This window comes from Zea mays, chromosome 10 (assembly GCF_902167145.1).
Source record: "Zea mays cultivar B73 chromosome 10, Zm-B73-REFERENCE-NAM-5.0, whole genome shotgun sequence".
Lineage (NCBI taxonomy): Eukaryota > Viridiplantae > Streptophyta > Magnoliopsida > Poales > Poaceae > Zea > Zea mays.
Genome location: NC_050105.1, coordinates 137041289 through 137110729, shown reverse-complemented (window position 1 = coordinate 137110729; position 69441 = coordinate 137041289). Strand labels below are relative to the sequence as shown.

Here is a 69441-nt window from a genome sequence, read left to right as displayed (position 1 = left end):
GATGCACCGTTGTTGAGGAAGAAGGTTGATCTCGTTCATCTTGTTCCTGTGGCCGCACTTCTCCAATCGCCATGGTTCGTATAGCGGCCGTCGAAACATCTTCTTCATCTACATCATCACAATCAACAACTTGCTCTCTTGGAGAGCCATTAGTTTCATCAAATACAACATCGCTAGAGACTTCAACCAAACCCGATGATTTGTTGAAGACTCTATACGCCTTTGTATTTGAGTCATAACCTAACAAAAACCCTTCTACAGCTTTGGGAGCAAACTTAGAATTTCTACCCTTCTTCACTAGAATGTAGCACTTGCTCCCAAATACACGAAAGTAAGATACATTGGGTTTGTTACCGGTTAGAAGCTCATACGACGTCTTCTTGAGAAGGCGGTGAAGGTAGACCCTGTTGATGGCGTGACAAGCCGTGTTCACGGCTTCCGACCAAAAGCACTCGGGGGTCTTGAACTCTCCAAGCATCGTCCTCGCCATATCAATGAGTGTCCTGTTCTTCCTCTCTACCACTCCATTTTGTTGTGGTGTGTAGGGAGCGGAGAACTCGTGCTTGATCCCTTCCTCCTCAAGGAACTCCTCCACTTGAAGGTTCTTGAACTCGGACCCGTTGTCGCTCCTTATCTTCTTCACCTTGAGCTCAAACTCATTTTGAGCTCTCCTTAGGAAGCGCTTGAGGGTCCCTTGGGTTTCAGATTTATCCTGCAAAAAGAATACCCAAGTGAAGCGGGAAAAGTCATCAACAATAACTAAACCATACTTACTTCCTCCTATGCTTAGATAGGCGACGGGTCCGAAGAGGTCCATATGCAGCAGCTCCAGTGGTCTTGACGTGGTCATCACATTCTTGCTGTGGTGTGTTCCTCCCACTTGTTTACCTGCTTGACAAGCTGCACAAGGTCTATCTTTTTCGAAATGAACATTGGTTAGACCTATCACGTGTTCTCCCTTTAGAAGCTTGTGGAGGTTCTTCATCCCCACATGTGCTAAGCGGCGATGCCATAACCAGCCCATGCAAGTCTTAGCTATTAAGCATGCATCTAGACCGGCCTCTTCTTTTGCAAAATCAACTAAATAAAGTTTGTCGTCTAATACACCCTTAAAAGCTAGTGAACCATCACTTCTTCTAAAGACAGACACATCTACATTTGTAAAAAGACAATTATATCCCATATTGCATAATTGACTAACCGATAGCAAATTATATCCAAGAGACTCTACTAAAAACACATTAGAGATAGAGTGCTCATTAGAAATTGCAATTTTACCTAACCCTTTTACCTTGCCTTGATTCCCATCACCGAATATAATTGAATCTTGGGAATCCTTGTTCTTGACGTAGGAGGTGAACATCTTCTTCTCCCCCGTCATATGGTTTGTGCATCCGCTGTCGATAATCCAGCTTGAACCCCCGGATGCATAAACCTGCAAGGCAAATTTAGGCTTGGGACTTAGGTACCCAACTCTTGTTGGGTCCTACAAGGTTAGTGCAAATATCCTTAGGGACCCAAATGCAAGTTTTGTCTCCCTTGCATCTTGCCCCTAATTTTCTAGCAACTATCTTCCTATCCTTTCTACAAATAGCAAAAGAAGCATTTAAAGCATGATATATTGTAGAAGGTCCATTTACTTTCCTAGGAACATTAACAACATTTTTCCTAGGCATATTATGAATAACATTTCTCCTACCAACATTTCTATCATGCATATAAGAAGAACTAGAAGCAACCATGGCATGAGAATCAAAGACATTATATGCATTACAACTCCTATAAGCATTTCTAGGTTGTCTTCTATCATGGTACATAAAGGCATGGTTCTTTTGCACACTACTAGCCATAGGGGCCTTCCCTTTTTCCTTGGCGGAGATGGGAGCCTTATGGCTTGTCAAGTTCTTGGCTTCCCTCTTGTAGCCAAGTCCATCCTTAATTAAGGGGTGTCTACCAATAGTGTAGGCATCCCTTGCAAATTTTAGCTTGTCAAATTCATTCTTGCTAGTCTTAAGTTGAGCATTAAGACTAGCCAATTCATCATTAAGCTTGGAAATTGAAACTAGGTGTTCACTACAAGCATTAATGTCAAAATCTTTACACCTAGTACAAATTGCAACATGTTCTTCACAAGAATTGGATTTATTAGCAATCTCTAACTTAGCATTCATATCATCATTAATGCTCCTAAATTTAGAAATTGTCTCATGGCAAGAAGATAATTCACAAGAAAGCATTTCATTTCTTTTAACTTCTAGAGCATGAGATCTTTGAGCTTCTACAAATTTATCATGCTCTTCATACAATAAATCTTCTTGTTTCTCTAGGAGTTTATCCTTCTCATTCAATGCATCAATCAATTCATTGATTTTATCAATTTTATTTCTATCCAATCCCTTGAACAAGCTAGAGTAGTCTATTTCCTCATCACTAGATTCATCATCACTAGAGGAATCATAAGTAGTACCGTCTCGAGTACATACCTTCTTCTCCTTTGCCATGAGGCATGTGTGACGCTCGTTTGGGAAGAGGGATGACTTGTTGAAGGCGGTGGCGGCGAGTCCTTCATTGTCAGAGTCGGAGGAGGAGCAATCCGAGTCCCACTCCTTTCCTAGATGTGCCTCGCCCTTGGCCTTCTTGTAATTTTTCTTCTTTTCCCTCTTGCTCCCGTGTTCCTGGTCACTTTCATTTTCGGGACAGTTAGCAATAAAATGACCAATCTTACCGCATTTGAAGCATGAGCGCTTCCCCTTTGTCTTGGTCTTGCTTGGCTGCCCCTTGTGACCCTTTAGCACCGACTTGAAGCGTTTGATGATGAGAGCCATCTCTTCATCATTAAGTCCAGCTGCCTCAATTTGTGCCACCTTGCTAGGTAGCGCCTCCTTGCTTCTTGTTGCTTTGAGAGAAAGAGGTTGCGGCTCGTTGGTCGGTCCATTCAAGGCGTCGTCCACGTACCTTGCTTCCTTAATCATCATTCGCCCGCTGACGAATTTTCCTAGGACTTCTTCGGGCGACATTTTGGTGTACCTGGGATTCTCACGAATATTATTCACCAAATGAGGATCAAGAATGGTAAAGGACCTTAGTAATAGTCGGACAACATCATGGTCCGTCCATCGCGTGCTTCCATAGCTCCTTATTTTGTTGATAAGGGTCTTGAGCCGGTTGTATGTTTGGGTTGGCTCCTCGCCCCTTATCATTGCAAACCTTCCAAGTTCGCCCTCCACCAACTCCATTTTAGTGAGCATGGTGATGTTGTTCCCCTCGTGAGAAATCTTGAGGGTGTCCCATATCTGCTTGGCATTATCCAAGCCGCTCACCTTGTTGTACTCGTCCCTGCACAAAGAGGCTAGCAACACAGTAGTGGCTTGTGCATTTTTATGAATCTGTTCATTAATAAACATAGGGCTATCCGAGCTATCAAATTTCATTCCATTCTCTACAATCTCCCATATGCTTGGATGGAGAGAGAATAAATGACTACGCATTTTGTGACTCCAAAATCCGTAGTCCTCCCCATCAAAGTGTGAAGGTTTACCAAGAGGAATGGAAAGCAAATGCGAATTCGAACTATGTGGAATACGAGAATAATCAAATGAAAAGTTTGAATTGACCGTCTTCCTGTAGTCGTTGTCATCATCCTTTTGGGAAGAAGAGGATTCGTCGCTGTCATAGTAGACAATCTCCTTGATGCGCCTTGTCTTCTTCTTCTTCCCATCTTTGCGCTTGTGGCTTGAGCCCAAGTCGGTAGACTTGTCATTCTTCGGCTCGTTGAAGATAGACTCCTCATTGTTGTCGACCACCATCCCCTTTCCCTTAGGATCCATCTCTTCGGGCGATTAGTCCCTTCTTGAAGAGAACGGCTCTGATACCAATTGAGAGCACCTAGAGGGGGGGTGAATAGGTGATCCTGTAGAACTTCAAAAACTTAAGCCACAAAACTTGGTTAATTGTTAGCACAGTAATTTGCCAAGTGGCTAGAGAAGGATCTCAACACAACACAATAACCAAGAGATATCAATCACAGAGATGGCACAGTGGTTATCCCATGGTTCGGCCAAGACCAACGCTTGCCTACTCCACGTTGTGGCGTCCCAACGGACGAGGGTTGCAATCAACCCCTCTCAAGCGGTCCAAAGACCAACTTGAATACCACGGTGTTGCTTTGCTTTTCTTAATCCCGCTTGCGAGGAATCTCCACAGCTTGGAGCCTCTCGCCCTTACAAAAGATGTGCACAAAGAATCACGGAGCAAGGGAGGGATTAGCAACTCACACACGACACAAAGATCACAGCGAATACGCACACACAAAACCTAGACTTGAGCTCAAGAGACTAGCACACTAGAACGGAGCTCAAATCACTAGAATGTCGAACAAGTGCGCAAGAATGAAGTGTGAGTGATCAATAATGCTCAAAGGATGCTAGGTGTTCTCCTCCATGCGCCTAGGGGCCCCTTTTATAGCCCCAAGGCAGCTAGGAGCCGTTGAGAGCAAATCTGGAAGGCCACTCTTGCCTTCTGTCGTCAGGCGCACCGGACAGTCCGGTGCACACCGGACAGTGTCCGGTGCCCGATTCCCTTCCTTAAATAGCGAAGCCGACCGTTGGCAGACTTGGAGCCGTTGGCGCACCGGACATGTCCGGTGCACACCGGACATGTCCGGTGCACACCGGACAGTCCGGTGCCCCCTTCTAGCCGTTGGCTCGGCCACGTGTCCCGCGCAGATCGCGCGGCCGACCGTTGGCACGGCTGACCGTTGGCTCACCGGACAGTCCGGTGCACACCGGACAGTCCGGTGCACACCGGACAGTCCGGTGAATTATAGTCGTACGCCGTCGGCGAATTCCCGAGAGCAGCCACTTCACTCGAGGCAGCCTGGCGCACCGGACACTGTCCGGTGCACCACTGGACAGTCCGGTGCTCCAGACCGAAACAGCCATTTGGCTGTACACAGCCAACTCTTCTCTTTTCTTCTTCTTTCTGTTTCTAATACTTAGACAAGTATATTAGTACACAAAACCAATGTACTAAGACTTAGAAACATACCTTTGCTCTTGTTTTGCACTTTGTCCATCCATAAGCATGAATTCACATTTAAGAACTTGCGTTGGCACTCAATCACCATGAAAGGGAATTAGGCTTACACCTAGTTCCCAAATAATTTTGGTGGTTGAATTGCCCAACACAAACAATCGGACTAACTAGTTTGCCCCAGTGTATAGAGTATACAGGTGTAAAGGTTCACATTCAGTCAATAAAAAGACCAAGTGTTGGATTCAACAAAGGAGCAATGAGGCAACCGAGGGCACCTCTGGCTGGAGGCACCGGACTGTCCGGTGTGCACCGGACAGTGTCCGGTGCGCCCAGAGGACACCAACTCAAACCCTTCGCCCTCGGGAATTCTCGGAAGCCGGCGCGCTATAATTCACCGGACTGTCCGGTGTGCACCGGACATGTCCGGTGCTCCAAGGAAGCGCGGTCTCCGGAACTCGTCAGCCTCGGGTTCGCGCGGCAGCCGCTCCGCTAAAATTCACCGGACTGTCCGGTGTGCACCGGACTGTCCGGTGTGCCAGCGGAGCAACGGCTCCCTGCGGCGCCAACGGCTCCCTGCGGTGCATTTAATGCGCGCGCAGCGCGCGCAGACGTCAGGCACGCCCATACCGGTGCACCGGACATCAAACAGTACCTGTCCGGTGTGCACCGGACACCCAGGCGGGCCCACAAGTCAGAAGCTCCAACGGCTAGAATCCAACGGCAGTGATGACGTGGCAGGGGGCACCGGACTGTCCGGTGTGCACCGGACTGTCCGGTGCGCCATCGAACAGACAGGTTTCCAACGGCCACATTTGGTGGTTGGGGCTATAAATACCCCAACCACCCCTCCATTCATTGCATCCAAGTTTTCCACTTCTCAACTACTACAAGAGCTCTAGCATTCAATTCTAGACACACTAAAGAGATCAAATCCTCTCCAATTCCACACAAAGCCCTAGTGACTAGTGAGAGTGATTTGCCGTGTTCATTTGAGCTCTTGCGCTTGGATTGCTTCTTTTCTTTCTCACTTGTTCTTGTGATCAAAACTCCATTGTAATCAAGGCAAGAGGCACCAATTGTGTGGTGGCCCTTGCGGGGAAGTTTTGTTCCCGGCTTTGATTTGAGAAGAGAAGCTCACTCGGTCCGAGGGACCGTTTGAGAGAGGGAAGGGTTGAAAGAGACCCGGCCTTTGTGGCCTCCTCAACGGGGAGTAGGTTTGCAAGAACCGAACCTCGGTAAAACAAATCTCCGTGTCTCACTTGCTTATTCGCTTGGGATTTGTTTTGCGCCCTCTCTCGCGGACTCGTTTATATTTCTAACGCTAACCCGGCTTGTAGTTGCGTTTATATTTGTAAATTTCAGTTTCGCCCTATTCACCCCCCCTCTAGGCGACTATCAATTGGTATCGGAGCCCGGTGCTTCATTAGAGCCTAACCGCTCGAAGTGATGTCGGGAGATCACGCCAAGAAGGAGATGGAGACCGGCGAAAAGCCCACTACAAGCCACGGGAGCACTTCGTCGGAAGAGTCCCGCACCAAAAGGAGGGAGAAAAAGAAGAGCTCCTCCAACAAAGGGAAGGAGAAGAAATCTTCTTCTCACCACAAAGAGAAGAAGGAAAAATCTTCTTCCCACAAGCCGCATCGGAAAGGCGACAAGCACAAGAGGATGAGGAAGGTGGTCTACTACGAGACCGACACTTCATCAACTTCTACCTCCGACTCCGATGCGCCCTCCGTCACTTCTAAGCGCCAAGAGCGCAAGAAGTATAGTAAGATCCCCCTACGCTACCCTCGCATTTCCAAACATACACCTTTACTTTCCGTCCCATTAGGCAAACCACCAACTTTTGATGGTGAAGATTACGCTAGGTGGAGCGATTTAATGCGATTTCATCTAACCTCGCTCCACAAAAGCATATGGGATGTTGTTGAGTTTGGTGCGCAGGTACCATCCGTAGGGGATGAGGATTATGATGAGGATGAGGTGGCCCAAATCGAGCACTTCAACTCTCAAGCTACAACAATACTCCTCGCCTCTCTAAGTAGAGAGGAGTATAACAAAGTACAAGGGTTGAAGAGCGCCAAGGAGATTTGGGATTTACTCAAGACCGCGCATGAAGGTGATGAGCTCACCAAGATCACCAAGCGGGAAACGATTGAGGGGGAGCTCGGTCGGTTCCGGCTTCGCAAAGGGGAGGAGCCACAACACATGTACAATCGGCTCAAGACCTTGGTGAACCAAGCGCGCAACCTCGGGAGCGTAAAGTGGGATGACCACGAGGTGGTTAAGGTTATTCTAAGATCACTTATTTTCCTTAACCCTACTCAAGTTCAATTAATCCGTGGCAATCCTAGATATACCAAAATGACCCCCGAGGAAGTTATCGGGAATTTTGTAAGTTTTGAGTGCATGATTGAAGGCTCGAGGAAGATCAACGAGCTTGACGATGCCACCACATCCGAAGCCCAACCCGTTGCATTCAAAGCAACGGAGGAAAGAAGGAGGAGTCTACACCAAGTCGACAACCAATCGACGCCTCCAAGCTTGACAATGAGGAGATGGCGCTCGTCATCAAGAGCTTCCGCCAAATCCTCAAACAAAGGAGGGGGAAAGACTACAAGTCCCGCTCCAAGAAGGTGTGCTACAAATGTGGTAAGCCTGGTCATTTTATTGCTAAATGTCCTATATCTAGTGACAGTGACCGAGGCGACGACAAGAAGGGGAGAAGAAAGGAGAAGAAGAGGTACTACAAGAAGAAGGGCGGCGATGCCCATGTTTGTCGGGAATGGGATTCCGACGAGAGCTCAAGCGACTCCTCCGACGACGAGGACGCCGCCAACATCGCCGTCACCAAGGGACTCCTCTTCCCCAACGTCGGCCACAAGTGCCTCATGGCAAAGGACGGCAAAAAGAAGGTTAAATCTAAATCCTCCACTAAATATGAATCCTCTAGTGATGACAATGCTAGTGATGAGGAAGATAATTTGCGTTCCCTTTTTGCCAACCTTAACATAGCACAAAAGGAAAAATTGAATGAATTGGTCAGTGCTATTCATGAAAAGGATGACCTTTTGGATTCCCAAGAGGATTGTCTAATTAAAGAAAACAAAAAACATGTTAAGGTTAAAAAGGCTTATGCTCTAGAAGTTGAGAAATGTGAAAAATTATCTAGTGAGCTAAGCACTTGTCGTGAGATGATTGACAACCTTAGAAATGAAAATGCTATCTTAAATGCTAAGGTTGATTCACATGTTTGTAATGTTTCAATTCCCAATCTTAGAGATGATAATGTTGACTTGCTTGCTAAGATTGATGAATTGAATGTATCTCTTGCTAGCCTTAGATTAGAGAATGAAAATTTAATTGCTAAGGCTAAAGATCTTGATGTTTGCAATGCTACTATTTCCGACCTTAGAACTAAAAATGACATATTACAAGCTAAGGTTGTAGAATTAAAATCTTGCAAACCCTCTACATCTATTGTTGAGCATGTATCTATTTGTACTAGATGTAGAAATGTTGATATTGATGCTATTCATGATCATATGGCTTTAATTAAACAACAAAATGATCATATAGCAAAACTAGATGCTAAAATTGCCGAGCACAACCTAGAGAATGAGAAATTTAAATTTGCTCGTAGCATGCTTTATAATGGAAGACGCCCTGGCATTAAGGATGGCATTGGCTTCCAAAGGGGAGACAATGTCAAACTTAATACCCCTCCTAAAAATTTGTCTAACTTTGTTAAGGGCAAGGCTCCCATGCCTCAGGATAACGAGGGTTACATTTTGTACCCTGCCGGTTATCCCGAGAGCAAAATTAGGAGAATTCACTCTAGGAAGTCTCACTCTGGCCCTAATCATGCTTTTATGTATAGGGGTGAGACATCTAGCTCTAGGCAACCAACCCGTGCCAAGTTGCCTAGAAAGAAAACTCCTATTGCATCAAATGATCATGTTATTTCATTTAAAACTTTTGATGCTTCTTATGTGCTTACAAGCAAATCCGACAAGGTAGTTGCCAAATTTGTTGGGGGCAAACACAAGGGTTCCAAGACTTGTGTTTGGGTACCCAAAGTTCTTGTGTCTAATGCCAAAGGACCCAAAACCGTTTGGGTACCTAAAGTCAAGAACTAAAATTGTTTTGTAGGTTTATGCATCCGGGGGCTCAAGTTGGATACTCGACAGCGGGTGCACAAACCATATGACTGGGGAGAAAAGAATGTTCTCCTCATATGAGAAAAACCAAGATCTCCAACGAGCTATCACATTCGGGGATGGAAATCAAGGTTTGGTCAAAGGACTTGGTAAAATTGCTATATCTCCTGACCATTCTATTTCCAATGTTTTTCTTGTTGATTCCTTAGATTACAACTTGCTTTCTGTTTCCCAATTATGTCAAATGGGCTACAACTGTCTATTCACTGATGTAGGTGTCACTGTCTTTAGAAGAAGTGATGATTCAATAGCATTTAAGGGAGTGTTAGAGGATCAGCTATACTTGGTAGATTTTGATAGAGCTGAACTCGACACTTGCTTAATTGCTAAGACTAACATGGGTTGGCTCTGGCATCGCCGACTAGCCCATGTTGGGATGAAGAATCTTCATAAGCTTCTAAAGGGAGAGCACATTTTAGGATTAACAAATGTTCATTTTGAGAAAGACAGGATTTGTAGCGCATGCCAGGCGGGAAAGCAAGTTGGAGTCCATCATCCACACAAGAACATCATGACGACCGACAGGCCGCTTGAGTTACTCCACATGGATCTATTCGGCCCGATTGCTTACATAAGCATCGGCGGGAGTAAGTATTGTCTTGTAATAGTGGATGATTATTCTCGCTTCACTTGGGTATTCTTTTTGCAGGAAAAATCTCAAACCCAAGAGACCTTAAAGGGATTCTTGAGACGGGCTCAAAATGAGTTCGGCTTAAGGATCAAGAAAATAAGAAGCGACAATGGGACGGAGTTCAAGAACTCTCAAATTGAAGGCTTTCTTGAGGAAGAGGGCATCAAGCATGAATTCTCTTCTCCCTACACACCTCAACAAAATGGTGTAGTGGAGAGGAAGAATCGAACCCTATTGGACATGGCAAGAACCATGCTTGATGAGTACAAGACACCGGACCGGTTTTGGGCCGAAGCGGTCAACACCGCCTGCTACGCCATCAACCGGTTATATCTTCACCGAATCCTCAAGAAGACATCATATGAACTCCTAACCGGTAAAAAGCCCAACATTTCATATTTTAGAGTTTTTGGTAGCAAATGCTTTATTCTTGTTAAAAGAGGTAGAAAATCTAAATTTGCTCCTAAAACTGTAGAAGGCTTTTTACTTGGTTATGACTCAAACACAAGGGCATATAGGGTCTTTAACCAGTCCACTGGACTAGTTGAAGTCTCATGTGACGTTGTGTTTGATGAAACTAACGGCTCTCAAGTAGAGCAAGTTGATCTTGATGAGATAGGTGAAGAACAGGCTCCATGCATCGCGCTAAGGAACATGTCCATCGGGGATGTGTGTCCTAAGGAATCCGAAGAGCCTCCAAATGCACAAGATCAACCATCCTCCTCCATACAAGCATCTCCACCAACTCAAAATGAGGATGAGGCTCAAGTTGATGAAGGGCAAAATCAAGAAGATGAGCCACCTCAAGATAATGGCAATGATCAAGAGGGAGATGAAAATAATCAAGAAAAGGAGGATGAGGAAGAACCAAGGCCGCCACACCCAAGAGTCCACCAAGCAATACAACGAGATCACCCCGTCGACACCATCCTCGGCGACATTCAAAAGGGGGTAACCACTAGATCTCGTGTTGCTCATTTTTGTGAACATTACTCTTTTGTTTCCTCTATTGAGCCACACAAGGTAGAGGAAGCACTTCAAGATTCGGATTGGGTGGTGGCGATGCAAGAGGAGCTCAACAACTTCACTAGAAATGAGGTATGGCATTTAGTTCCACGTCCTAACCAAAATGTTGTAGGAACCAAATGGGTCTTCCGCAATAAGCAAGATGAGCATGGTGTGGTGACAAGGAACAAAGCTCGACTCGTGGCCAAAGGATATTCACAAGTCGAAGGTTTGGATTTCGGTGAAACCTATGCACCCGTAGCTAGGCTTGAGTCAATTCGCATATTATTAGCCTATGCTACTTACCATGGCTTCAAGCTTTATCAAATGGACGTGAAAAGTGCCTTCCTCAATGGACCGATCAAGGAAGAGGTCTATGTTGAGCAACCTCCCGGCTTTGAAGACAGTGAGTATCCTAACCATGTTTATAGGCTCTCTAAGGCGCTTTATGGGCTCAAGCAAGCCCCAAGAGCATGGTATGAATGCCTAAGAGATTTCCTTATTGCTAACGGCTTCAAAGTCGGCAAGGCCGATCCTACACTCTTTACTAAAACTCTTAAAAATGACTTGTTTGTATGCCAAATTTATGTTGATGATATTATATTTGGGTCTACTAACGAGTCTACATGTGAAGAGTTTAGTAGGATCATGACACAGAAATTCGAGATGTCAATGATGGGGGAGTTGAAGTATTTTCTAGGATTCCAAGTCAAGCAACTCCAAGAGGGCACCTTCATTAGCCAAACGAAGTACACTCAAGACATTCTTGCTAAGTTTGGGATGAAGGATGCCAAACCCATCAAGACACCCATGGGAACTAATGGGCATCTCGACCTCGACACGGGAGGTAAGTCCGTGGATCAAAAGGTATACCGGTCGATGATTGGTTCATTGCTTTATTTATGTGCATCTCGACCGGACATTATGCTTTCCGTTTGCATGTGTGCAAGATTCCAATCCGACCCTAAGGAATCCCACCTTACGGTCGTAAAACGAATCTTGAGATATTTGGCTTACACACCTAAGTTTGGGCTTTGGTACCCTCGGGGATCCACGTTTGATTTGATTGGTTATTCGGATGCCGATTGGGCGGGGTGCAAAATTAATAGGAAGAGCACATCGGGGACTTGCCAGTTCTTGGGAAGATCCTTGGTGTCTTGGGCTTCAAAGAAGCAAAATTCCGTCGCTCTTTCCACCGCCGAAGCCGAGTACATTGCCGCAGGACATTGTTGCGCGCAATTGCTTTGGATGAGGCAAACCCTGCGGGACTACGGTTACAAATTAACCAAAGTCCCTTTGCTATGTGATAATGAGAGTGCAATCAAAATGGCCGACAATCCCGTCGAGCATAGCCGCACTAAGCACATAGCCATTCGGTATCATTTTCTTAGGGATCACCAACAAAAGGGGGATATCAAGATTTCTTACATTAATACTAAAGACCAATTAGCCGATATCTTTACCAAGCCACTTGATGAACAATCTTTTACCAGACTTAGGCATGAGCTCAATATTCTTGACTCTAGAAATTTCTTCTGCTAACTTGCACACATAGCTCATTTGAATACCTTTGATCATATCTCTTTTATATGCTATGACTAATGTGTTTTCAAGTCTATTTCAAACCAAGTCATAGGTATATTGAAAGGGAATTGGAGTCTTCGGCGAAGAAAAAGGCTTCCACTCCGTAACTCATACTTCGCCATCACTCCGAGCAACTCTCTATTCTTTGGGGGAGAAATGAGCATCAAAGAAAAGGACTTCATCCTTGGGGGAGAGAGTAAAAAGCTCAAAAGCAAAAGGACCGGACTTCGTCTTTGGTATAATCTTAACTCATTCATTTATGACCAAAGAGGAAGAAAAACACTAAAGAGGGCTCTAATGATTCCGTTTTTGGCGATTCATGCCAAAAAGGGGGAGAAATGAGCCCAAAGCAAAAGGACCGCACCACCACCAAATTCAAAAACTTAGTGTTTTCCAAAAGTATTTATCAATGGGTATCCTATTGTGTTCAAAAGGGGGAGAAAGTAGTATTTCAAAAATGGTATATCAAAACCCTCTTGAACACTAAGAGGTGGATCTCTTTTAGGGGGAGTTTTGTTTAGTCAAAGAAAAAGCATTTGAAACAGGGGGAGAAAATTTCAAATCTTGAAAATGCTTTTGCAAACTCTTATTCATTTACCTTTGACTATTTGCAAAAGATCTTTGAAATGGATTTACAAAAGGATTTGCAAAAACAAAACATATGGTGCAAACGTGGTCCAAAATGCTAAATAAGAAAGAAACATTCCATGCATATCTCGTAAGTAGTTTTATTGGCTCAATTCCAAGCAACCTTTACACTTACATTATGCAAATTAGTTCAATTATGCACTTCTATATTTGCTTTGGTTTGTGTTGGCATCAATCACCAAAAAGGGGGAGATTGAAAGGGAATTAGGCTTACACCTAGTTCCCAAATAATTTTGGTGGTTGAATTGCCCAACACAAACAATCGGACTAACTAGTTTGCCCCAGTGTATAGAGTATACAGGTGTAAAGGTTCACATTCAGTCAATAAAAAGACCAAGTGTTGGATTCAACAAAGGAGCAATGAGGCAACCGAGGGCACCTCTGGCTGGAGGCACCGGACTGTCCGGTGTGCACCGGACAGTGTCCGGTGCGCCCAGAGGACACCAACTCAAACCCTTCGCCCTCGGGAATTCTCGGAAGCCGGCGCGCTATAATTCACCGGACTGTCCGGTGTGCACCGGACATGTCCGGTGCTCCAAGGAAGCGCGGTCTCCGGAACTCGTCAGCCTCGGGTTCGCGCGGCAGCCGCTCCGCTAAAATTCACCGGACTGTCCGGTGTGCACCGGACTGTCCGGTGTGCCAGCGGAGCAACGGCTCCCTGCGGCGCCAACGGCTCCCTGCGGTGCATTTAATGCGCGCGCAGCGCGCGCAGACGTCAGGCACGCCCATACCGGTGCACCGGACATCAAACAGTACCTGTCCGGTGTGCACCGGACACCCAGGCGGGCCCACAAGTCAGAAGCTCCAACGGCTAGAATCCAACGGCAGTGATGACGTGGCAGGGGGCACCGGACTGTCCGGTGTGCACCGGACTGTCCGGTGCGCCATCGAACAGACAGGTTTCCAACGGCCACATTTGGTGGTTGGGGCTATAAATACCCCAACCACCCCTCCATTCATTGCATCCAAGTTTTCCACTTCTCAACTACTACAAGAGCTCTAGCATTCAATTCTAGACACACTAAAGAGATCAAATCCTCTCCAATTCCACACAAAGCCCTAGTGACTAGTGAGAGTGATTTGCCGTGTTCATTTGAGCTCTTGCGCTTGGATTGCTTCTTTTCTTTCTCACTTGTTCTTGTGATCAAAACTCCATTGTAATCAAGGCAAGAGGCACCAATTGTGTGGTGGCCCTTGCGGGGAAGTTTTGTTCCCGGCTTTGATTTGAGAAGAGAAGCTCACTCGGTCCGAGGGACCGTTTGAGAGAGGGAAGGGTTGAAAGAGACCCGGCCTTTGTGGCCTCCTCAACGGGGAGTAGGTTTGCAAGAACCGAACCTCGGTAAAACAAATCTCCGTGTCTCACTTGCTTATTCGCTTGGGATTTGTTTTGCGCCCTCTCTCGCGGACTCGTTTATATTTCTAACGCTAACCCGGCTTGTAGTTGCGTTTATATTTGTAAATTTCAGTTTCGCCCTATTCACCCCCCCCCCCTCTAGGCGACTATCACACCAAAATACTTAGAAATGGCCCAAGGGCACATTTCCCTTTCACCGCCGCCGAGTACAAGAACCCTCGGAAACCCCCCGGAGGTGCCAACCTCTTCGACAAGATGCTCAAGGAGTCGTGCCCCTATCACCAGGGGCCCGTCAAGCACACCCTTGAGGAGTGCGTCATGCTTCGGCGCCACTTCCACAGGGCCAGGCCACCCGCGGAGGGTGGCAGGGCCCGCGACGACGATAAGAAGGAAGATCACCAAGCAGGAGAGTTCCCCGAGGTCCGCGACTGCTTCATGATCTACGGTGGGCAAGCGGCGAATGCCTCGGCTCGGCACCGCAAGCAAGAGCACCGGGAGGTCTGCTCGGTGAGGGTGGCGGCGCCAGTCTATCTAGACTGGTCCGACAAGCCCATCACCTTCGACCGAGCCGATCACCTCGACCATGTGCCGAGCCTGGGGAAATACCCGCTCGTCATCGACCCCGTCATCGGCGACGTCAGGCTCACCAAGGTCCTCATGGACGGAGGCAGCAGCCTCAACATCATCTACGCAGAGACCCTCGGGCTCCTGCATGTCGATCTGTCCTCCGTCCGAGCAGGCGCTGCGCCCTTCCATGGGATCATTCCCGGGAAGCGCGTCCAGCCCCTCGGACAACTCGACCTTCCCGTCTGCTTCGGAACACCCTCCAACTTCCGAAGGGAGACCCTGACGTACGAGGTGGTCGGGTTCCGAGGAACCTACCACGCGGTACTGGGAAGACCATGCTACGCGAAGTTTATGGCCGTCCCCAACTACACCTACCTGAAGCTCAAGATGTCGGGCCCCAACGGGGTCATCACCGTCGGCCCCACGTACAAACACGCGTTCGAATGCGACGTGGAGTGCGGGGAGTGCGCCGAGGCCCTCACCGAGTCCGAGGCCCTCATCGCCGACCTGGAAAGCCTCTCTAAGGAGGTGCCAGACGTGAAACGTCATGCCGGCAACTTCGAGCCAGCGGAGACGGTTAAGGCCGTCCCCCTCGACTCCAGCAGCGACGCCTCCAAGCGGATCCGGGTCGGCTCCGGGCTCGATCCCAAATAGGAAGCAGTACTCGCCGACTTTCTCTGCGCGAGCGCCGACGTCTTCGCGCGGAGTCCCTCGGACATGCCCGACATACCGAGGGATGCCGCCGAGCACTCGCTGGACATCCGAGCCGGAGCCCGACCCGTCAAGCAGCCTCTGCGCCGATTCGACGAGGAGAAGCGCAGAGCCATAGGCGAGGAGATCCACAAGCTAATGGCGGTGGGGTTCATCAAAGAGGCGAAAGGCGTCAAGCTCAATCCCGAAAAGTGGGTCTTCGGGGTGCCCCGGGGCATGTTCTTGGGGTTCATCGTCTCCAAGCGGGGCATCGAAGCCAACCTGGAGAAGATCGCGACCATCGCCCAGCACCCCGAGCCCTTGTTGGGGACACCCGGGGGCTACACACACCCCTGGGAAGGGCCGCTTGTCATCGCCAAAGTTCTGAAGCCCGGAACGTACAAGCTGGCCAACAGTCAAGGCAAGGTCTGCGGCAACGCTTGGAACATCCAACAGCTACGTCGCTTCTACCCTTAAGATGTTTTCAAGTTGTTCGTATACCTCGCTCCCACGCAAGTCTTAGTCGTCGAGGAAGGGTCAGCCTCGCCTCGGCAGAGCCCGACCCTCCCTCGGGGGCTAAAAAGGGGGGAACCCCTCTGCGTCAAGATTGGGGAACCTCTATGCGTCCAAAATTTTCAATCAAAAAGGCTTTTGTGTTCCCCCGGCTATGTCGGAAGCAGGACCCCAAGGAGCGAATGCGGGTGCATGTAAGTGGCAAGGCCGACTGAGCCAAGGGACTCCTATGCCACCGGGTTACGGACACCTCACTCGTCACCCGCCACGAAAAGTGACCCCTACTTGGGGAAGGCACCCTGTTACTAACAGGCGAAGCCGGACACGCAAAATAAAAGGGAAAGGAGTACGACTTCATGCAACGGTAACAAAGTGTTCAGGCCTCAGCGGCCGCAGAAAGACACACATGCATCCAACAGAAACTGTTCCAACAGAGTTAGGCGTCACCTCGGGAAGGAGACGCGCCTTCGGCTTCGTCCCCACCTTCGGCAAAGTCCATCCCGGCTTCCGGCGACGGCGCAGGTGGGAGGATCTCTGCCTCAAAGGTGGTCGCCAGCACTGCGCTCGGACCCGCGGCGGCCGCATCGAGCCTCTGGACTTCTGCCAGGGCGGCTTCATCTTCGTCGGGAAGGCAATACCCCTCGCTGACTCGCTCCAGGTCCACAACGTAGTGGGAAGCGAGCACGGCGAAGGCCCGCCTGACGCCGTGGTGTAGCGCCTCACGGAGTCTGTCGCGCACATGATCGCCCAAGACTTGAAGGCGACTTTGAGGGGAGCTTCCTGAGGGGACGTCGCCGGAGCCAAGGACCCGACAAACGTCCGAGACGGCCTCGGACATGGCCACGTGGTCGGCCTCCCTCTGCTCGGCCGCCCCGGCAAGCGCCTCGGCAAGCGCCTTGGCGGACTCATTGAGGGCGGACTCGAGCTCTGCGAACAACCAGAAGAAAGATCTCAAATACAAGCAGAGGAAACAAGCAGGAACGAAAACCGAAGATGGCCAAGGCGTACCTCCGGCTCGGGCACGCTGCTCCGAGGCTGCGACCTGGGCTACGGCTAGGTCGGCTGCAAGGGTTTCAGCCCGGCTTTCGGCCTCGGCAGCCCGGCCCCGAGATTGGTCCCGCTCCTTGACGACCCGGTCGAACTCCGACTGCTGTCGTTGCGCTTCTGCGCGCGCCGCTGCCGCCTCGGCTCTCAGATCGGTGCAGAGCAACCGAAGGTCCGCCACCTCGGCACCCTGCTGAGAGAGGCGCGCAGTAGCCCCGGCGAGCGAGGTCCTCAGGGATCGTAGCGAGCCCCAGACGTCGACCTCGCGGCGGATGAACGACGACTTGGCGGCGCTCCGATCCGTCAGATCCTGAGGGAAGGAAGCGGGGCGTCACGAAAGACGCCTTGGTCACAAAAGAGAAAAGGTATGCCTGAAAACGTTACCTGGAGGATTTTGGGGACGTCCCTGCAGAAAACCTCCAGCGACGACCGGAGCGACCCCACCGTTGCTTCGGCACACTCGCGGAGCTCGTCCCAGGACTGGTCCTCCCGTTCATCGTCGAGAACGAAGACGGGATCCGAGGCCTCACGGGTCCGGAACCGGAGCAACTGGCGCCGGCCCTCGGAGCTCCGCCGCACAGCGACGAGGCTGCCGCCCGGCGGGATGGATCGCGTCTCCACGCCCCCCTCTTCCGAGGCACCGAGCGCCGACGCCTCAGCCGTCTCAACGTCGGCAGCGACCGGTCGCTCCCCGACTGGGACGGCGACGACTTCAGTAGCGACACGTGCCAGCATCGCCGGCACGTCCGGTGGGCACGGGGCCACGTCCGCGTCAGCCGCCTCCCCTATCACAATGGCCGCCTCAGCAGAAGAGCCAGCCTCGGGAACCCGCTCCACGGCGACTGGTGTCGCCTGAGCCCCCTGCTGTAGAGCACCTTGCGAGAAGGTCAGCTGAACGGCAAGGCCCGGAGCGGCGCTGGCCGCGCAAGCCGGTGCCGTCTTAAGGGCCTTCCGGGGTGCCAGGTCAGTCAGGCCATGGCTTCGCTTACTGAGGGAAAAAGAAAAATCACGGCCGGGACATATGAATGAAAAGCCAGGACGAAGACATTCCAAGATACTTACCCGCTCCGGGCCATGATCAACCGTGCCTGGGGGGAGGTCTCTCGGATCTCGACCCCTGGAGCCGCCACCGAGGTCCGCTTCGCCGGCAGCTTCGGCACCACCCTTGCTTTGGGCGCCCTGGACGCCCGGGGGGCGGACTGCCCATGCACTGCCACGACGACCTGAGGGTCGCTCCCCTGCGCTGCCGGCGTGGGCGGCGGATCTCGGGGAGTAGACGCCTCGGCCTGGCTCCCCGGGGTCGCCTCAGCTCCTCCAGCCGAGGGGTCAAGTACCCTCTCGGATTGCCCCCGCCCCTCGGGCCGGGACCCCGGCGTCCCGACTCCGGGAACTGACGGCATCAGCCCGCTCGGGGGCTGGCTTGATGGCTCCTGGCCTAACCCCAAGCCGGGGCTGAGGCCAAGGCGGGCAGCCATGTCGTCTTCCTCGTCATCATCTTCATCATCGTCGTCGTCGTCGGGCGTTTCCGGCGACGGCTCCCTCGGGAGCCCCTCCCTCTCCTGCCGGCGATGAAGCTTTTCCAAGGCGTCTCGAGCCCGCCTCCGCTCGCGAGCCCGGACCTTCTCCGCGTCCTTCTTTTTCTTCTTCTCCTCCGCGGCAACCCGTCGCGCTGCTCGGTCCGCCGCATCCTGCGGGACCCTGTTGGAACTCGCTCTCAGCAGCAAGAAGGCCAACAAGGGTGAACAGTGGTGACAACAGGGTTACGTGCACGGGGGCAATAGCTCTGTTGATCTAGCCTCTCACGGGCACTGTGCGGGGGTATTTATAGGTATCTGAGTGCCCAGCGTCTTGTGTTAAGGACGCATGTGCCCTCAGACACCTATTTTATCCCCAGAATATTCCCATAAAGCAGGGTTACAAACCGTAATTACAAGTATTCCTTTACAAGTTAGGCCCGTAATACAGAGGCGGCCACGCGGGGCCCGTTACAATGGGCCAGATCACACGTGGGCCTTGGGACTGAACGAGGACGCGCCGTGGTAGGACGTCGCCGCAGGCCTTCGTCAAAGTGCCGAGTCCTGCGAAGGGTGTCCCTGCCCGCTTTGTCTCTGTCGGACCAGCGGCTGCAGCGAAGGCCTCGAGCGAAGGGTGGCGTCTTTGCCTTCGCCCCAACATTTGCCCTCCGAGGGACCAGTTCGACAAAGTCACCTGGTGCCGAAGACGTCGCTAGATGGCGGAGACGCTGCCCTCGCTCGAAGTGGTTCCGCGGGGGTTTTTGATGTGACCGTTGATGGACGGCGTACTGTTGGATTGCGGGTTTCCCGAAGCGCCGCGGCCTGTCGGATTGCGGGTTTCCCGAAGAGCCGCGCCCTGCCTATAAAAGGGGGCGGGGGCGACGCTGTTTGAACTCTGCCTTCCGCGCTCCGTAAAACCCTAGCCGCCCGCCGTCTTGCTGCTCCTTTTCCTCCGCTGCTCCCTTTGCTCGCCGGCGTTCTGGCTCGAGTGAAGCAGACCGCCCGCCGCCGACGACGGTACGTAGCAATGCCATCCTCTTCTTCTTCCGCCGACGCCACGCCGCCGGCCGCCGCCTCGTCTGAGGAGACGTTGAGTAACGTGATGGTGGAGGAGTTGCGCGCCGGCGACTCTGTTGAATTTGGTGTGTCACGGATGACGTCAACCCGTATTGAAGATATGCAGCGGTTGGGCTACTTTGGCGGCGGAGTCGCTCGTGCTCCGGGGACGGAGGAAGTCCCCGAGCCGGAGGGCGAGTTGGTTGTTTTTGAGGCGTTCTTCGTCGCCGGACTCCGCTTGCCTGCGCACCGGTTTGTCGGCGAAGTCCTGCGTAGATTCAGCGTTCAAATACATCAGCTGACACCGAACGCCATAGTGGCGCTGGCGAAGTATGTCTGGGCGACGACTTCGTACGGCGGACAGCCGTCAGTTGAAGTTTTTGCGAAGAATTATTGTTTGCATTGGCAGAAAAGGATGGTTGAGGACGGAGTTGCCCAGTTCGGGTCATGCACATTCACGCCGAAGACCGGCAAGACCACAATGCCAGTAGTGGAGTTGGTCCCGTGCGCCCGCAACAAGTGGGGCAATTGGAATGAATTTTGGTTTTATGTTGCTGAGGCTACTGTCGAAGGCCATAAAGGGCTCCCCGTGTCCGAAATGTGCTCTCACTATTACTCTGCGTATCCGCCTTATGAAGTGGCAGAAGAGGATGCAGACGAAGGGGCCCTTCGGTGCGCCGCCGGTCAGAGCAGCGGTCGAGATTTAGTTGAAGAGTTCGTGGCGTACGGGGTCTGGCCCTTGGGGCACGGCTGGGCGCTGGGCGAAGTATGCCCTCGCCAGATGCCCTTTCACGGAGGAAGGGTGGTGCGAAGCCCTGCCTTCGCACTGAATTTGCGAAACCGTGACCCGGCCGCCTTTGTGCGTGATGCGGAGGACTTGGCGGTGCGGCTCGTGGGGCGTTACGTGCCGAGGACGGAAGGCCAGCGCAGCTTTGACATCTGCGGGTCAAATGAACGTTTGAACAGGGTCTTCGAATTAAATCAACTGCCGTACGACGGCTACCCTGGTCAAGACGAAGCGGACCGCCGTGGGAAGAAACCGGCGGTGGAGACTGGAGGCGACCCTGCGCTGGTGGCCGCCGCCTCCTCGAAAAAGAGAAAATTAGGTACTGCGATGGGAAGACTTGGGGTGTCTGATAGTTTCGCTAGAGAGTTAATGAGGACGTGTGCGGCCCCGGGGGAGAGGATGTCTTCGCCCGAGCTCCGGGAGTCTTCGGCTCGGATGCTGAGGGTTACCGGGGGTTGCTGGCCTAAAGACATTCCTATCCCCTGCGCGGCTGAGGAGGACTGTTTTACATCTCGTATGGTTCATCGGTGGAGAGTTTTTCCTTATGGGCGAAATATCGGTCATGTTGTGTGGGCAGTGATGGACAAGGATCGCCAAGGGGCGGCGCGAAAACGCCAGGCGACTGTGAGGGTTCACGAAGCTCGGCCGAAAAGGCAGCGGGGAACGGCGAAGGCGGAGGCCTCCGGCGGAGGCAAGCCGCCGCTGCCGGCGAAGGTGGGCGCCTCTACGCCCGGCAAGGCGCCGGAGGTGACGGTGGGCGCCGGAGGCCCCAAGCTGACGAAGGTGGTGCCGTCTGTCAGCGGAGTGGCGGAGGCTGCGAAGGCGGCCCGAACGCTACCGCCGCCTGGCAAACGCGTTGCCGACTTCGGCACCGAGATTAATGTGGAGGATTATCTTGGGGGTAAGTCTATATAAATATATATACACATTTTTTTTTAAATTTGTTGACGCGTTGCAGGGTCGGACGAGGGCCCGCTTGCTCTAGTTATGCCTGGCGCGGCGATCGCGGCGGCTGCGCCAGCGCCGAAGGCGGGGGGAGAGACCCTTGGCGCCGGAGGCGAGGTGTCTGCCCTCGCACTGGTCAGGGACGAGGCGGGCGTGGCGACCCGCCGGCTGAAGGGGGCGACGGAGGCGTTGAGTCGAGCGACGGAGGCGCTGAGTCAGGTCCGCCGAGCTATGCCCTCTCCGCCCCCCCCCCTTTTTTTACGCAACGGCCTTACGTGTGCTCTGCAGGTGGCTGACTTCACCAGCCGCACCGCGTCGGGGGCCCTTACGGCAGCTTTGTCTGCCGAGGTCGAGAGACTTCGGACGCAACATGCTGACGCTGTCCGTGAGAAGTCGGCCTCCGACAGCAAGTGCCGCAAACTGGCGGAGAAGGTGGCCGCCCTGGAGAAGGAGAAGGCTGACCTCCGGCGCCAGCTGGCGGGGGAGAGGAGGGAGGCCAACGAAGCCATCGCCAAAGAGCAGGCTGCTCAGGCGGAGGCCAGGCTGGCGCGGGCGGAAGGCAATATCGCCAAGGAGCTCGCCGGAGAGCTGCAGCGGCGGCTTACTGCCCTGGAGAGCCGCGCGGAGGGGGCCGAGGCCGCGATGCGAGCGGAGGCCGAACGGACGCGCACGCAGCTCATGACTGCATATCGCGAGCTGGGTGTGCGGACGGGTGACTTCGAGGTGCCGGAGCGAGAGGCCGGACTTCGCTGTCTGGAATGGGTGCAGGAGGAACTGCAGGAGCTCCCCACTGTCTTGGCGGGGTTGATGTCGTTCACCTCCCTGGTCACCTGCGAGGCAGCGATGAACGCGCTCTCTCGCGAAGGCTGCCGGCACTTTGAGGCCCTCGACCAGGCAGATGAGGATTTTGGGCGAGATATCTTTGAGGTCGAAGACCCCGTGGTGAAGGAGTCCGCCGGGGCCCTCTATGACCGGATGTGGGGTTCATACGGTTGTGAGGTGGTCCGGGCGCGGGCCGAGGCTGCGAGGGCTCAAGTAACGTTGTCGTTTGCTCGGCGTTTGCTGGATGCGGTCTGTGCGTGTGTTTGCTGAACTTTTGTGCGTTTTGTCTTAGGCGGAGCGCGGCGAGCGGGTGGACGACTTCGGGGCGCTGAACAGCGCGCTGCCTGACCCGGAGACGACCCCTGCGGAGGCCGCGACTGGAGTCGCCCCGGGACCGACCCCGGAGACTACGGAAGATGCACCAGGCGCCCCTGCACCTGCTGCGGCCGGCGAAGACCTTCCCCCAAAGGTGGCCGAAGGCGCGCCCGATGCCCCCGCAGCTGCTGTGCCGAGCGCTGAAGATCCAGCGGAGGTGGGGGCGGAGGCAGCGGCGGAGGCCTCGGCGGAGGCTCCCGCAGCGGCAGGGCCTTCGCAGGTGGCATAGGTGGTGTTTAGGGTTGAGGAATTTTTGGATGTTGTACTGAATTTTGATTGCTGCGCAGGTTCAAGATTTTGGGCCTGCGCACGCAACCGCTACTACTGAGTTTTTGGCGGCTGCGCCCGCGGAAGATGGAAATGAATATGGTGGGTCTGTTTCTGAGTTTTTTGATTTTACTGACTCTGGGAGCTCGGTTGGGTGGACTGAGGAGTCTTCGGAGGAGGACTTGGATTATTTTGCGGCCTTGGACGTGGCTGCGGCGGAGGCTGCGCCGCACGCTGCGGACGCGCCAGACGTGCCCGGTCCTAGCACCGGGCACCGACGACGAAGGGCGGTTGCAAAGCGTAGGATTAGTGCGAAGGAAGGGGCCCGGCTTCGCGTTAGTAGGGCTGGTCGGCAGGAGCTGCTGTCTTTGCCGGCCACCGCGGGTGTAGGGGAAGGGGAGCTGCGAAGCCTTTTTGCGGGTGAGGAGCTTAGGATAATGTTGTTTAATTATAGAGAGATGGGGATTATTCCTAAGGTTGAGCCGATGTAGGGCGTGGTGCCCTCGCTTGTGTATGTGTAAGGGCTTGTAAAATGGAGTTGTGTGCCCTCGCGTGCCTGTGCCTGCGAGGGCGCTGTGTACTTTGTCTGGTGTGATTGATTATGCTGTGCCAGTATGATTATAATTGGTCTTGGTGTCGTTTCTGCTTTTGTTGTACTGGGTCGGCTGCGCCCTTAGGCGGCTCTTGCACGAAGTCTTTGCGATAGGCTTCGGATTTTTGCGCGCTTGTGCTTAGTCCGGCTGCACCTTTAGGCGACTTCTGCGCGGATAGTCTTCGTGATAGACTTCGGATTTTTGCGCACTTGTTGTGCTTAGTCCGGCTGCACCCTTAGGCGACTTCTGCGCGGATAGTCTTCGCGATAGACTTCGGATTTTTGCGCACTTGTTGTGCTTAGTCCGGCTGCACCCTTAGGCGACTTCTGCGCGGATAGTCTTTGCGATAGACTTCGGATTTTTGCGCACTTGTTGTGCTTAGTCCGGCTGCACCCTTAGGCGACTTCTGCGCGGATAGTCTTCGCGATAGACTTCGGATTTTTGCGCACTTGTTGTGCTTAGTCCGGCTGCACCCTTAGGCGACTTCTGCGCGGATAGTCTTCGCGATAGACTTCGGATTTTTGCGCACTTGTTGTGCTTAGTCCGGCTGCACCCTTAGGCGACTTCTGCACGGATTGGTCGCACGCGAGGGTGGCTAGCGCTTAGCCTCGCGGTGACTTCGAATTGGTCGAATGTCGAAGACCGTTGTCGCGGTCTTTTTTCGACACATGCTTTTGCGGGGGATTTTTCTCACATATATTACATGGCTCCGCCTCGTTAAAAACCTCACCCCCCGGGAGGAAAAGAGTGCGGGCCGGTACAAGATTGTTTGTGGTGAATTACAAGGGCGAACTCAGCCCTAAGTATTTAAACAAAAAATTTACGAAGGTTGTCGATGTTCCAGGAGTGCTCCAGGTCCTCGCCATTTGGCGTTGTGAGCCTGTAAGCGCTGGGGGAGGCTTTTGTTTTGACTATGAAGGGGCCCTCCCACTTGGGCTCCAACTTGCCCTTGGACTCCGTCCGAGCTGTTCGGATGAGTACGAGGTCCCCCACGCTGAACTCCCTTGGGATGACTGCGCGGTCGCGCCATGCTTTGGTCTGGGCTTGGTATTTGTTTAAGGCCTGCAGGGCGAAGACCCGGTCTCCGTCAATGAGATCTTTGGAGGTTGGCTCATCCACGTCAGGGGCGGCTGACGGAGCTGTGCGCGGAGACCCATGCTTTATTTCTTGCGGGGTCATTGCCTCCGATCCGTATAGAAGGCGGAAAGGAGTGAACCCGGTTGCCCTGCATTCGGTTGTGTTTAGCGCCCAGACTGCCTCCGGTAACAAGTCGGTCCATCTGCCTTTTTTTTCATCGAGGAGCATCTTCTTGACAGCTGTGAAGATTTTCCCATTGGCACGCTCCACGACCCCGTTGGACTGCGGATGATAGACTGAAGCGAAGGCAAGCTTGGTGCCGATGGAAAAACAAAAATCCTTGAAATCTTGGCTGTCAAACTGCTTGCCGTTGTCAACTGTTAGCTCGGACGGTACTCCGAAGCGGCAAACAATGTTCTGCCAAAAGAATTTTTGGGCAGTCTTTGATGTGATTGTGGAAACGGCCCTCGCTTCAATCCATTTGGTGAAGTATTCGACGGCTACGAAGGCGAACTTAAGGTTCCCCTGAGCGGTGGGCAGGGGCCCGACAATGTCCAGGCCCCAGCACTGAAGAGGCCATGTATGGGCAATCAGCTTTGTGTATTGCGAGGGGTTGCCTGACCGAGGAGAGAACTTCTGGCAGGCTTCGCAGGACCTTGTGACTCGATTTGCGGCGCAGATCATTGCAGGCCAGTAAAACCCTTGTCGGATCACCTTTGCAGCCAGGGCCCTTGGCCCCGCGTGCGAGCCGCACGTGCCACTGTGGACCTCGCGCAGGATTTGCATGCCTTCGGGTTCGGTGACGCATTTAAGCATTGGCTGACTGACCCCTTTCTTGTATAACTGGCCCTCGATCAGTGCGAAGTCCCGGCTTCGATGTCTGAGGCGCTTTGCCTCACTGACGTCGGCTGGATGATAGTATCCCTGTAGGAACAGGGTTAATGGGGCCCGCCAGTCTTCGGTCATGATTAGGTTGACTATACGGTGGCCCTCGCTATCATTAGTTATTTGGAGCCCTTCGGGGCTCCGGACGGCTGGCGTGCCGATGGTGTGAAAGAATACGTCGGAGGGTAAGGGCTCGCCCCTGGCGGCGGCCTTGGCTAATGCATCGGCCTCCTCGTTCTTGGCCCTGTCCACATGCTGTAGGGTGAATCCCTTGAATTGTCTCTCGAGACTTCGGATAGCCGCGAGGTATTGCATGAGCGCGGGGTCTTTTGCTGCATAGTCTTTCTCGACCTGACCGGCAACTATCTTGGAGTCTGTTTTGATGATACATGTGGTGACTCCGAGGGCCCTTAGCTTGCGGAGGCCGAGGATGACTGCTTCATACTCTGCTATGTTGTTTGTACATTTGTCGGATTCCAGAGCGAAGCTGAGGCGTGCTGCATATCTGTGTTTGACTCCGGCTGGCGAGGTGACGACTGCAGCGACGCCTGCCCCCGCATGACACCATGCACCATCGCAATGGATAGTCCAGACCTTTTCTGTGGATGGGTCCGGCTGTGTTACTGGCCCAGTCCAGTCGACGACGAAGTCTGCCAGGACTTGCGACTTGATAGCTGTTCTGGGCTCGAAGCTGATGTGGTAGCCGGAGAGTTCGGCTGCCCACTTGGCAATCCTCACTGATGCCTCCGGGTTCCTGAATAGTTCGCCGAGCCCCCTGTCTGAGGTGACTCGGACCTTGAATGCTTCAAAATAATGGCGCAGCTTGCGCGAGGACATAACAACTGCGTAGGCAATCTTCTCCAGCTCTGTCATGTTGCATTTGGACGGTGTCAGGACTTCGGAGACATAGTAGACAGGGCACTGTCTGACTGCGCCCTCGACTGTCTGCTCCTGTACCACTGCCGCGCTGACCGCGTGCGGCGAAGCCGCGACATAGAGCAATAAGGGGAGCGAGGAGTCGGGGCTCGTGAGGATGGCCAGCTCCGACAGGTACTGTTTTAGTGAGGCGAAGGCCGCTGCTTGCTCCGGTCCCCAAGCGAAGTCCTTCGCGCCGCGGAGTGTTTTGAGGAAGGGGAGACTTCGCTCGGCGGACCTAGAGATGAATCTGTTGAGAGCGGCCATCCTGCCTGTCAGGCGCTGGACGTCCCTGGCGGACTGCGGAGGCGACATATCGACGATGGCCTGGATCTTGGTTGGGTTGGCCTCGATGCCGCGGTGGGACACCAGGTAGCCCAATATCTTGCCCTGGCGAACACCGAAAACGCACTTTTCCGGGTTTAGGCGGAGTCGTGCATCTCGCATGTTCGTGAATGTCTCTGCCAGGTCGGCGAGATGGTCCTCCTTATTCTTGCTGGCGACGACGATGTCGTCCACATATGTGAATATATTTCTGCCGACCTGCCCCTCGAGCACTGTTTTGGTGAGTCTGGAGAAGGTGGATCCGGCATTCTTGAGACCCTCCGGCATTCTGACAAAGCAATAAGTGCCGAAGGGTGTTATAAAGCTGGTGCTAGCCTTGTCTTCCTCCTTCATGTATATCTGGTGATAGCCGGAGAAGCAGTCGAGGAGGGACATGACCTCGCATCTGGCCGCGCTATCGACTATTTTGTCGATCCGCGGCAACGGGAAATTGTCCTTTGGGCAGGCCTTATTGAGACTGGTGAAGTCTATGCACATGCGCCATTTTCCGCTTTTTTCTGCACCATCACAACATTGGAGAGCCACGTGGGGTAAGCCACTGGCTCGATGAATTTAGCCTCCAGGAGGCGATGCACCTCCGCCTTGGCGGCCTCTGTCTTTTCGTCTGACATTTTGCGAAGCTTCTGCTTTTTGGGTCGCACCGAAGGGTCAATCCCCAAGCTGTGCTCAATTATGGCTCGGCTGACTCCGACCAGATTGAGGGCAGACCAGGCGAAGACATCTTTATTCTTGGCCAGGCAGCAGAGAAGTTTCTCTTCTTCAAGTGAGGTGAGGTCTTCGCTGATAGTTACTGTCTGCTTGGGCGTGGCCTGATCGAGGGGGACAGTCTTGGTCCCGTCCTGGCACTGCAACTGTGCCTTGTCGTGCTGCTTGTCGGTTGGGCTGCCCGGCGCAGGGACCTCGCGCTGGGTCGTGAGACAGTGTACGTTTCTCTGACCGGGCACGAAGTCCCGCTCAATGTTGCGCGCCGTCTGCTGGTTGCCGTAGACTGTGATGGCGCCTAGCGGGCCTGGTATCTTCATACATAGGTACAACCCGTGGATGGCAGCTTCGAACTTGTTGATGGAGCCCCGGCCCATGATGGCGTTGTATGGATATACCATGTCGACAATGTCGAAGGTTACTTGCTCACTTTCGGGCATTGGGCGCTACACCGAAGGAGAGGGGCAACTCTATCTTGCCAACTGGAAAGGTGCCCTTGCCGCCGAAACCATACAACGGGTTGTCCGAAGGCTTCAGCAAGCTGTGGCTTATACCCATGCGGTCGAAGGCGTGGAGGAAGATGATGTCCGCCTGACTGCCGTTGTCGACTAGGACTTTGTGTAAGTCCCAGCCTGCCACGCTGCAATTGATGACCATAGCGTCGATGTGGGGGGCGCTGCGCAGGTCGACGTCTCGTGCGTCGAAGGTTAGCGGTATGTGGGACCACTTCGTCTGCACGACTGGGCCAGTGACGACGACATGGTTGATGCTGCGGTAGTGGTCCCGCTTCTGCCGCTTGGTGTCGAAGTCAGTGCTAGACCCCCCTGTTATCATGTGAATGACTCCGCGATATGGTTGATCGGCGAAGTCCTCCTGCTTTGGGGCATGGGGGATGTTTTGGTGTTGCTGGTGTGGTGGTGGTTGTGGAGGAGGTACGATTTGTACTTCCTGATGGTGTTGGTAAGCGTGGTGCGGTGGATGCGGAGTGGGAGCGTGGATATATGGTGGAGGGGGTGGCTGGTAATTATGCGCGACAATTCTGGGATTGTCGGCTGGCTGCGCCCGCGCCATTCTGTCTCTGGTGGCCTTCGTCTCGGGGCAGTCTTTGGTCTGGTGGGCGCAGTCTTCGCCGTGGAAAAGGCAATAGAATCGGCGCGGCGGCTGCTGCGCCCGCCCTCGACCCCTGCCGCGAGTTCCATTTCCGCGGCCCTGGGGGGGATATTCCTGGCGGCGAGGGGGATCAGCAGCAGGCTGTTGGTTGACGATGTTGTGCACTTGCTGCTGACTGCGGCCATCTCGACCGGAGTCTGGCTGCGGAGTCCTTGTCCACGTGCGGCTGGACTGCGGGGCATCTTTGGGTTTTCGTTGTGACTCGACCTTGCGCTGGTGGAGCTCTTCGGATTTGGCATATTTTTCGAAGAGCTGATATAGCTCCTGCAAGCGCTTGGGTGGATCTCTGATACAATGGCTGTAGAGGACGCCGGCCCGAAGGCCACTGATGGCGTAGTGGATAGCGATCTGATCGTCGACAGAGGGCAGCTGCGACTTGAGTGTTAAGAACTTGCGGTAATACTCCCGCAGAGTCTCCTTTTCCAGCTGTTTGCAAAGCGAGAGCTCGGCCAAAGCGTCGGTGTCTGGACGGTACCCTTGGAAGTTGAGGAGGAACTTGTCCCTGAGACTTCTCCACGAATCAATGGACAGCGGAGGCAATCTGGTGAACCAGGTGAGTGCTGGGCCCTCTAGTGCGATGATGAAAGACTTCGCCATTGTGGCGTCGTCTCCTCCGGCTGATGCAACGACGACTTGATAACTCATGATGTACTGCGCCGGGTCGGTGCTGCCGTTGTACTTGGGGTATGCCCCCGCTCGAAAGTTAGCTGGCCAAGGCGTCACTTGTAGGTGTGGCGCCAGGGGACTTCGCTCGTCGAGGTAGTTGACCCCTTGGAATGGCGCGCCGTGCTGGGAGACGTAGTCATGCTGGGGGAAACGCGGGTTCTCCGGCTGCGCCCGGTGCTGCAGGGGTGGGCCATGCTGCCGGCCGAGGTGGCCTTTGCGCGTGTCCTCCGGTTGTGTGCGCTGTTGGAGGGGTGGCTCTTGCTGTAGACCGAGGTGGCCTTCGCGCTGCATCAGCGCGATCTCGCGCTCGAGGTCCTGGGCTTTCTGCTCCTCGTCGCGTATCATTTGCCGCACTTTGGCTAATGCGGACACACGCTGGCGCTTGGCCTCCAGTATCTCTTTCTGCCTCTGGAGATTGCGGTTCCTGAGGCGCAGGGCGCGCAGCTGCAACTGTTCTTCTGTTGAGACGCCGAGGACCTCACCGTCCTCGGTGAGGTCCGCGCCTTCCAGTGGGGCGAAGCCTGGGGGCGGCTGTGACTGTCCTTCGGTTCCGCAGGTGCGGAAGGTGTCGTCTTCGCCGGTGTGGGGAACATTGTCTTCAGTGGGCTCTTGGTGGGTGGATTGGGTGAGGACGAGGGCCTTGCCCTTTCTTGCGGCCAGCAGTGCTGCCTTCGCAGCCTCGTCAGCCTTGGGGTTAGCTCTCTTGGGTGCCATCGCGGGTGGTTTTGTCGTAGCACGAACGGTGGGCGCCAAATGTTGGAACTCGCTCTCAGCAGCAAGAAGGCCAACAAGGGTGAACAGTGGTGACAACAGGGTTACGTGCACGGGGGCAATAGCTCTGTTGATCTAGCCTCTCACGGGCACTGTGCGGGGGTATTTATAGGTATCTGAGTGCCCAGCGTCTTGTGTTAAGGACGCATGTGCCCTCAGACACCTATTTTATCCCCAGAATATTCCCATAAAGCAGGGTTACAAACCGTAATTACAAGTATTCCTTTACAAGTTAGGCCCGTAATACAGAGGCGGCCACGCGGGGCCCGTTACAATGGGCCAGATCACACGTGGGCCTTGGGACTGAACGAGGACGCGCCGTGGTAGGACGTCGCCGCAGGCCTTTGTCAAAGTGCCGAGTCCTGCGAAGGGTGTCCCTGCCCGCTTTGTCTCTGTCGGACCAGCGGCTGCAGCGAAGGCCTCGAGCGAAGGGTGGCGTCTTTGCCTTCGCCCCAACAGACCCGTGGCAGGGAAGACTTGTGCCACCCTACCTCCTGAAGACGGATGGAAATCTCGACCGTAAAAACCAGGGGCAATCAGACGCAAGAAGAAAGAAGGAGTGGACACTCACCAGAGTCACGCACCCTTGGTCAGGGCGCATCAAAGGCTGGGAGAAGGCGCTGGGGTCTGGCTTCCCCAACGCAACGGACACCCGCCCGTGGAGGACGTCGAAGGGAAGAGGATCAGAGGACATCCGCGAGCCCTCCAAGTCGGCCTCTGGTGTCATCTCCCAAAGCGGCAGTTGTCGCTCCGCCAAGGGAAGCACCCTCCGGTGGTGGATGGCGGCAATCACTCCCGCAGCGGTGAGTCCCCCCTTCCGCAACGCCTCCAAGGCCTTGAGAAGGGGTTCGAGGTTCTTCTGTCTTTCGTGCGGGGTCCCATGGCGCCAAGCATCGGCGGCAGTGGTGACTACTCGCTGAGAGAACGGCGGGAGCAACTCGCCGTCATTCCGAAGGTAGAACCACCGGCGCTGCCACCCCTTGTTCGAGGACGCGAGGATGGCAGGAATATACAGCGACGCCCGCGACTGCCTCAGCAGGAGGGTGCAGCCGCCGGCCCGCACTGCTGCGCGGACCTTCCTCTCCCCCGTCGGCGAAGCAAAGAGCTCCGCGAAAAAGAGATGGGTCCACAAATCCCAATGGGGGGCGATCCCCAAGTACCCCTCGCACACCGCTACGAAGATGGCGGCCTGCGAGATGGAGTTGGGGCTGAGGTTGTGCAACTCCACCCCGTAGTGGTGCAGGATCGCCCACATGAAGCGGCTCGCCGGCACACCAAATCCCCGCTCGTGGAAGGAGACGAAGCTCACGATGTACCCCGGCGGTGGGGACGGAGCGGCTCCGCCCACGGGGGGAATCCATTCCGGCCGCTGCTCATCGGTGAGAGGGCGAAGTAAACCGTCGCCAACAAGATCCTCCAGGTCACTCGCCGTCACCGTGGAAAAAGGCCATGGGTCACGCGGCGAGATGATGGTCACCCGGTCAGCCATCACCGAGCGGAAGGGGTGGCGGCGCAAGGGACAGGGAGGGCGGTTTCCTCTTCTCTGGCTAAGTCTCTCGGGTTGCGAAAACCTAAGAGGGAGGCAGGAAGCGGAGCAAAGAACCATCGCCAGACCCTCTCCCGAGTATATAAAGACCAAGGCGAGACCGGTTCAAACGTTCCGCCCAGACCGGACGCGGGATTCAAAAACGCAAAGCGAAACAGCCGTTCCCCGAACGGCTCACGCACGCGCAACGGCCGCCCCGCGAACCACTCGCCCCGTCGCGTTAACTCAGCGGCGGGACAGGCGGCGCCTCTGGCAGGAGAAGCGGGCGACGCTTCGCCTTCACCATAATGACCGCGTCAAAAAAGGTACGCCGCGTCGTTCGATTTCGTATCCTTTTCCTTTTTCCCTCTTTCTCTCTCTTGCAGCAGGGACCGGGAAAGGGGGATACCCCGAAAAGGATCCTTCCCCATGAAGGAACCAGGCTCCGAGCCTCCCTACTGATCAGAGGTTTGAAGGCTGGCCCCTCGAAAGGGTTCGACAGCCGCCTCAGATCACGTGGGCCCTACACCCACTACTGGTCAGAGGTTCGAAGGCTGGCCCCTCGGAAGGGTTCAACAACCGCCTCAGGCTACTCGGGCTCCGCGCCCACTACTGATCAGGGGTTCGAAGGCTGGCCCCCGAAGGGTTCACAGCCGCCTCAGACACAGAGCGAGGGATGACCATGGGTACGTTCGATACATAACCAAGGCTTGGGCTGCGCTCCCGAGGTACCCTAGGACATTTCCGAGACCAGCGGGAACGATCTTGTAACGGAATCCCATCAGAGGGAGGCATCGAGCCCTCGGACCCCGTCGCCAGGGGACCGGGTCCGGCAGATCACCCGCAGGTACTTTTGGGCGTGCCTCTGGGCCCCTAGCCGACCCCTAACGAACGGGGCACAGACGTCCACTCGGATTACCCGCTTGCAGCTCACCGGAGACACCATGTTCGGCGCCCATCGAGGGCAACATGGCGCTTTCCCCCCTCATCCTTGCGGAAAGGCGACGCGGGGGCGTATGTAAAAAAGCCGAGTCTGTCCCTGATCGCCCTCTCGCCCTATGCAGAGGCTCGGGGGCTGCTCTCGCAAACCCGGCTCTGGCCGAACCGTTGACAGCGTCAACATACCAGCCCGAGAACTTGGGACCCGACCGTACACCCGGGCTACGGCCAGCTCGCATGAGGGAACGACCAGACCGGCCGAAGCATTACGCGAGGCATTAAGACCTCGAAGGAGTGAAACCACTCCTCCGAGGCCTCGGGGGCTACACCCGGCGGGTGCGCTCGCGCGCACCCACCGGAACAAAACGCAACCGAGAAAGGTTGGCCCCCTTGCAAAAAAGTGCGACGAAAGCCTCCAAGCGAGTGCTAACACTCCCTTCGAGGCTCGGGGGCTACTGTCGGGGACCATAATTAGGGGTACCCTCAAGGCTTCTAATTCTCAGCTGGTAACCCCCATCAGCACAAAGCTGCAAAGGCCTGATGGGTGCGATTAAGTCAGGGATCAGTCCATTCGAGGGACTCGATCACGCCTCGCCCGAGCCTAGCCTCGGACAAGGGCAGCCGACCCCGGAGGATTTCCGTCTCGCCCGAGGCCCCCCTCCAGCGGCGAACATATTTCCGGCTCGCCCGAGGCCCTGTCTTCGCCAAGAAGCAACCCTGACCAAATCGCCGCACCGACCGACCAAATCGCAGGAGCATTTAATGCAAAGGTGGCCTGACACCTTTATCCTGACGCGCGCCCCCCAGCCGGCAGAGCCGCAGTGACCGCCGTCACTTCGCCGCTCCACTGACCGGCCTAACAGAAGGACAGCGCCGCCTGCGCCACTCCGACTGCGGTGCCACTTGACAGAGTGAGACTGACAGGCAGTCAGGCCCGGCCGAAGGCACCATAGGAAGCTCCGCTCCGCCCGACCCAGGGCTCGGACTCGGGCTAAGTCCCGGAAGACGGCGAACTCCGCTCCGCCCGACCCAGGGCTCGGACTTGGGCTAAGTCCCGGAAGACGGCGAACTCCGCTCCGCCCGACCCAGGGCTCGGACTCGGGCTAAGTCCCGGAAGACGGTGAACTCCGCTCCGCCCGACCCAGGGCTCGGACTCGGGCTAAGCCCCGGAAGACGGCGAACTCCGCTCCGCCCGACCCAGGGCTCGGACTCGGGCTAAGCCCCGGAAGACGGCGAACTCCGCTCCGCCCGACCCAGGGCTCGGACTCGGGCTAAGTCCCGGAAGACGGCGAACTCCGCTCCGCCCGACCCAGGGCTCGGACTTGGGCTCAGCCCCAGAAGACGGCGAACTCCGCTCCGCCCGACCCCAGGGCTCGGACTCCGCCCTGGCCTCAGCCGGCGGCCTCCGCCTCGCCCGACCCAGGGGCTCGGACTCGACCTCGGCTTCGGAGGAGCTTCCACATCGCCCAACCTAGGGCGCAGACCAGCCACGTCAACAGGAGGTGCCATCATCACCCTACCCCGAGCTGACTCGGGCCGCAGGGAACAAGACCGGCGTCCCATCTGGCTCGCTCCGCCAGATAGGCAATGATGGCGCCCCGCATACTCTGTGACGACGGCGGCTCTCAGCCCCCTTACGGAAGCAAGAGGACGTCAGCAAGGACTCAACCACTCCGACAGCTGTCCCTCCGCCAGGCTCCATCGCTCCTCCGACGGCCACGACATCACACCAGCTGGGCGCCAAAATCTCTCCGGCTGCCACAACGGCATGTACTTAGGGCGCTAGCTCTCCTCCGCTAGACACGTAGCACTCTGCTACACCCCCCATTGTACACCTGGATCCTCTCCTTACGCCTATAAAAGGAAGGACCAGGACCCTCTTAGAGAGGGTTGGCCGCGCGGGGACGAGGACGAGACAGGCGCTCGCTTGAAGCCGCTCGCTCCCTCTCCCGCGTGGACGCTTGTAACCCCCTAATGCAAGCGCACCCGACCTGGGCGCGGGACGAACACGAAGGCCGCGGGATTCCCACCTCTCTCACGCCGGTCTCCGGCCGCCTCGCTTTCCCCCCTTCGCGCTCGCCCTCGCGCTCGACCCATCTGGGCTGGGGCACGCGGCGACATTCACTCGTCGGCTCAGGGACCCCCCGGTCTCGGGACGCCGACAGATTTTTATCTGAAACCTGACACAGCCAAAATGATCCAATCCAACTCGGGAACAAATGAACTGACACATCCAACTAGGAGACACGGACAAACCTGACCCGATCCGATACTGGGCACGAGTGGAACACGGGTAGGGGTGGATAACGAGCCAGCTCAGCTCGGCTCGTCCGAATTTGAGCTAGCTCGTTAAGCTAACGAGCCAGCTCGGCTCGGCTCGTTTACGAGCTCGAATTGGCTCGTTTAGCTCGCGAGCCAGAGCAGAAAAAAATTAAAATATACATAATAATTATTTTTTAGTTAATTGTAAACTAATTTAACTGTAGAAAATAGTAGTTATACTCATAGTTTCACAAACCACATCAATATAACACCAAATTAGCACAAGTCATCACTCATTAATTCACAATTCACATACATGTTCATCAGTTTAACCCATGATTATATTTGCATAGACCAAATTAACACATAGACATAGTTCATTAATCATTAATTTAATTCATAGGCCATAGATAGCTCACATATATATAACATGTTCATCAATTATTCTGTAAATAATATGTATATAGTTTCGTTTTGCTGGAATATGGTAGCTCGTTAGCTCGCGAGCTGGCTCATTAACGAACCGAGCTAGGATATTAGACCAGCTCGTGAAAAAATTCAAACGAGCCGATACGAGCCGAGCCGAGCTGATCATGAACCGAGCGAGCCACGAGCATTTCGTCCAGCCCTAAACACGGGTCATGTTAAATAATCTACGATCCAACTTTGACCTGGCCCGAATCCAACCCGACCTGATCCCGACATTTGAAAGTCTACACTCAACCTTGCCTCCCCCTCCATGTAGAGATAGCAATGGTACCCACGACCGTATTGAGATCCTATGTAGTTACCTCCACTATAGTTAGGTCACTGACGTGTGGGCCCAGCATGTTCTCTCCGTGACCCGATACATTAACTTTAGTACATGATCAGTTGTAGTTCCTTTAACTCCTAAAACACTTTTTTTTTAAATAGCAGATTGGCAATGGAGATGTGTTCTTTAGGCGCATGGGCCTAGCCACCAGCGCAGTGACAGTGCTGCGTTAACACTGCACTAGTGAAGTAGTGAGTCGTGCATGTGAAATGAGACTGCGATACAAAGACATCTGCGCCACAGCCACAACAGCGGAGTGCCGAATTAGACAGACACGGACGCACGGGCACTCTTCTAGACAGAACGCAGTCAGCACCTCGTCGATCTGGACGCAGAACGAATCATGGCCAGCAGAACGAATCATAACGATGGTCCATGGGTACGCATACCTTAGCGGCTTAGCAGCTGATCGAACAACGTTTGATTCACATATTGGTAATGTAATGTGTAACTGATAACATTAAATTATGTTTTTTTAAGCCTAACAGTAATTAATATAACACTAGAAATAGATACCGGCTTATTTAAACTTTACCACCGGTATTCCAGCGTGAATCCATTTACGTTACATTACATTTTGTGTGAACGAAACGGCACATTAGCTCTTAAGAGAAGTGATACTACCAACGGGAACTTTTCTGTAGCCACGCTTTTATTTATCTTGTTTTAACGTGTTTAAATAATAAAACGAAGGCAAGAAAACAATAGAACATACTGCAGTGTTGGACTAAGGCTGCTGCAAAGCAAATGTGGGATATCGAGTGCCTATGACTGAAAGTGCTATAATGCTATATCGCTTTGCCTGAAAGAGCCATGACATTGAAGTTGTTTGACTGTGAATACATGGCGATTCTTGCTTTTATAACTTCTGCAGCATCCTGCACACAAAGATGTTCAAAACCATAAGCATCGTCCACGTTTCCTTATACTAAAAACAAGGACCTATCGGTGTCATGACCAAAAAATCCCCTTTAAGTTAATTCCAGAAGCTAAAAATATCTTCTCCAACTAAATGTCAGTAGATCTCTGGCATTTACCAGGTGGGGAGGGTGATGTATGGCACCCACAAACAACGAAGCAAGTGCTCAGTCCCCACATAAAAAATAGAAAATCTCATGCTTATAAGGTACAAATTTGCATACATAAAAGTTTTTCCATATCATAATCCTAGAACTCAAATGAATGCTGAGTAGCCTATGACAAGAAATAACATGGGTGGATCAATTTACCTGCAACAAGGTATCAGGAGTGGAAGGCCCATGGGGTATTGGCTGTGATGTCCCCCCATCAAGCTCATAAAGCTCTCCTGGAAAAAAAAGAAAGAATTATGAGAAGCTACGGATAGACTAATTGTCGAGGATTTGTAGCAAAATCCAACTATGGTGACAGAGCAGACAATAGTATGTCACATACCATCGACACAAGAGAAACAAATGTAATGTTCAATTACACCGTCCTTGGCCTGCATAATAATATAGGATCCATGAGCACTGATGGTAATCAAAGATAAGATAAGCTCAGACCATAGTTTCAACTAATTGACTTGTTACAGCTGATACAGTTCTTTAATATCGACTGTTACAGCTGATACTGTGAATTGACACGTCCAATCCTCACTTACAATGACACATGACCAACAAAATTCAACATGAATCTCAGATATTCAGGCACACAAATGCAACGGAAGGAGTAAAGGGGCATATACTACTAGCATATAGATTTCAATCTGGCTAGGAACCTGTAACTCTAGCTGGTCAGCAAACTGTTCTTTTCCAGATGAGTAAACAAGTGATAGCAGTCAGTTCTCAGATACTGGTAACCGGAAACCACTTTGATTCTGAGAAGCACTGACAACAAAAATTATAAGAATTAACTGCATACATTTCATCAAAAAGAATAACACCCACAAATCTTGAACAAAGAACTAAGTACTGTGCACATGTTATAAACCTCTGTGTCACCAGCAGTAGCGGCAATGGAATGAGCATTCTCCATTTCCTCGTCCTCCTCAAGAAATGCAGCACGCTGAAAACATCACCCACTTAATATGTTAGCCTGGCATATGAAGCAAGACTTCATTATGATTTATGAAAGCATTTGAATTGCAACACATCGGCCACTAACCTGGATAGGATCCATGTCAGCAGTTCGTTTATAAAATCTATCAAAATATGACCCCTCACCTGCAGAGAAAAAAGTTTTAATAAGATCTCACAACTGGAAGATAGCTATACTAAAAAACGTCCTCTAAGGAATCATATGAAACTTTCAGAGGATCGTGCAGATTACTTTTTGTTTTTTACAGACAATGCAAATTACTATTGGTGAGAGAATGGGCTGAAAGTTGCTATGCCTTTCGCAGTCCGACTGCTAAATTAGTGTAGTGGGATTGCTTAGGGTAATTAATTTCTATACTATATTAAAGCACCAGTTGCAACGGTCGTACCACGTCAATATTTTCCAAAAAAATCCCTACATTTATTTAGAATCAATCCACACTCCTATAATCCCTTCTTTACTACTATAATAAGAGAGTTTATGTAAAAAAATAAGTTGAAATTATGTATAAGTGAGTGTTTGAACCTTGGTTGTTGGCTCCACATTCACACTCACCTAATCAATAGAAAACATATATTTTGTGTTTTATTAAAACAAAATTTATCCTATGTCATATATAAAAAACGTAGCAATGCACGAGCATATGACTAGTTTTAACATATGTTTTGAGTTTCATCAAAATGCCTCTCCCTTATTGGAGATTCTAAGACATAAAAATGTCATGGGTGAAATGTTAATTAAGAGCTCAAAGTCCTAGGAGGAAAAAAAGGAAGTACCTAACTTGATTCTGGAAGTAGCATTCCCCAGTGCATGAATAATACCAACTGTGCCACAGGCATTCCCAACAGTTTGCTTTGTGAAATATACGTTCTTGCTGGGCTCCTGTATAATTTAATTTAGAGAATAATGAGTAAAGGATACATATACTCTAGACAGTTAAAGTACCATAAATTCAGTAACAACCTTTTTGGATTAATTCAATGCTATATAAAAATGGAGTGAGCTTTCCATCTTGCAAAGATTCAAATTAACAACATAACAGAAACCTTTGATTTATGTGAATACGTGATAATAATGCATCACTAATGAGATGGTGCACTATATGTATAATAGCATCAGATCTATTGATACTTTGTGTTACTGATTGTTAGGAATCAACATCACTTGAAGATAAATTAGTGTGTTTACTTGAAGAAAGAGATAGTAGGTTGCATAAAATCAAACCTGAACATGCTTCTAATTGAAGAATAATGTAAGTGACCATTCATAATGCGACTTTGAAAACATAACTAGGGGTTTGCTAGATCTAATGCAGTAATGTTCACCAACAAACATAATTAGCAAAAATTACACACAGTTTCCAATCTATAAGTTTGAAACATCGCTGCATCTACAGTGAGAAGTAACGATGTATATCTATTCAATGGAACACGCTGCTTTGGAACGGTACTAGCAAGCAATCCGGCTTCAGTCTCACCTTGGTCTCCACCGACGAGGTAGCTGAAGCTTGGGACTCCTTGCTCCGGTCCTGCTCAAAATGCGGTAAGATATGCGCTCATCCCACAAAGCGGTTTAAGCAACCAGTGAACGTAGGGCGCCAGCCGCCAGCCATGAATCGAGAATCACCTGGGGGTAGAGAAGTAGGACCGCGAGCACCGGCTGGGGCACCATGGCGAGCAACTCGTCATCGAGGCCGTACACGTCGCAGAACCCCACGTCCTCGGGGACCCCCAGTCCCCACATGAACTACACCGATCGTGCAGGGAACGAAAGGGCGCCGTGAGCGAGGAAGGCCAAGGGGCCGAGTGGGAACGAGCCGTGAGGTATCAAAACTCAGAACAGATGAGGGGATGGGTGGGTGTACCTGGTTCATGACGTCGGGGTTGGCCTCGAGGGGAAGCCATCGCTTCACCATGGCGACAGGCGCGGCGCGCGCCGGAGGAAAGGAAGGCGGAACTTCTGTGAGTAGGTAGGTGATGGCGGCGGCGATTTTGCGAGGCGAATCGGGCGCTTTTTGTTAGTACGCTTCAGTTGCTAGTTTGTTCCCATTTTTCAGACGCTCTCGGTTATAGTGTATTTTTTTTAAAAAAAAAGTCGAAATTTTGGTTACTGATGATGAATGAATATTGCGAATTTCGCCACGCCATGAAGTGCGTCCGATCCAATTTAAATACGAGAGCTACAGAGGCGTTCTTCCTCTAAAATGAACTGAAAGTTGCTATGCCTTTCGCAGTCTCCAATGCTGAACTGCGGAGCACGCGCCGGCAGGCAGCACCGGAGCACCCCGATGATTCTTCCACGGCGTGGCGTCTGTTTTCACTTTACAGCGAAGTTACCCAATTGCCCTGCGCCTGCTCTTTCTGTTGCTTTCTTGCGCTGCGGTTTTTTTCAAGTTCGCACAACGGCATTCCGCCCGTGGTGGATAACAATGACACGGCCGGCCGGCAAACCCTCGCGTGATCGGCTCATCAATGACATCGGTGGGCAAGGCAGCAACTGCTCGCGACGCCATCAACACAGCTCGGCCCGTTGGCCGGTCACGCCACACAGCTCCTTCCCAGAGCACCAAACGTCGTCTGGTTCTGCACGTGTGCGCCCCAGACGAGCACAGATCGGCAAGAGCAGGCGTTCGTATCGCGGCGGCGAGCTCACGCGGAGTACCAGTCCCGGACTCATCAAGGGTCCAAGGCAACAGGAACAGATGCATTGCATAAACAAGGAGGAAAGGGCCTTCTTAGCTGCTTTTCAGGTTTGCTGCAAATTGCAATGCATACTCTATACATAGTTCCATACATAAACTCGAAATGTGCCAAAGCAGGCAAATGGCAACACACACCTACCTAATTTTGGTCGATTCAAACCTGACAATTGTGCATCGACGGCGAGGCACAAATCACCATATCGAATCACACAAACATCAAAACCGACCATACACGGACAGTACGCAAACAATAGCTGCCACTGGGCACGCACTGCTCTTAAAAGAACTCAAAGTCCAGGTATTTTCCGGCCGACTTCACGTCTGCTCCGACTACCCGCTTGCTGTTGCTCCCGATCGCCTCCGCCACCCCATACTTCACAGGCAGCTCGGCCTCAACAGGCCTCGGGACCTCGGGAGGAGTGCTGCACCGGATGAGAGCCCAGTTCACACCCTCGAAGAAGGCATGCTGCTTTATCTCTGTCGCTCCCCGCTTCACGCCCAGGCGGCTCTGCGGCTCCTTGACCAAGAGCCCACGGATGAGGTCTCTGCTCGAGTAGCTTGTGGACGGCGACTCCGGAAATTTCAGTTGCTGGCCTACCACGTTGAACAGGGTGGCGCGGTTCCCTGACCCCTTGAACGGGGTCTTGCCGTACAGCAGCTCATGCAGGAAGATGCCGAAGGTCCACCAGTCGACAGCGCTTCCGTGCCCTTCGCCTTTGATGATTTCAGGGGCCAAGTATTCATGGGTCCCGACAAATGACATCGACCGAGCTGATGTTGGCTCGGCAACAAGCTCGGGCAGGGTGCCGGCGTTATGTCCCAACTCAGACCTTGCCTTTCGAGTCTTCTTCTTGCTCTTCTGTCCGAAGAATTTGGGGAGGAAGCACGCAGGCTGGATACAAGCTGAAGTAGGTTCTATGCAAGCAGGCTGTACACAGAAAGAACCACCTGCTCTTCTGGGATCAGAATCGAAAGCTGATGTTCTGATGAGTGTAGGTGAGACTGCACATCTCAGCGAGAGGTCAAAGTCTGAAAGCATTATGTGCCCATCATCGCGCACAAGAACATTTTCAGGCTTCAGATCTCTATAGACCACTCCCAACATGTGTAGATACTCCAGAGCTAGAAGTACTTCTGCGGCATAAAACCTGCACAGAATCAGGGCACTCCATGATACTGCTTACGGCTTCTATAAGGCTACTCAGCATGACTAACTACTGTTGAATTATCGCACAAATGAAACAAAGCTAAGAGTCTAACATGGCATAATATCTCTCTTACTTGATGCTACTCATCAAATGGGCCCTGCTGTACAAATTTTACTCCACTAATGAAGGAAACATTTTAGGATACCTAACCAAGTGCACTTTGTTCTCTACACATCACTCATAAAAGCTATTAGACTCTATTCGGGAATTTGTAGAGAGCATATCTGAACAAAGTTAGATTCTTCACAAAAAGGCCAATAAAACTAGACGGTTAGATTCTCCATAAAAAGCCCAATAAACAAGGATAGTAACACTACCAATAAAACTAGATGGCAAGATTCTCCATAAAAAGCCCAATAAACAAGGATAGTAACATTAGATCACCTTTTTCAATTAAACCAGTAGTAAATTAAATTAACAAGATCCCCAAATGTGAATAGAATTTTCTTTCTGCAGGTGAATGTGCCAAACAAGTTGCATCCTTTGAAGTATAATAGTGTTCAATATAGATTACCTTGCAGCATACTCAGAGAAATGCTTTCCTGGTTGTCTCTGTCGCAAAGTATGCAGATCACCACCTGGACAGAATTCCATCACCAAACAAGAGAACCTGTCGGTTTCAAAATGTGTATACAACGTTGGGAGGAATGGGTGGTCAAGAAGCTGTAGAATCTCCCTTTCAGTTTGAGCCCTATTTAACTTTTTCCTACTTGCCAAGGATGCCTTGTCCATTACCTTCATTGCAAAGTAGCACCGAGTTCCACTTAATTCTGAGAGGTAAACACTGCCAATGTCACCACAACCAAGACGCTTTAGTAGTCTAAAATGGCTCATTCCAAGCACGCTATCACGAGTTCGTACAGCATGAATTGCCTTCCATCTAGGATCATTCCCCTTGTGAGGCTTGCTGGCACCTCCAGTGATGTGGCTCCAGCTGCTGTCATCACTAACAACACTGCTATCACTTGCTCGACTCATGCTGGTTTTTGCACTTTCTAGTAAGTCACCTCGAACACCCTTTACACTCTCACAGTTCCTCTCCACATTGAGCATTGCTTCACCAGCTATGGTCTCGCTTTTATATGTGCTCGTGCAGCTGTTGAGGGTGCTCATAGCAGTGACCACACCCATGCTGTCAATACTACTGTGAGGGCTAACATTGCCACTCGGAGGGAGTGAAGCGTCCCAGACGCACTCCTTCTCCTCCGAGTCCTGAGGCAAAGAGGTAGCCTGAGACGACCTTGCTGTGGTGACTGATGCCACTGCAGAAGCAGATACCTTCCTCTCTTCAGCCATACCTTCAGCACCGCCTGCACCTACCACCAGATTTGCCTTTGCGCCTGTAACACGGATCGAGAGGTCATCTATGAAAGGCCCCTTCACCGAGACTCCTCGCACTAAACTAACCGGTGGCTCGGACTTCTCGTCGATTGCAACATAGACTGTCTTCATGATATCCATGTCAATAGGCTCTGGAGGGTGACTAGCCCCAGAGAAGGAGCTCCGGACACCTTCATCAGAGGAATCCATGCTCCGGAAGCTCTCTTCGCCATCATCTGGCAAATCCGTCTCTTCTTGCTGTTGGGAGTCATTCCCTTCACATGACGCCTTTATAGGTATCGGTGGCTCCGAGCTCTGAACCTTCTGGGCAGTGAGCACAAAAGGGTCTTTGGGCTCAGCAATCTTGTCTACAGCCTCCATTCAGTCTCAGCATAACAAGTGCACAACCACCTACTGGGTCGTTTCTTGACGAATCCCCAAGCAATTCTCTACAGCCACCTGTTTCCTGGCACCCGGTGAGCAGATTTCTGCGCAGACAGCACTCCACCCTACAAGAACCACAAGGATTTCATTGTCTAAAAAAATGGGCGAGGAGCAAGGAGATGAAGGAAACCGTTCGCCTCAATCCAAAGAGTTCCAAGAATCCAACCTGCTTCCAGACTAATTCTGGGCGCCACCAAGCCAAGCAACTCCCGGAAGTAGGACAAACTCCACACTGTGCAAACACGAAAAGTGCCGTTCAATGCTTCAATCCATCGGATTAGACATTACTCTCTTGCGAAAACAACAACCCACCAAATTATTCCTGCGTTGCTTAAATCCCACGACTCCCTCGCCGACGCAAAATCCCAAGAACCACACCTGAAATCCCCCGTTCGCTACCCGGAAAATGCACCCAAACCGCATTCAGAACTTTCCCAGACACACCCAAAAATAACCAGCAAAACCAGCGCATCCCCATCTCCTTCGCAAACAAGAGACGCAACCATCCCGAATCCGAGAAGCTTAACTGAAACGAAAGAAATAGTCACCTCGAATGATGGGAGGTGAAGATCCCGGGGCACTCTCCGTGCTCTTGGCTCCCAATCTTCCACTCGCTTCCCCCACCGCCCACCCCTGCTCCGCTCGTACCAGTCCCCGAGTAACTCCGCATTCGCACGCACTCTCTCTCTCTCTCTCTCTCCTCTCGTGAAGAGGGGAAGTGGAGTGGAGGACAAAAGAAAAAGCGAAAGGCGTGGTAACTGTTGTGGAGCTCTGCTCGGAGTCGGAAGTGGGGGCGTATGATATTTGCTTCCCTTGCTTTTCTTCCTCCTCAGTTTTTACCTCTACAACTAGTTTGGTAACTTTCTTTAAAAGATTTATATTTTATTAAAGAAAATTAAATTATTTTTTGATAAAATTAAGTTGTCAAATTAACCCTTAGAAATTTTAATGGAACGGACAGATTTACTGGTGGAACGCGTGGCTGCTCCGCTGCTATAGCCTATAGCTTGCTACAGCCAGCCGTTTACCGCCGGTAATCACAAGCTTACTTTAGTCTTTTATACTGATCACACAGCTTTGTTTCTTGTAGGTTGTGGTCCTTCTTTTTGTTTTTGTTAAGTCATGTATAATGAGAAGACACCAAAACGATTCTCCAAACATAAGAGATAATTAAAAGACTCAATTATACAATATAGTGTCTATAAATGTAGTCTATTAATAAATACAGAAGTAAATGTGTTTGTACAGCATCGGATCAATAGAACAGACGACAATTTCGTACAATGGAGAGTGACGTGTTTGTTGCTACTTGGGTTACGAGCTAGAGGCGTCTCTTCACGAAGAGATGGCTCCACGATTTTTTTTGCAAATACTCCCTTTAAACATCTCAAGAGTCTCTACATTAAACACCATTGTACATGCCTTTAGACTATATCAGCTTACCCATTCATATATTTATATTTAAATTCTACTTTACGAATAGTACAATCTACAATACAAATAAATACTTTTATGTAAACTATTGATAGATTGTTGCACACATTCTTACGGCTACAGCGAGCCGTTTACTGCGCAAAAACATCAACCCTTGCCGATCATTGAAAAAAAACATGGCTTTCTGTGATGACTTAGGGTGCGTTTGGTTGCGGGGCAGCCAAATCAGGGACGTCCTCTGGTGTCCCCTCTCGTTCCTCCAATTTTGAGAGAGAACACTGAGATAGTACTGTCCTAACCTTTAACTCTGAACCAAACAACCTTATTTGAGGGATCGTCTCATCCCGTCCCGTCCTGTCATTGCAACCAAACACATCCTTAAGCATCTCTAAGTATTAGTTTGGTAACCTTTTTTCTCAAGCGATTTTCAATTTTTCAATGAAAATTAGTTTATTTTCTCTTTAAAAAATAGGAATCATTTAGGAAAATGTTGTTACCAAACTAGACTTAAGAAGGAATTCTAAAACGGAGTCCTAAAATTTGAAATAGGACCATATTTAAGATGTTTAGGGCCTCAAATTTTTTACTCCAACAGTTAGACCTAATAAAACGATATTATTTAAGAAATAAAACATATTATCAGGAAACAATTAGTTATAATTTAGAAAATATTTAGAACCCGAAAATACAAATATTATAATCATTTGGTAAATTTCGTTGTTGAAGGATATTTTATGGTCTCGAACTCTATATTTAAAAATAGGGTCATATTTAGAGCCTCTCTTGGAGACACTATAATAAATGTTATTTAGGCTCTATTTGGTTCCACTTCTAAACTTAAGCTACCTTGAAACTAAATATACCAGCTAATAAACTAGATAAACTTTATCGAGAGTCCAGCTTCTATTATCTCATTATCACAACCACAACTGACAGCTAATATTGGGCCATTGGCTCGTATAACCATTATTTTCACTACTAGTAACACCAAATCAAAAGTTATGCATATCTGGTTCATTATCTAGTGAATCAAATACTACACTGCTAGCTAAACATTAGTTACCTAATATTTTCATTTAAATTTTAGCTGACATAGAACCAAACAGGTCTTAGGATTTATGTGCTCAGTTTTTGGTTAGCTTTGAAGATTAGTATCTGAATCGTAATTCATGTTTGTCCCAACACAATGATCTGTGTTGCCGATTTTAATAAAGAATATTTAATACGTAATTCTTATAGTTATGACAATATATTTTCACCCAAAAAATTTAGCTAAACGTATATTGGAGAGTGGAGACTACATTAATAGTCATGAAATGATAGTTTTTTAATAAAAGTTGATGTATGCTTACGCATTCATCTTATTAAACGTGCCTTCTCCGTTCTTAACATATTCAACTTCAATGAAATATACATAAGAGAATAAGAGATTACTACTGTTTAGGATAAGTAATAAATATTATCAGAATAATTATTAAATATGTTGTTATAAAATATATACATATTTGGAGATATAAATGTCACTAATATTTTTCTATAAATTTAGTTTGACTTTAGAAAGTTTAACTAGCACAAAAATCTAGCATATCCACTGCTCCTAAACAAGCCCCGAGTGTCTGCGACCAAACAAGGCAATGTTTAGCCATCAGCGCGTGAGATTGGTCCAAAGTATATTAAAATTGTTTTTTCTAAATAATTTGCCAAATTTTAACAAGTTTGATTTAGTATAGAACTAAAGTGAATAATGTGAAACTAAAAAATGTCAAACAATACCATTATAATAGAAAATAATGATGTTTCCGAAAAAAACAAATAAGGAAGGTGTCTCTTAATGGTGATATGAGGAACTGTTGGTTTTAATTAGAGGTACGATTCTCACCGAAAGTGAATTGATTGCTGTATTGAAATGTGTCAGGCCATTGGAAGACGTTTGGGCCCGGGTGCTGGACCACGCTGTAACCCCTTTGGGGCTACAGGGGACCCACCTGTCAACATCCCTTCTTGGTCTTGGGACGCTGGCGCCTGGCGCGCTGCGACCGAACGTCCCAGTCACCCAAACAAATGAGCATGCCTATCGAGTGTTGGATGCCGTTTGTAACGCCTAATCGCCTGCCCGCACTTTAATCATGGGTGTGGTTATCGTGCAACTTTAGCGATAAAAGGTCGCTGAATCTTTTATTAGCAGAGCAAAACGAAGCGACAATTCAAGCACCAGATAGTGAGCTGTAGGTTCCAAAACGCATACAGTATTCTTGACGATCTTTAACTCGAGAATTATAGTATGTGGGAGGGGAATGTACTACTTTTTGTTCTACAAGCATTAGATACACTAAAAAACCCCTTCATATAACCTAATGTATCTAAATCTTATATCATATTCAAAACAATCTCTCAAGATACGACTCATTTATGTGGGTTGTATGGTTAGAACCGTATCTAGACTTACAGAACCGTGTTAAAGATGTTCCTTCACTAAGATACCGTCTCTTGTGTTTTTTGCACTTACCCCCTTAAGATACTGGACATTTATGTGGGTTGTACATGCCCTAATGCTCCATTTGGATGTCGATATTGGAGGGTAAGAAATTGAATTGGGTTAAATACCAAGTCAACCATGGTATTTAAATGAGATGTAATTATAATTCTATTGTTTGGTGGTCACTGGATTGGAGTTTGGAATTGTGTGGTCTAATTCTACGCAATACCGAGGGGCTAGTTATAATCCAATTCTAAGGAATTGTGTCTCTCATTCCAAATCTCAAATCTATGCGCAACGAAACAACAGAAATTTGGAAAGTTGATTCCAATTCTCAAATTTGTGCTCCAATATATAAAATCAAACAGGTTATTTTTCACAAATATTACACTCTATATATAGCATCTCACCCTAACGGACTGTCTATTTCCAAATTTCAAATCAAGCATCTCCAAAAGACTAGCCAAATAGCTTGTGAATCCAAATCGTAGTTACTTAACAACAAAATAACTCTCCAACAGACTAGTCTTCTAAATCGGCAAGCTACCCAACTCCTTAAATTAGCTCCTTCTCTAGTCAAACTTGGCTAGCCACTTAAGCTAGCCAAACTAACTTGCCAAACATGAGATGATATGTAGACCGACACGTCGGTGTGTGGAGAGAGCGAGAGATAGTTGAATGTAGCGGTTGAGATTTAGATGATGTGAAATGAAGTCTATTAGAGTGATATGCTATATTTAGAGTGTAATATTTATGGAGAGGTAAATAGATGGTGGGTCCCTTGGAGATGCTCTCAATCGCTACATTTAGCTCTCTCTACACACCAACGTGTGGGTTTACCGTTTACACATTATCCCGCACTTGGTAAGTTAGTTTGGCTACCCAAAGTGGCTAGCCAAGTTTAACTAGAGAGGGACTAATTTAGAGAGCCGGAAGGCTTGACTAGTTGAATGGTTAATCTGTTGAAGAGTTATTTTTTCTATTAAGTAGCCAACATTTGGTTTGACGAATCTTTTAGCTAGTCTTTTGGAGATACTCTTATAGGCTTCATATGTATGAATGTATCTACCGCTCTAAAATGAAAAATCGTATACTTCCCCGTTTCCTCAGAAGATGAAAAGAACACATTCATAACAAGTTTAAGATTGATTAGGAAATAAGAGAAATTGTCTTACTATTTTTTTACTCTATATGTCTCAAAATATAATTCTTTTCAAGCTTCTTTTTCCTGTCCAGTTTCAAAATGTAGACATACTACAAACTATATGCATAGGTTAATTAAGAATGTATGTTAGTTTAAAATAAATTATAATTTGGAAGGAATATTAAGGGCCTGTTTGGTTTGTGGCTAAATGTGCCACACTTTGCCTAAGGTTAGTCGTTCGAATTGAATAACTAACCTTAGGCAGAAAAGTTAGGCAAAGTGTGGCAACTGAGGTAGTGAACCAAACAGGCCCAGTTTGTCTAGGTTCACTGCCCTCGCCATGTAGATCAGTCTCGGTGAGAGTTTTATCAGAGTTCCATTCGCTTTTAAAAAGCTTCCACCTAAGGTTTTGTTCGGTTATTCTCATTATACATGGATTGGATGAGATTGGAAAAAAAATTAGAAAAGCTTTGACTTTCTTGGGATTTAAACTCACCCAATCTCACTCAATCCACATGAATTGAGAGTTATCCGAACAAGTCCTAAACGGTTCTGATGGTACAATAATGTTTTGAATATTTTTTGAGCTCTTAAAGTCAAATAGTATATGGGCTTGTACTGACACTATTAAATGCTAGTGTCGTATAATACCGGCATATCACGATTAGGCACTATAGTGTAGTGCCTAGACTGATAGTTAGACACTAGTGCTGACACAATATGATTACTAAGGGCATGTACAGTGGTATTTAATGTGGGGGCTCTTAAGGTGTTTTAGGGGGTTATTTGCAAAATAATTTTAGAGCCGTCTCTCCGTGAAGAGACGCCTCTGGCTCGTAAACCAAGTAACAACAGACGTCTCACTTCCCACTGTACGAATTTGTCGTCTGTTCTATCGATCTGATGCTATACAAATACATTTAATTCTGTATTTATTAATAGACTACGTTTATAGACACTCCATTGTACAATAGAGTCTCTTAGTTATCTCCTGTGCTTGGAGAACCGTTTTGGTGTCTCTCCACTGTACATGCCCTAATAGTGTCTAATAGTATCATGCATAATAGTGCCGTAATTAATAGTGTCAGCGACACAGTAGCCCGTTTAGCCATCCTACAATCCTAGGCCGTCCTGTCCTACTCCTTTTTGTCTTCCGTACCCTCCCCATATGGGACCGTGCCCGTCTTGCTTTTAAGACTGTTTTTGGCTGTTGACCACAATAATTAGGTTTTACGCCCAGGTCTCCTTTTGATCCACCACCCCTGTGTGCGCAACTGCGCATGTGTCGCTGTATTACACAAAAGTATTTTCGAGGGAGAGAATCAGCAGATAACGACTGAGATGGACAGACAGTGGACGGAGCAATGTGATAGAATTAACAACCACGAGAGTCGAAAGTTCAATCCAAGATTATGAGACGATTATCGGTTAATAAAGTACATCAAAAGTGGCACGATAACTCGTCAGCTGAAACCACTTATTGCCTCTAAGACTTTATATTCACTCTCTGGCCGCCGCCGGCAGCCTTCCTGTTTTCCGGGATGACTGGATGGCTTGTATTTTTGTTTCAGTTGATTTATGTAAGTCCAAAGCGATTGGATCCTTGATATATATAAGATTTGAGACACTCTTCTGACAGAGAGAAAAAACCGTAATCAAGTTGTTTGCAGAGAGAAGAGTCGGCTCCAGTTTGCAGATTTTTTTTTTTGGTCAGTGAGCCAACGAGAACTGCTTCCAGACGCCTGTGCAAATAGCCAACGAGAACTGCTTCCAGACGCCGAGTGTGCAGCCACTTGCAGAATCGTAAATAGTTTGCACTGCTTTTAGAGGTCTAACTCTAGGGTGACCAGTGACCTGATTTGAACTGGATCTGACGCATTGCCGACGGAGACTAGTCAAAAACAAGAGCAGGGAGGGAAAAAGAAGGGAGATGAAACATGCAAGACGACCAGACACGAATCACTGAACCTGGAATCCTGCCATCCTGAGTAACAACCCAATTAGCAGTCATCATACTCATATATGCAGTCATGCTTCCACACTGCCCAATTCTGCAACCAGACTTCAAGTGGCAGTTTCCATGCACCCCCTGCGCACCTTCAGTTTCATGAGCCCATGACCAGACCAGACGCATGATACCTCCTGGTTTGCATGTGACTATGCAGGAAAGCAGAGCTTGAATTTTTTTTTTTGCCAATGTAATCCATCAAATTGAAGATTGCTATATCCTTCGAAGTTCATGCCAGCAGGCTTAAACACTGGCACGTTCAGGTACAGCTGCGAAAATAGAGAAGTATGGTTGGTTTTTTTTTTTGGCCAAATAGTACAGTATCACATGATATGCAGGGTATAGGTCTTGCTTGTGGGGAATTTGCTATTTTATCACTCTCAGTTGTGAATTTCTCTATTTTACCACTAAACCCACAAATCATAGACACAAATGGTCCCACAAGTCATAGACAGAGGGTCACATAATAGCAGAGAGCCCACGTTAGAAGGGCTAAAATAGCAAATTTTTCTCTTGTCGGGGGAATTTGCTACCCCACCCACACACACCAACAACAACTTTTTATGCATGGATAAAAAGAAGAAAAACAATGATTCTGGAGCTATAACTGACCACACAAAACATATTCTGGACTTTGGTGTAGTTATTAGTCACTTCACTAGTTGGTTACAACAGCTCAGAGTCGCACAATTTCCTTCTAGTTTTTCCCAACATGCATGTTTCTCTGCCCTAGGCAGCATGATGCTTGCATGCTGTGAAACATTAGAAAAAAGCCTGAATGCAAAAGGCAAGGATCATCATCAGGGAGGAGGCGTGATGTAATGATTAATACCAGCTGTCCCCACTAGTTAAGCTAGTAAGAGGCATTGGGATTACCCCTACTCAAGCAACAAAGAAGGGAGGGAGGGGGGGGGGGGGGGGGTTCTTTTTGACAAAGTTCGTGGCAAATTGGCATAGAGTATGTCTACCCGCAAATTGGCTTCCTCCTTTTCCGGATGTTCCCTCTTCCCTTGCCCTTCCATCCATCTGGGCATTGGAATGGAATCCAGGAAAGGGTAGGGTCCAATTCTTGTTTTCTGGGGGCATGCATCCCATCTCATCTCTCATATGATGCTCAGCTACTTTGGGCCTGCTAAAAAAGACTGGGAACGTGTGGCTGTAGAGGTTGGCCCTTCAGCCTTCGCCACCACCATGACATGCCAAGAGAAACTTTAGCCTGAAGGTGCCTTATTTGCTTCACCACAGTTCATCATGGCTGCTCATGAATCTTGCCCGCAGGCAGGAATTGCAGCCTCTAGGTCTGCCGTGCATCTTCACGCATAAACACACACAAGGAAATTTTGGGATCCTCTGTTAGTGAATGACTTGTTTATCTGATTTTTACTAGGCTAGCTGAGCTTTCTGCAGAATATGCCCATTTTTTGTGAAGTGTGATTTCAGTTTTATAAGAGCATCTCCAACAATGCCTCAAATTGGTGCATCGAATTGAAATATAGGGAAAAGCTACTTTAACAGTGCCTCATTTTATAAAATTTGGTCAAAAAATTATAGAACACCCACTCAAGTGCCTCAAATATACTACACCATAGTGGGCTGCCATATAATCTAGATTTGGGCTTTACTGTTGGAGCAGAATATTTTATTGGTGCCCTAAATCTTATAAAATATACCCATTTAAAATTATAGAGCTATTATAGAGCATTTTTATAGGACACGTTGGAGATGCTCTAAAGAGCACAAAAAGCATGGTGTTTAGTGTGTTGGAGATTACAATACCAAGAGTCAGTAATGAAGTAATGCAAGCAGCGCGCGAAACAAATCTAGAACACGTTACACACGGGTCTCAGGGACCAATATAACTCTAAAAAGAAAATGAAATACATGGAGAGGCTACTAGTCATTGTTTTCTTCTTGGAATGTAGGTGGCACCTATCATGAATTTAATATCACTAGCTAAATGCAAAACCAATAACTCAAAGATGGTGCGTGCGGCTACTTCTACCATGATAGTAATCTGCAATTCCTTAGGAAATGAATCCCACAACATAGTTGGCCTGCATTTAAGTAAATATGAGCAAAAGAAAGAATAATACTGTATGCAAACCGCATAACCTGTCATCTTAGCCATTCTTAGGAGACTAGTAGCACAAACAACAAAAACTTCAAAGAGAAGGATCTTTGAGAAAACTAGCTGCTGTTTAAAATCCTGGCGCACCAGCTAATAATCAGGAGAACACCAATCACCACCTGTGCACCGTGGTTCAAATAAGAAGTAATTCTGTTATATAGTTATATATATTATATACCTTTTTACACTAAAAATATGAAGGGCTTTCGTCCAACCCGGTACTTCATCAGTTCATCTGCTCCGAGTCCGCACCAGTATGAATTCGAAAACGAGACGTCTGAATTTACATACAACTGGATTAGGTTGATTGGGTCCAATTGAATCAATATGTCAAAAAGGCCATGGCATTACTTTTCATCAACCAATTTGTCACCTTGGAGAGAACATCTAACATCAAAATGTGTGCTTGACTTGACTTTTGGGCAATGTTAGTTGTGCCAACAACACTATAGTGCGATTTAACACTGGAGTGAACAAGCTGTGGTGGCATCTTTAGATAAACAGGGGCCACGCTAGAAAAATAGCATGAAAACTACTATTTACCTAGATACAACGTGTCTTTCTAATGAAGGTTAAGTATCTCCCAAAAGCTCCAACACATAAGCCAGAGGTATAGTGGTATGAGATTCTTTTGATGATAGAGGTGAGATTTGTAATTCCTTATATCAAATTGGCTTCAGCTATTTCTGGATGAACACCTCAATAAATGATTAAAGGTGAAGGTAACACAAACACTAGGTGGCAGCTAAGAGTCATCTATAAAAATTAGAGGTTTTTATCCTATAGAATATGATCAAATCCCATAAAGCATAAACTTATGAAACAAATGCAATCTCTAGAATGGTAGCATGGCAATTGGAAACAAAATTTACCTTATTATACGAAGAGACTGCACTTTAGCTAATAAAAAAGGCTGACATATTTCCCATTCTATTTTGTGTACCTGGAAGTTCAAAAAAATGATACATACAGGTATTGGGCCTCCATGCTATATACGGAACCATAAACATATGCTCTAGCTCTCCAACCAATAATCACATATAAAGTTTAGTTTGCTGCTTCTTAAGCATATGAATGCAGCATATATCAAAGTATTAGCAGAGCATGATACTCACAGTAATCTACAATAACTTGCTGAACTTCTCAATTGAAGCCACTAATAAGTTGAATAAAAAACAGTCACTGTAATTCACGACTGAAGCCACAAATGCAAAACATAAATCAAGAAGGCAAGAGTCATCAGTCCATGTCAACCATCACTATAACCTTCATCATCCACATCATCAGCAGACCCATCGTCATCCACAATCTCCATTCTGAAGCACTCGACATCAGCATCCCCATCCATTCCCTCCCCTTCAAATTCCTCCCCATTCAGTGCACCCTCTTCCTCAGTGACATCCTCATCCAGAACAAGCTTGGACAAACCTTTTCCACGGTACAGCACTCCAGTGCGCATCACATAATGCACCTTGTCCCTCACAGCAGCCAGGGGATGCTGCTCCACGAGCTTACCTCTCTCGTACCCCTCACGAAGCACCACAGTCGTTGTCTTGCACTTCAACGACAGGTAGAACACTCCAGGGTACCGCGTGAACAGCCTAGTGAACTTGTGTGGCAGGCCCAGCTCTTCCCGAAGAAGCCGGATGGCGTTCCTCCGCACCATCTTGTGCACCGTTAGCCCAAGTAGCTCATGTAGCAAGCCGATGTTCCTCTTCTCGTAAATGTCGCTCTCAGGGTCGATCCCTGACGCGTCGTCGTACGGCGAGATGTAGGGAAGGCGGTGGAACTCATCCATCCAGGCCTTGACCTTCTTCATCCCGCCGTACCCCCGCGGGAATCGCATCGGGAACGCGAGCGGGGCGCTCGACGAGGACGGCGGCCGGGACAGCGCGCGGTAGGTCGCGGAGTCGATGGCCGCGGCGTGGCGGCGTTGGAGAGAGGAGACGGCGATGTCCTCGGGGAGGCCGGAGGTGGACCGTAGGGAGATGCGGTTGTTGGCGACGGCGAAGACACCGGGGTGGGAGGCCGGGAACGCGGCGGCGAAGTTGAACGGCAGTCCGAGGTCGAAGCGGAGCGGGAGCACGGAGGCGAGCGGGAGCGACCTGGAGCGGGTGAGGAGGAGGAGGCGCGCGAGGCGGAGGTGCGCGTCGTGCGCATAGGCATCGGCAAGGCGGGACAGGAGGGTGTGTGACGCAGCCGTGAGGGAAAAGGAGAGCAGCGTGGGGAACCGAGGGTGCGGTTGCTCGGAGAAGAGCGTGGGATGGCGGCGAAGGAAGCGAAGCACAGGCACCGTCAGGCCAAGCGGCTTTTGGAGGCGTGCGAGGGAGCGCGCCGGCACGGGGGAGGTACCAGGGAGGCGCGAGAGGTGGTCGAGCAGCAGGCAGGACGCGCGGATTGAGGTGGTGCGCTCGATCAGGTGATCCAGGCCCCGGTTCTTCACCCATTTGAGCCGCACCTTCTGCATCTCTGAAGGAAGAGAGGGATTGGGGTGGTGGCCTGCTGCCTGGTGGGGGCACGGAGCCGAGTAGCAGACGCCGGAGAGCGGCGGCGGCGGCGCGCGAATTGTTTGAGGAAATGCGGAAGAAAGTGGCGGTCTGGCGGATGCGTCCTATGCAAAGTGAGGCAGCCGCGTGCGTTGCTTTGGACATGACCCAATTTGGGCCATCTAGACCGCCAACCCACCCCGCACAGGACTGAAGTATACACATAACGATTTGGCCCGTGAGATATGCGTCAGTTCGTCGAAAGTAAGCTCATAGGCCGGTAGGCCCAAACCACTATATGAAGCGTCTCTCACGTGAACGCCCTCACGAGTCCCGACGACCTTTTTGTATTTTGGCCCTTCCTCGAAAAAAAAATCACGTTCGGACCCTAGAAAATTTTAATGTCATTTTTGGACCTTTTGCTCGGCGTCATAAGCTATGGTACGTGTTGCGCTGGCACAAACGGACGTCGTGGCGCTGACGTGGCACCGAGCTCAGCGCCATAGATCTTGGCGCCGAGCTCAATTCTATACACAAAGCCCGTCTAGCTCAGTTGGTAGAGCGCAAGGCTCTTAACCTTGTGGTCGTGGGTTCGAGCCCCACGGTGGGCGTTTAATATTTTTTGTCTTTATCAATGATTTGTTTTTTGTTGTCCAGATTTTTCGTTTATGTCGCTGGTTTATCCGTCCAGATTTATTTCTCATCCAGTTTTTTTTGGCTGATTTGTTTATTCGTCTATTTTTTATCCGGCGAGCACAGCGATTGTGTGCCACAGTGGCCACGAGCCGTCAACTTCCTCCCTTGTTTGCTCAGCTAACCAGCCTAACCTACACCTAGAAAAATCAAACTGAACCGCAAATGGACTATAATGTTTAAAATTTCTTTTGGAAATGTAATTTGAAGATTAGCATAGGAATAACAATTATGTTTCTTTTTGTCAATCAAAAAGTGACCTGCAAAATAATAGCATTGTTAGATCTATGCATCGTTCCCTTGATGGGACTCAGCATTGAATGCAAAGGTTAATTAAATCCACAGATTAACTATACTGTTTAGTTTAGTAGTATGTAAATTAAATATAAATGTGAGGGACTGTACCCCTACACACAAACACAAGCTCACAAAGTATTTTGTCCACTTGAAAAACTTAAATTTGTTTGAAAAATGTCATGGTAAATGGAGGGGATGGAATTAGGTATCACCTAGTGGAGTAATTTATGCAGTAAATTCTAAAATATATCGTCCATAAAATTGATGAGGTGGGAGATAGAAATTGATTCTATAGATTTACATGCTACTTTTCTAACGTACAATTTATAACACACTCTTCTTGAAAGTCGTCTAGAGGGGGGTGAATAGGCAAATCTAAAATTTATAAACTTTAAGCACAAATACAAGCCAGGTTAGCGTCAGAAATAAAAGCGAGTCCGAAAGTGAGGGTGAAAACAAATCACAAGCAAATGAAGAGTGTGACACGGTGATTTGTTTTACCGAGGTTCGGTTCTTGCAAACCTACTTCCCGTTGAGATGGTCACAAAGACCGGGTCTCTTTCAACCCTTTCCCTCTCTTAAACGGTCACTTAGACCGAGTGAGCTTTCTCCTTAATCAAATGGGTCACTTAGACCCCACAAGGACCACTACAAACTTAGTGTCTCTTGCTTTGATTACAAGTGACTTTAGAATAAGAATGGGGAAGAAGAAAGCACGATTGCAAACATCAAGCGACAAGAGCGACAAATAACACACGGATCACTCTCTCTCTCAAGTCACTAATCACTAATGATCACTTGTCTCAATTGTGGAACTTGGAGAGATTGGAGGCTTTGATTGTGTCTTGGAATGGATTGCTAGCTCTTGTATTGAATGTTGAAGGTTGGAATGCTTGGGTGTTGTGAATGGAGGTGGTTGGGGTTGTATTTATAGCCATCAACCACTTCCTAGCCGTTGCTCCAATTCTGCCGACCGCGGACGGTCCGCGCCCCTGGTCCGGACGGTTCGCCCCTGTACATCAACGGCTGAAATCGACACGGTCAGCAGTAACGGCTATATCAATGGCTATAATGCATTAAATGCGTCGTCAGATGTCAGATAAAGGCAGTCGCGGACGGTCCGGTCGTGCACCCCGGACGGTCCGCGAGGACGCTATAATTCATTTTACCGAACCCGTCACCTTCGGGTTTTTCGGTTCCTCACCAACCGGATGGTCCGCGTCTGAGGCCGGACGGTCCGAGCGTGGTCTCGGACGGTGCTTGCTTTCCCTCCGGACGGTTCGTAGTGTAGACTTGAGTTTTTGCATTGGTTCTGTCCGAGGGTCATCCTGGTGTCGCGGATGGTCCGCCGCAAGGGCCCGGATGGTCCGCACTTAGTCTGTTTTTCCAAAAAGCTTCTCCTCTCCGGAATAATCTACGGTATTCCGGACAGTCGATTTAGAGTAGTTGTAGATGAACTTATGCACCTGTAAAACTTATAATCTAGAGCAAACTAGTTAGTCCAATTATTTGTGTTTGGCAATTCAACCACCAAAATCATTTAGGAAAAGGTTTAAGCCTATTTCTGTCGGCGTTTCGAGACCGGGGGGTCCCTGGACCGACGAGTGAAATGTCGCCGCGTGCCCCAGCCCAGATGGGTTGGCGCGAGACGGAGCGCGAAGGGGGGAAGGAGACGGGCGTGAGAGGTGGAAATCCCGCGGCCTTCGTGTTTATCCCGCGCCTAGGTCGGGTGCGCTTGCAGTAGGGGGTTACAAGCGTCCACGCGGGAGGGGGAGCGAGCGACCTCACGTGAGCGCCTGTCCCGTCATCTTCCCCGCGCGGCCAACCCTCTGTAAGAGGGCCCTGGTCCTTCCTTTTATAGGCGCAAGGAGAGGATCCAGGTGTACAATGGGGGTGTAGCAAAGTGCTAACGTGTCTAGCGGAGGAGAGCTAGCGCCCTAAGTACATGCCACCGTGGCAGCCGGAGAGGTTTTGGCACCCGGTTCATGTGGTGTCGTGGCCGTCGGAGGAGCGCTGGAGACTGGCGGAAGGACAATTGTCGGGGCTGTCGAGTCCTTGCTGACGTCCTCTTGCTTCCGTAAGGGGGCTGAGAGCCACCGTCGTCATAGAGCGTGCGGGGCGCCATCATTACTAGTCTGGCGGAGCGAGCCAGATGGGACGCCGGTCTTGTTCCCCGTAGCCTGAGTCAGCTTGGGGTAGGGTAATGATGGCGCCTCCTGTTGACGTGGTCGGTCCGTGCCCTAGGTTGGGCGATGTGGAGGCTCCTCCGAGGTCGAGGTCGAGTCTGTCTTCCGAGGCCGAGGTCGAGTCCGAGCCCCTGGGTCGGGCGAGGCGGAGACCGTCGGCTGAGGCCAGGGCTGAGTCCGAGCCCTGGGGTCGGGTGAAACAGAGTTCGTCGTCTTCCGGGGCTGAGCCCGAGTCCGAGCCCTGGGTCGGGCGGAGCGGAGTTCGCCATCTTCCAGGGCTGAGCCCGAGTCCGAGCCCTGAGTCGGGCGGAGCGGAGTTCGCCGTCTTCCGGGGCTGAGCCCGAGTCCGAGCCCTGAGTCGGGCGGAGCGGAGTTCGCCGTCTTCCGGGGCTGAGCCCGAGTCCGAGCCCTGGGTCGGGCGGAGCGGAGTTCGCCGTCTTCCGGGGCTGAGCCCGAGTCCGAGCCCTGGGTCGGGCGAAGCAGAGTTTCCTATGGTGCCTGAGGCCGGGCCTGGCTGCTTGTCAGCCTCACTCTGTCGAGTGGCACAGCAGTCGAAGCGGCGCAGGCGACGCTGTCCTTCTGTCAGGCTGGTCAGTGGAGCGGCGAAGTGACTGCGGTCACTTCGGCTCTGTCGACTGGAGGACGTGCGTCAGGATCAAGGTGTCAGGCCACCTTTGCATTAAATGCCCCTGCGATTTGGTCGGTTGGTGTGGCGATTTGGCCAGGGTTGCTTCTTGGCGAAGACTGGGCCTCGGGCGAGCCGGAAGTATGTTCGTCGCTGGAGGGGGGCCTCGGGCGAGACGTAGATCCTCCGGGGTCGGCTGCCCTTGCCCGAGGCTGGGCTCGGGCGAGGCGTGATCGAGTCCCTCGAATGGACTGATCCTTGACTTAGTCGCACCCATCAGGCCTTTGCAGCTTTGTGCTGATGGGGGTTACCAGCTGAGAATTAGGAGCCTTGAGGGTACCCCTAATTATGGTCCCCGACAGTAGCCCCCGAGCCTCGAAGGGAGTGTTAATACTCGCTTGGAGGCTTTCGTCGCACTTTTTTGCAAGGGGACCAGCCTTTCTCAGTTGCATTTTGATCCGGTGGGTGCGCGCGAGCGCACCCGCTGGGTGTATCCCCCGAGGCCTCGGAGGAGTGGTTTGACTCCTCCGAGGTCTTAATGCCTCGTGCAATGCTTTGGCTGGTCTGGTTGTTCCCTCATGCGAGCTGGCCATAGCCCGGGTGCACGGTCGGGTCCCAAGTTCTCGGGCTGGTATGTTGACGCTGTCAACGGTTTGGCCGGAGCCGGGTTTGCGAGAGCAGCCCTCGAGCCTCTGCACAGGGCAAGAGGACGGTCAAGGACAGACTCGACTTTTTTACATACGCCCCTGCGTCGCCTTTTCGCAAGGAGGAGGGGGAAAGCGCCATGTTGCCCTCGGAGGGCGCCGAACATGGTGTCTCCGGTGAGCTGCTGGCGGGTAATCCGAGTGGACGCCCGTGCCCCATTTGTTAGGGGTCGGCTAGAGGCCCGGAGGCGCGCCCAAAAGTACCTGCAGGTGATCTGCCGGACCCGGTCCCCTGTCGACGGGGTCCGAGGGCTCGATGCCTCCCTCTGATGGGATTCCGTTACAAGATCATTCCCGCTGGTCTCGGAAATGTCCTAGGGTACCTCGGGAGCGTAGCCCGAGCCTTGGTTATGTATCGAACGTACCCATGGTCATCCCTCGCTCTGTGTCTGAGGCGGCTGTGAACCCTTCGAGGGCCAGCCTACGAACCCCTGATCAGTAGTGGGCGCGGAGCCCGAGTGGCCTGAGGCGGCCGTTGAACCCTTCCGAGGGGCCGGCCTTCGAACCTCTGACCAGTAGTGGGTGTGGAGCCCACGCGCTCTGAGGCGGCTGTTGAACCCCTCCGAGGGGCCAGCCTTCGAACCTCTGATCAGTAGGGAGGCTCGGAGCCTGTTTCCTTCACGGAGAAGGATCCTTTTCGGGGTATCCCCCTTTCCCGGTCCCTGTTGTAAGAGAGAAAGAGGAAAAGGAAAAGGATACAAAAATCGAATGACGTGGCGTACCTTTTTTGACGCGGTCATTATGGCAAAGGCGAAACGTCGCTCGCTTCCCCTGCCAGAGGCGCCGCCTGTCCCACCGCGGAGTTAATGCGATGGGGCGAGCGGTTCGCGGGGCGACCGTTGCGCGTGCGCGAGCTGTTCGAGGAACGACCGTTTCGCTTTGAGTTTTTGAATCCCGCGGCGGGTCCGGGCGAAAACGTTTTATATACTCGGGGGAGGGTCTGGCGACGGTTCTTTGCTCCGCTTCTCGCCTCCTCCTTAGGTTTTCGCAACCTGAGAGGTTTAGCCGAAGAAAAGGAAACCGCCCACCCAGTCCTTTCCGCTGCCACCCCTTTTGCTCGGTGATGGCCGACCGGGTGACCATCATCTCGCCGCGCGACCCATGGCCTTTCTCCATGGTCATAGCGGATGACCTGGAGGATCTTGTTGCTGAGGGTTTACTTCGCCCTCTCTCTGATGAGAGGCAGCTGGAGTGGATTCCCCCCGTGAGCGGAGCCGCTCCGTCCCCGCCACCGGGGTACGTCGTGAGCTTCGTCTCCTTCCACGAGCGGGGATTCGGTGTGTCGGCAAGCCGCTTCATGCGGGCGATCCTGCATAACTATGGGGTGGAGTTGCACAACCTCAGCCCCAAATCCATCTCGCAAGCCGCCATCTTCGTAGTGGTGTGCGAAGGATACTTGGGGATCGCCCCCCACTGGGACTTGTGGACTCATCTCTTTTCCGTGGAGCTTTTTGCTTTGCCAACAGGGGAGAGAAGGGTCCGCGCGGCAGTGCGGGCCGGCGGCTGCATCCTCCAGCTGAGGCAGTCGCGGGCATCGCAGTATATTCCCGCCGTCCTTGCGTCCTCGAATAAAGGGTGGCAGCGCCGGTGGTTCTACCTCCGGAATGACGGCGAGATGCTCCCGCCGTTTTCTCAGCGAGTGGTCACCGTTGCCGCCGATGCTTGGCGCTACGGGACCCCGCACGAAAGACAGAAGAACCTCGAGCCCCTTCTCAAGGCCCTGGAGGCGTTGCGGAAAGGAGGGCTCACCGCCGCGGGAGTGATTGCGGCCATTCACCGCCGGAGGGTGCTTCCCTTGGCGGAGCGGCGGTTGCCGCTTTGGGAGATGACGCGGGAGGCTGACTTGGAGGGCTCGCAGATGTCCTCGGATCCCCTTCCCATCGACGTTCTCCACGGGCGGGTGGCCTTCGCGTTGGGAAAACCGGACGCCAGCGCCTTCTCTCAGCCCTTGATGCACCCCGACCACGGGTGTGTGACCCTGGTGAGTGTCCGTTCCTTCTTTCTCCCTGCGTCGGATTGCCCTTGGTCCTTACGGTCGAGACTTTTCATCTGTCTCCAGGAGGTAGGGTGGCACAAGCCTTCCCGGCCACGGGTCCCGGAGGACGCGGTGGACCGAGCAGCGCGGCGGGTTGCCGCGGAGGAGAAGAAGAATAAAGACGCAGAAAAGGCTCGGGTCCGTGAGCGGATGCGGGCCCGAGACGCCTTGGAAAAGCTCCATCGTCGGCAGGAGAGGGATGGACTCCCGAGGGAGCCGTCGCCGGAAACGCCTGACGACGACGACGATGATGAAGACGATGACGAGGATGACGACATGGCTGCCCGCCTCGGCCTCAGCCCGGGTTTGAGGCTAGGCCAGGAGTCGTCAAGCCAGCCCCCGAGCGGGCTGGCGCCATCAGTTCCCGGAGTCGAGACGCCGAGGTCCCGGCCCGAAGAGCAGGGGCAGACCGAGGGGGTACTTGACCCCTCGGCCGGGGAAGTTGAGGTGACCCCGGGGAGTCAGGCCGAGGCGTCTGTTCCCCAAGAGCCGTCGCCCACGCCGGCAGCGCAGGAGGGCGACCCTCAGGTCGCCATGGTAGCAGTTGGGCAGTCCGTCTTCCGGGCGTCCAAGGTGCCCAAGGCGAGGACGGTACCGAAGCTGGCGGCGAGGCGGACCTCGGCGGTACCTTCGGGGGTCGAGATCCGAGAGACCTCTCCTCAGGCGCGGTTGATCATGGCCTGGAGCGGGTGAGTACTTTGGAACGTCTTCGTCCTGGCTCCTCATTCGTATGTCCTGACCGCGACTTTCCTTTCCTCCTCAGCAAGCGAAGCCATGGCCTGACTGATCTGGCTCCCTGGAAAGCCCTTAAGACGGCGTCGACTTCCGTAGCCGGCGCCGCGCCGGGCCTCATCGTTCAGCTGACCTTCTCGCAAGGCGCTCCACAGCGAGGGGCTCAGGCGGCACCAGTCATCGTGGAGCGAGTTCCCGAGGCTAGCTCTTCTGCCGAGGCGGCCGACGCGCTGGGGGAGGCGGCTGGCACGGTCGTGGCCTCGGGCCCACCGGACATGCCGCCGGTGCTGGCGCCAGCTGCTGTTGAAGCCGCTGCCGTCCCAGTCGGGGAGCGACCTGTCGTTGCCGACGCTGAGATGGCTGAGGCGTCGGCGCTCGGTGCCTCGGAGGAGGGGGGCGTGGAGACGCGACCCGTCCCGCCGAGCGGCAGCCTTGTCCCTGCGCGGTGGAGCTCCGAGAGGCGGCGCTAGTTGCTCCGGTTCCGGACCCATGAGGCTTCGGATCCCTTATTCGTTCTTGACGATGAGCGGGAGGAGCAGTCTTGGGACGAGCTCCGCGAATGTGCCGAAGCAATGGTGGGGTCGCTCCGGTCATCCTTGGAGGTCTTTTGCAGGGACGTCCCCAAGATCCTCCAGGTAATGATTCCAGGCATACCTTCTTTGTGAGCAAGGCGTATTTTGTGACGCCCCGCTTCCTTCCCTTAGGATCTGACGGATCTAAGCGCCGCCAAATCGTCGTTCATCCGCCATGAGGTCGATATCTGGGGCTCGCTGCGATCCCTGAGGACCTCGCTCGCCGGGGCTACTGCGCGCCTCTCCCAGTAGGGCGCCGAGGTGGCGGACCTTCGGTTGCTCTGCGCCGATTTGAGAGTAGAGGCGGCAGCGGCACGCGCAGAGGCGACAGCGGCACGCGTAGAGGTGCGACGACGGCAGTCGGAGTTCGACCATGTCGCCGATGAGCGAGACCAATCTCGGGGCCGGGCTGCCGAGGCCGAAAGCCGGGCTGGAGCCCTTGCAGCAGACCTAGCCGTAGCCCAGTCCGCAGCCTCGGAGCAGCGTGCCTAAGCCGGAGGTATGTCTTGGCTGTTTTCGGTTTTCGTTTTAGCTTGTTTCCTCCGCTTGTGTTTGAGGCCTTGCGCTCTGGCTGTTCGCAGAGCTCGAGTCTGCCCTTGATGAATCCACCAGGGCGCTTGCCGGGGCGGCCGAGCAGAGGGAGGCCGACCACGCGGCCATGTCCGAGGCCATCTCGGACTTCTGCCGGGTCTTTGGCTTCGGCGACGTCCCCTCAGGAAGCTCCCCTCAAAGTTGCCTGCAGGCCTTGGGTGATCACGTGCGCGGTAGACTCCGCGAGGCGCTACACCACGGCGTCAGGCGGGCCTTCGCCGTGCTTGCTTCCCACTACGTCGTGGATCTGGAGCGGGTCAGCGAGGGGTATTGCCTTCCTGACAAAGATGAAGCCGCCCTGGCTGAAGTCCAGAGGCTCGACGCGGCCACCGCGGGCCCGAGCGCAGTGCTGGCGACCACCTTCGAGGCAGAGATCCTCCCGCCTGCGCCATCGTCCGAAGCCGGGGTGGACTTTGCCGAAGGCGGGGACGAAGCCGAAGGCGCGGCTCCTTCCCCGGGCGACGTCTAACTCTGTTGGAGCAGTTTCCTTTGAATGCACGTGTGTCTTTTGCGGCCGCTGAGGCCCGAACACTTTATTATCGTAGCATAAAGTCGTGCCCCTTTTCCTTTCATTTTGCGTGTCCGGCCCCGCTCGTCAGTAGCAGGGTGGCTTGCCCAAGTAGGAGTCATTTTTCGTGGTGGGTGACGAGTGAGGTATCCGTAACCCAGAGGCGTAGGAGTCCCTCGGCTCAGTCAGCCTTGCCACTTACATGCACCCGCGTTCGCTTCTTGGGGTCCTGCTTCCGACATAGCCGGGGAACGCAGAAGCCTTTTTGATTGAAAATTTTGACGCAGAGGGGGTTCCCCCTTCTAGCCCCCGAGGGAGGGTCGGGCTTTGCCGAGGCAAGGCTGACCCTTCCTTGATGACCAAATTTTGCGTGGGAACGAGGTATACGAAAATCTTGGAAACATCTTTAGGGTAGAAGCAACGTAGCTGTTGGATGCTCCAAGTGTTGGTGTAGACCTCGCCTTGACTGTCGGCCAGCTTGTTCGTTCCGGGCTTCAAAACTTTGGCGATGATGAACGGCCCTTCCCAGGGGTGCGTGTAGCCCCCGGGTGCCTTCTGCAAGGGGTGGGTCTGCCTTGCGTAAAACTGACACCCTTCGCAGGTGTGGACAATTCTAGCGGCGTCGGCCACCGCCGTCGGCCAGTAGAAACCTTGTCGGAAGGCGTTTCCGGCTGCGGTGGTAGAGATGCTTCCCATCTCCCAACAAGACAAACGACTTGGCACACCGCGCCAACCGTCGAGCTTCGGCTCGGTCGAGGGGTAGCTCTCCTCGGTGGAGATATTGCAGGTACGGGGTCTGCCAGTTTCGATTAGGCGTGACCTCGCTTCGCTCCTCCTCGATGCGCAGTGCCTCACCTTCGGGGGCCGAGGGTACCTCGGATCGAACCGAGGGTGCCTCGGGCTGGGCCGAGGGTACCTCGGGCTGAGCCGAGGGTACCTTGGACTGAGCCGAGGGTGCCTCGGGCTGAGCCGAGGGTACCTCGGACTGACCCGAGGGTGCCTCAGGCTCGACCGAGGCCTTCTCGGGCTCGGGCGTGTAGTCGGTCTTGACGGAGGGTTGATGCAGGCCTCGGCAATGCATGCCCCTCTTCTCGTCTCTCAACCACAATCGCGACGCTAACCACCTGAGTGGTCGCGGCGACGTAGATCAAGGGGGCTTCTCCAGCAGCGGGGGGCACCAAGATGGGCGCGTTCGTGAGGAGCGCCTTCAGGTTCCCGAGGGCTTCCTCGGCCTCAGGGGTCCAAGTGAAGCACTCGGCCTTCCTTAAGAGGCGGTACAGAGGCAGGCCTCTTTCACCGAGGCGCGAGATGAAGCGGCTCAGAGCCGCAAGGCATCCCATGACTCTCTATACGCCTTTCAAGTCCTTGATGGGCCCCATGCTGGTGATGGTCGCGATCTTCTCTGGGTTGGCCTCGATGCCCCGCTCGGAGACGATGAACCCCAAGAGCATGCCTCGGGGAACCCCAAAGACACACTTCTCGGGATTAAGCTTCACGCCTTTCGCCTTGAGACATCGGAATGTCACTTCAAGGTCGGAAAGGAGGTCGGAGGCTTTCCTCGTCTTGACTACGATGTCATCGATGTAGGCCTCGACCGTCCGGCCAATGTGTTCACCGAACACATGGTTCATGCACCGCTGGTACATCGCACCCGCATTCCTCAAGCCGAACGGCATGATGACATAGCAGTACATGTCGAAGGGTGTGATGAAAGAAGTCGCGAGCTGGTCGGACTCTTTCATCCTGATTTGGTGATACCCTGAGTAGGCATCGAGGAAAGACAGGGTTTCGCACCCAGCAGTGGAATCCACGATTTGGTCGATGTGAGGCAGAGGGTAGGGAACCTTCGGACATGCTTTGTTTAGACCAGTGTAGTCTATACACATCCGCCATTTCCCTCCTTTCTTTCTCACAAGCACAGGGTTGGCAAGCCATTCAGGATGGAATACCTCTTTGATGAACTCTGCCGCCATTAGCTTGTGGATCTCCTCGCCTATGGCTCTGCGCTTTTCTTCGTCGAATCGGCGCAGAGGCTGCTTCACGGGTCGGGCTCCAGCTCGGATATCCAGCGAGTGCTCGGCGACATCCCTCGGTATGCCGGGCATGTCCGAGGGACTCCACGCGAAAACGTCGACGTCCGCGCGGAGAAAGTCGACGAGCATTGCTTCCTATTTGGGACCGAGCTCGGAGCCGATCCGGATCTGCTTGGAGGCGTCGCTGCTGGGGTCGAGGGGGACGGACTTAACCGTCTCCGCTGGCTCGAAGTTGCCGGTGTGGCGCTTCACGTCTGGCACCTCCTTAGTGATGCTCTCTAGGTCGGCGATGAGGGCCTCGGATTCGGCGAGGGCCTCGGCGTACTCCACGCACTCCACGTCGCATTCGAACGCGTGTCGGTACGTGGGGCCGACGGTGATGACCCCGTTGGGGCCCGACATCTTGAGCTTGAGGTAGGTGTAGTTGGGGACGACCATGAACTTCGCGTAGCATGGCCTCCCCAATACTGCGTGGTAGGTTCCTCGGAACCCGACCACCTCGAACGTGAGGGTCTCCCTTCGGAAGTTGGAGGGTGTTCCGAAGCAGACGGGAAGGTTGAGTTGTCCGAGGGGCTGGACGCGCTTCCCGGGGATGATCTCGTGGAAAGGCGCAGCGCCTGCCCGGACCGAGAACAGATCAACACGCAGGAGCCCAAGGGTCTCGACGTAGATGATGTTGAGGCTGTTGCCTCCGTCCATGAGGACCTTGGTGAGCCTGACGTCGCCGATGACGGGGTCGACGACGAGCGGGTATTTCCCCGGACTCGGCACGTGGTCGGGGTGGTCGGCTTGGTCGAAGGTGATGGGCTTGTCGGACCAGTCTTGGTAGACTGGCGCCGCCACCTTCACCGAGCAGACTTCCCGACGCTCTTGCTTGCGGTGCCGAGCTGAGGCGTTCGCCGCTTGCCCACCGTAGATCATGAAGCAGTCGCGGACCTCGGGGAACTCTCCTGCCTGGTGATCTTCCTTCTTGTCGTCGTTGCGAGCCCTGCCACCCTCCGTGGGTGGCCCGGCCCTGTGGAAGTGGCGCCGAAGCATGGCGCACTCCTCAAGGGTGTGCTTGACGGGCCCCTGATGATAGGGGCACGGCTCGTTGAGCATCTTGTCGAAGAGGTTGGCACCTCCGGGGGGTTTCCGAGGGTTCTTGTACTCGGTGGTGGCGACAAGGTCCGCGTCGGCGGCGTCGCGTTTCGCTTGCGACTTCTTCTTGCCTTTCTTCTTGGCGCCGCGCTGAGTTGACGCCTCGGGGGCATCTTCCGGTGGGCGGCCCTGGGGCTGCTTGTCCTTCCGGAAGATAGCCTCAACCGCCTCCTGGCCGGAGGCAAACTTGGTGGCGATGTCCATCAGCTCGCTCGCCCTGGTGGGGGTCTTGCGACCCAGCTTGCTCACCAGGTCGCGACAAGTGGTGCCGGCGAGGAACGCGCCGATGACATCTGAATCGGTGATGTTGGGCAGCTCGGTGCGCTGCTTCGAGAATCGCCGGATGTAGTCCCGGAGAGACTCTCCCGGATGCTGTCGGCAGCTTCGGAGGTCCCAGGAGTTTCCAGGGCGCACGTACGTGCCCTGGAAATTACCGGCGAAGGCTTGGACCAGGTCGTCCCAGTTGGAGATCTGCCCCGGAGGTAGGTGCTCCAACCAGGCGCGAGCAGTGTCGGAGAGGAACAGGGGGAGGTTGCGGATGATGAGGTTGTCATCGTCCGTTCCACCTAGTTGGCAGGCCAGCCGGTAGTCCGCGAGCCACAGTTCCTGTCTCGTCTCCCCTGAGTACTTTGTTATAGTATTCGAGGGTCGGAACCGGGTCAGGAACGGCGCCCGTCGTATAGCACGGTTGAAAGCCTGCGGACCGGGTGGTTCGGGCGAGGGACTCCGATCCTCCCCGCTGTCGTAGCGTCCCCCACGCCTGGGGTGGTAGCCTCGGCGCACCCTCTCGTCGAGGTGGGCTCGACGGTCGCGGTGATGGTACTCGCTGCCGAGGCGACCCAGGGCCGCAGGCGCTGTGTTGCGCGTGCGCCCGGTGTGGACCGAGGCTTCCCGCATGAATCGGGAAGTCGCGGCGCGATGTTCCGAGGGGTACCCCTGCCTTCGGGAGGCGGAGCTTTCGGCCTGTCGGACCGCGGCGCCCTCTAGGAGATTCTTGAGCTCTCCCTGGATTCGCCGCTCCTCGGTGGTTGATGGCTCCGGCATCGCGTGGAGAAGCATTGCTGCTGCAGCCAGGTTCTGGCCGACTCCACTGGAAGCGGGTGGCGGCCTCACCCTGACATCGTTGGCGATGCGATGCTGGAAGCCCTGGGGTAGATGACGCATTTCTCCGGCCGGAGGTTGGCCCGCCCATTCCTGTCCGATGTACCAACGGATCGACTCAAGTGTTCCTGCTCCCTCGTCGCTGGAACGGGGACCACAGCTAGCTCCCGTAGGATGTCAACGCGAGGCATAGGCCTAGGGAGATCACTGTTCTCCGGCATACCAAGATGGTTGCCTTCGGAGGGACCCCCTAGATCGACGTGGAAACATTCACGACTTGGGCCGCAGTCCTCGTCGCCGAGGCTGAGGCTATCGTCGGAACAGTCGGAAAGGCAGTAGTCGCATGCGGTCATGAAGTCCCGCATGGCACTGGGGTTACCAAGTCCGGAGAAATCCCAACAGAAGTCGGGCACGTCATATTCCTCGGACCCCGAGGGCCCGTAGGTCGAGACATCCGTCAGCCGGTCCCAGGGTGACCGCATACAATACCCCAGAGGGTTTGGACTCGCCTCTACGAGAGCGTCCGCCAAAGCGAAGTCGCTTGGTGGGTCGAGGCCGAATCCAAAAGGCGTGAGATGGGAATCGGTGGGTACCTCTTGGTCGACGGGTGGTGACACAGTCACGTCAGGGACTGACTGCACCGTCGTCTCAGGTACAAGGGTGACGCCCAGTAAGCCCTTCGCGAGCGTACTGGCGTCATCTGTTTGCTTGGGATTGGCGTGTTGCAGGGAGACGTCGCTCGTCTTCATCTCAGACGCGAGGTCGATGCCCGACATGCCCCCCGTTGGGGCACCGGCGCCGTCGACTCGCTCGACAGCCGACGAGGCGCTGCCTCCTGCTTGGCCTTGGTTGCCCCGCCTCCTCCTCCGTCGGCGGGGGAGAGGGCGGAGTGAGCTCGAATGTTGTTCTTCCACCGCGCGGGGAAGACGTCGTCGATTCCGCCGCCGGCGAGCGGGTCGTCGGCCGCCATTGTCGTTGTCGCACGGCGGGGGAAGGAGTATCATGTCGTAGCTGCCGTCGAGGGACATGAACTCAAGACTCCCGAAACGGAGCACCGTCCCGGGCTGGAAAGGTTACTGAAGACTGCCCATCTGGAG

General features: G+C 52.2%; 3 protein-coding genes and 1 non-coding gene across 9 annotated transcripts; 1 reads left to right on the top strand and 3 right to left on the bottom strand.

Annotated features, from left to right (window-relative positions):
- Positions 1–36240: 36240 nt before the first annotated feature.
- LOC100282795 (ubiquitin carboxyl-terminal hydrolase isozyme L3) lies at positions 36241–40083 on the bottom strand. 3 transcript variants are annotated; one of them, XM_008663735.4, is made up of 9 exons: positions 39643–40083; positions 39405–39524; positions 39256–39306; positions 38560–38660; positions 37845–37903; positions 37671–37745; positions 37134–37182; positions 36950–37026; positions 36241–36598 (listed from the first exon to the last, which is right to left on the bottom strand). In XM_008663735.4, exons 2-9 carry the CDS (start codon positions 39464–39466, stop codon positions 36509–36511), a joined length of 564 nt encoding a protein of 187 aa, XP_008661957.1. In that variant the 5' UTR covers positions 39467–39524; positions 39643–40083; the 3' UTR covers positions 36241–36508. The 3 variants fall into 3 exon arrangements, with proteins under 3 accessions (XP_008661957.1, XP_008661956.1, NP_001149173.1); NM_001155701.2 differs by having other exon boundaries at positions 36328–36598; positions 38555–38660; positions 39643–39754; XM_008663734.4 differs by lacking the exon at positions 37845–37903 and having other exon boundaries at positions 38559–38660.
- Positions 40084–40484: 401 nt separating this feature from the next.
- On the bottom strand, positions 40485–44296 carry LOC100285441 (uncharacterized). 3 transcript variants are annotated; one of them, XM_008663835.3, is made up of 5 exons: positions 44000–44261; positions 43764–43846; positions 43618–43683; positions 42202–43516; positions 40485–41627 (listed from the first exon to the last, which is right to left on the bottom strand). In XM_008663835.3, the coding sequence occupies exons 4-5, from the start codon at positions 43386–43388 to the stop codon at positions 40757–40759; spliced, it is 2058 nt and encodes a 685-aa protein (XP_008662057.1). In that variant the 5' UTR covers positions 43389–43516; positions 43618–43683; positions 43764–43846; positions 44000–44261; the 3' UTR covers positions 40485–40756. The 3 variants fall into 3 exon arrangements, with proteins under 3 accessions (XP_008662057.1, XP_008662056.1, NP_001151806.1); XM_008663834.2 differs by lacking the exon at positions 43764–43846 and having other exon boundaries at positions 44000–44296; NM_001158334.1 differs by lacking the exons at positions 43618–43683; positions 43764–43846 and having other exon boundaries at positions 40515–41627; positions 44000–44186.
- A 5562-nt stretch (positions 44297–49858) lies between these two features.
- On the bottom strand, positions 49859–55318 carry LOC100383051 (Ubiquitin carboxyl-terminal hydrolase family protein). 2 transcript variants are annotated; one of them, XM_008663945.3, is made up of 4 exons: positions 53757–55318; positions 53514–53584; positions 52820–52918; positions 49859–50782 (listed from the first exon to the last, which is right to left on the bottom strand). In XM_008663945.3, the coding sequence occupies exon 1, from the start codon at positions 55106–55108 to the stop codon at positions 53891–53893; it is 1218 nt and encodes a 405-aa protein (XP_008662167.1). In that variant the 5' UTR covers positions 55109–55318; the 3' UTR covers positions 49859–50782; positions 52820–52918; positions 53514–53584; positions 53757–53890. The 2 variants fall into 2 exon arrangements, with proteins under 2 accessions (XP_008662167.1, NP_001169198.1); NM_001175727.1 differs by lacking the exons at positions 49859–50782; positions 52820–52918; positions 53514–53584 and having other exon boundaries at positions 53714–55262.
- A 347-nt stretch (positions 55319–55665) lies between these two features.
- On the top strand, positions 55666–55738 carry TRNAK-CUU (transfer RNA lysine (anticodon CUU)). Its single transcript has one exon. It is a non-coding gene; the product is annotated as a tRNA-Lys (tRNA).
- The last annotated feature ends 13703 nt before the right edge of the window (positions 55739–69441 follow it).

Coding starts and splice junctions, on each gene's coding strand:
- LOC100383051 (XM_008663945.3), bottom strand. CDS start 55,108: ATGCAGAAGGTGCGGCTCAAATGGGTGAAGAACCGGGGCCTGGATCAC.
- LOC100282795 (NM_001155701.2), bottom strand. CDS start 39,693: ATGGTGAAGCGATGGCTTCCCCTCGAGGCCAACCCCGACGTCATGAAC. Junction 37,904..38,554: donor TACTTCCAGAATCAAGTTAG/GTACTTCCTTTT, acceptor TTTTCTCTGCAG/GTGAGGGGTCATATTTTGAT. Junction 37,183..37,670: donor CTACTGCTGGTGACACAGAG/GTTTATAACATG, acceptor ATTATTATGCAG/GCCAAGGACGGTGTAATTGA.
- LOC100285441 (XM_008663834.2), bottom strand. CDS start 43,388: ATGGAGGCTGTAGACAAGATTGCTGAGCCCAAAGACCCTTTTGTGCTC. Junction 41,628..42,201: donor TTCTCTGAGTATGCTGCAAG/GTAATCTATATT, acceptor GATTCTGTGCAG/GTTTTATGCCGCAGAAGTAC.